This window comes from Canis lupus, chromosome 9, assembly GCF_048164855.1.
Source record: "Canis lupus baileyi chromosome 9, mCanLup2.hap1, whole genome shotgun sequence".
NCBI classification, from domain to species: domain Eukaryota; kingdom Metazoa; phylum Chordata; class Mammalia; order Carnivora; family Canidae; genus Canis; species Canis lupus.
The window spans coordinates 40,904,527-40,967,532 of NC_132846.1; the positions used below are offsets into that span (position 1 = coordinate 40,904,527).

At 43.1% G+C, this 63,006-nt stretch overlaps 1 protein-coding gene across 9 annotated transcripts; it reads right to left on the reverse strand.

Annotated features, from left to right (window-relative positions):
- Window positions 1–246: 246 nt before the first annotated feature.
- MAX (MYC associated factor X) lies at window positions 247–24,780 on the reverse strand. Of its 9 annotated transcripts, none has more exons than XR_012036745.1 (6): window positions 24,512–24,761; window positions 23,752–23,778; window positions 16,183–16,290; window positions 3,034–3,157; window positions 2,476–2,560; window positions 247–1,779 (listed from the first exon to the last, which is right to left on the reverse strand). XR_012036745.1 is itself a non-coding variant. In XM_072838913.1 (5 exons), the coding sequence occupies exons 1-5, from the start codon at window positions 24,545–24,547 to the stop codon at window positions 1,592–1,594; spliced, it is 483 nt and encodes a 160-aa protein (XP_072695014.1). In that variant the 5' UTR covers window positions 24,548–24,761; the 3' UTR covers window positions 247–1,591. The 9 variants fall into 9 exon arrangements, 3 of the variants coding, with proteins under 3 accessions (XP_072695014.1, XP_072695016.1, XP_072695015.1); XR_012036746.1 differs by having other exon boundaries at window positions 2,472–2,560; XR_012036744.1 differs by having other exon boundaries at window positions 2,460–2,560.
- Between the last annotated feature and the right edge of the window lie 38,226 nt (window positions 24,781–63,006).

The window sequence follows — 63,006 nt, forward strand, 5'->3', positions numbered from 1 at the left end:
GAACTTTAAAAACTTCTATTCAATGAGCAAAGTCACCACCACTGGCTCACCCATCCCCTGGCCTGCCCAGCTGATCTGAGCCCTTAGAACAAGAGGGTTGCTGTGGCTTCCAGGAGCTCCCAATTCTGTAAGCCCAGGTAAGTGACCCTTCTGTTAGGTCTCCCCATAGGCCCTGTGGCTTCCAGAGAGGGTTCCTTCCCTTAACCATCGTGGCCTCTGCTAGGGCAAGAAGACACCACCACCAAGAAGGATAAAATAAGTTTTTATTTATAGTCTTATAGTAAAGGGGAAAGCCTTAACTTGCAAGACAATTCTTGGGCAGTATGTACAACATACTTTTTATTTCCATGGAATGGAATCAAACACGGACTGAGACTACAGAGTACACACTAGAAATCAGCGAATGCCAGGAACAGAGTAGGAAAAAGACAAAGAAATGAGGCCTAAACACACAAAACCCTTCACTGGGATCTGCTGACCGCAGCCAGGACCAGGGCTGGATCACACAATGGGAACGGGTTCCAGGACAGTTGGAACAAGAGTAGGGTGAGGGTGGGGAAGGGTCCGCACTGGGGTGCGGGTTTAGTACCAGGTAAATTGCTCTTGGTATTTACATACAAAATCAGTTGGCTCTATTTCTTAGAAATACACACGGAAAGAAAGGAAGATTTGATCATTACTTTATGAATCTGTCGCTTTGCAATACCGACATCATCAGAAATAGGGACAATTCACTCAGATCCAAATTTCAGTAGCAGGAAATAAATATCAAAACATCATCACTGGCCCTCAAAACAAAACCTCTACCCGACTCGATTCTCCCTCCTCGTCCCACCCCCTAACCACCCCTTGGCGGCTACCACTTCACTGCTGCCGGCTGTCCCCTACACATACCACACGAGTGTCATGCGGCCCTCCCCATGGCTGGCTGAGAGAAGCAGGAGTGAAACAGGCCAAAGACTGTGCTGCAAATCTGTCCCCACTTGTTTTTATATCACAGACTTCTTCAAAGATCTGGTCTTTCAATAGGAGCGATAAATAGCTTTTTAGGAAAAAAAAAAAAATCCTTAAAAAACAAAGGGGATTAGTTCTGATTACTCCAAACCGGTCATCTTCTTAAAGTAGAGCAGTCCACAGATTCACAAAGTCTATCAAACGGAGGTGAGGGTGGCCTGGGAGGAAAGGCCTGGGAGGGGCAGGAGTCCTCCGGGCAAGTGCCCGGCAGGGCTGGAGGAGCTGGTGGCTGGTCAGGACACCATGTGCTCAGAGGTCCGGCCGGCCGTCTATCCTCCACAGAAAAAGCTGCCAAGTTGGGGTGTTTTGGTTTAAAAATTCCTGGTGGGGACAGGGAATCCCTGAAGGGAAACATTAAAAAAAAAAAAAAAAATTGTGGAAATGGGGAAGGAGAACGAGAGCTGTTGTCCAAGAGCTTCTACGTAAAAATAAAATTAAAAAAAAAAAAAAAAGAGAGAGAGAGAGAGGAAAAAAAAGAGTCTCTTAAATGGTTGTGAGGGTTCTGGGGATGAACTGAAAGGAGGACGGGACGATGGAGGAGACGGACAGTTTGTATTGCTGGCCTGCCCCGCGGAGCTTAGCTGGCCTCCATCCGGAGCTTCTTCCTGCTTTGGGGCTCTTCGGGCTCTGACTCCGAGCTGGAGTCCGAGCCTCCATCGAAGGCAGAGATGGTGCTGCCCTTGGCGTTGGTGTAGAGGCTGTTGTCTGAGGAGGGGTAGTTGGTCTGCAGTTGGGCACTCGACCTCGCCTTCTCCAGTGCACGGACTGAAAGGCAACCAAACAAGCAGGTTACAGTCTTCTGGAGACTGGGGGAGTAACCAAGTCTCAGCTCAGGGTCCAGCCTGTTCTTCCGAAGGGCTTGCTGGCCCCCGAGGCTCAGGGTGGCTTAGAAGTCAGTCCCTTCTGGTGGCTGTTCCACCCACACACTTCATTTCCCTCCTTTCCCAGCCAGACCTGGGGGCCCAGTGGACATGGCCAGCCACTCTGCGATGCCACCCAACCCTAAAGAGAAGGCTTGTGATGTCACCGTCCTGCCATGGAAGCCGAGTGTAGAGACAGGAGCATAAGCTCCCTGTGGGAACCAGCAGTGCAATGACAGAGGAGAAGCTGGCCTGGCCATGCCAGGCTCCACAAGGGTGTGAAGGCCACACAGCAGCAGGAAAGGATGACATAAGATGTGTCAGCCAAAGAAAAGTTTTGGCTTAGCTCTCTTGTACAAGATCCACTTGGAAAGACAAGCTGGACACTTGGAAGCAAGTCACCAATACACACAGAATACCTGGGCCTTTTGACACATAGCCCCTACATGCAGGCTGCTCAGCCCAGTAACCAACCCACTGCCACCTCCCACTGCCCGTCCCTTGGGGATCAGCTCATCTTGAGCCTGGAAGGTCAACCCGTTTATTTTATCTTATTTTATTTTATTTTATTTGAGATGTTCTAACCCAGGTGGTTACTTGCATTTCCTTTTACTTGCATCTTCCATGAGGGAGGAAGAGAAGTGAATTCCCCAGGAACAAAGAACTTGATCAGCTCTCGCTTTCCCCTGTGGTTGTAGGAAAAGGCGGGTGTGAGCATTGGAGAACAGCATGGGCCTGGCCCATAGGCTGCCCTGATTGGACTACCATTGACAATGGGGAGGGCTCACTGTCCCTGAACACCTGGAGTTTCTGGTACTTACACAGCACACTCCAATCCAAGGACCTCTCTTTTGAGACACCTGATGCCAGGTGTGACCCCTACTGCAGGCAGACCACCTGAGCCCCAAGAAGGGGAGAGATCAGGTCAGAAAAAAGTCTCCAAATGTCCAACCCCTAGACTCCACTGTTCCCTCACTGGCGGCTCAGGTCCTTCCTCAGGATGGTTCTAACACTCAACTATTCAGGCCCAAGAAGCAGGGCCGCAGCCACTTATGAGCACACACTCCGTAACTGGTTCTGACTCTGCAGGCCCAGGTGCGAAGCCCTGACCTGGCCAGAGCACAGCAGGGCCAGCTGCCCCACCAGCTCAGGTGCTCACCTTGCTGCTCCAGAAGGGCATTCTGCCGCTTGAGGTCATCAATATCTTGCTGGTGTGTGTGGTTTTTCCTTCGCATATACTGGATATACTCTGTGGCTTTGTCTAGGATTTGGGCCCGGGATGCCTGTTGCAACAGGAGAAAAAGCAAAGGGAACAAAGTAAGGACCTCGTCCAAGCAGTGAGGAAACCATGCCTTTCTGCAAGAGCAGGACAGGAGGGTGAGTTGGGCCGGGGCTGACAGAGGAGAGGAACTGCTGTTGAAGCCGTCTCTGTGCCGGTCAAGCTGTGCTTGTGTGTAAGTGCTTTACACAGCTTACCTCACGGCAGCACTGGGAGGCAGCTCCACCAGGAGCCCGAGGCTCAGAGTTTACTGGTGTATTCAGTCACCAGCTAGATACTGGCAGAATCTGGATTCAAGCTCAGGTCCATCCAATTCCTGAACTTGTACTCCTCCATCCCCCTTTGGTTATTTAGGCTGCTTTCCAAGTCTTCAGCCTGGCTATGTCTGAAAACATTAAAATCCTACTTAGCTGAGAGCTTGCACTACTCATTCTCTGCTAGGGAGTGATATGGGCAGCTGGGCCAGAGAGACAAGAACAAGCTGTTAGGGAAGCCAGCTCAGAATCGGAGTAGGTGCAGAGCTTTTCACCAATGTCCCTAGACTTCAGACTAACCCTGACTACGTGCTGCTGTGTCATTATTTCAACCTTCCTGACTGAAGAGACTTGAGTGAAAGCTGTCAGAGCTTGATGTCAACACAGGAAGGGCAGGAGATTGGGCCATTTCAGGAAGCAACCGCACCTTTACCATGGCCATGGGCAGCCTAGGCACTGCCCTTTTAGGGGAAGAGGTTGATAAGCTATTAAAATGGATGTCAGGTTACTGTGCCCCTGGAGGTCAAACATGCCTCAAAGAGTCCCTCCAGGCTGCAAACATGGCCAGAGTTACTCACGGCCAGGCAGCTAACCAGCCAAACTGGTAGAATGGTATAAAGCCAAGAGGACTGATACCCAAGGCAGGGTATTCTAGGTTCTGAGTATGGCATTCATGCCACTGAGGATTCTGAGCAGTAGCAGCAAAACTTCTTACTCAGGGTAGGGCAATACTGGACAGTTCTGTGTCATACTTCTAGCATGTCCCAAACCACCAGAACACAACAGGGGGGAAAGGGCAAGGAAAACATCTACCCTCAGGATAGCAAAGCTAAATCCACTTGTATTAAACCCTGACAACCTCAATTTCTATACCTCAGGCTGGGCAGCATATCAGAGAAGACTGCAAGGCCTGGATTTATTTACTAGTCCTCAAAAGTACTAGAACTTTCAGGCTTTCCTCTTATAGCATGCTTAAGGCAATTTCCTCAAAAGGAAATTGCTCATATTTAACCATTTTTATCTGCTGCAAATTATGTGAAGGTACTGAGCACTGTGGGGGAAACAAAATGTATTAGTTGTGGCTTCTTTGGCCCAGAAGCTTACTTACTATCTAGCTGAGGAGATAAATATATCTATACACAAGCAAATCACAAGGCAGCACCGACAAGTGTAACTTGAGTAGTACAGATTAGAAAGGCCACAGGAAAGATGGCTTCTGGCTGGGGCAATTACCTACTGTGTGCCAGGCATTGGCCTTGGCTCTGTGCGTGTGCAGGCGCGAGCGCACAAACACACAACTGAAGTGACATCTGTGGGAAAGGGTCACTCTGGGCAGAGAGAATAGCACAGCAAGGGTACAAGAGTGGAGATTGAGCCAGGTGTGTTTCCTGAGTAAGTCAGCTTATGTTGGAAGAATTAGAGTACCCAGCAAAGCAGGCTTGCAACTCTGGCTGCATAGATGCTTTTCCCGTTTCTGCCGAAGGGAACTTACTAGAATGTAATTATTAGGGGATAAAATGGAAGAACCTCCCCACCCCACACACACATAATTAGAAAGGACTAATTAAAATACTCTGCTTCTCTGGATACTAGAGATGGAATTTTAAAGAAGTACTGCAGGATAGCTGGCAGAGTAGTGAGGAAGTTTATAAGCACCCAGGAGATAGGTACATTCTGGGCTCTATGACTGCAGACATAATTTTTCTCTCTGTGGCTATTTCTTAGAAATTCTAGAAATTCAGACTGCACCTAGCCCTCCAAATTCTATGCACCTCATCAATGACCTGGTTGCTATGTATAATTATATCCCAGGCTCTTTGAGTTTGCCTATTTTTTCAGCTAATAGTTCCCAGAAAGCAACACTAGCTCTTATTAACTACTCATTTGCAGGAAAAGGAAAAGGAAAAAAAGGAAAAAAAACAAGACTGCAAATGTTCAGCGATGACTCTTACTAATGAATGACCACACTAAGTAGCAGCCTGTGTGCTACCAGTCTCTTCCTCACATAGTTATACATGAAACCATGAAGTGAAAGTGAGGAGTAAGCACAGTACAACAAACCAAAGAGGGGAAAAAAGATCCTTCCAGTAATGGGAGTTTCCATTTCAGCCCAGTTTTCAGATGAAGATAAAATTCACAGATGCTCAGAACACAGAGGTCCCCAAAGAAGGCTGAATTGGTATAAACCCAGCAAAAAAATCCTCCAAAACACTAAGCACAGCCTTTCCTCCACCCCCTGCTGAGAGCACAAGCATCCCAGGCCACCCCTTGGCAAGTCCAAAAGAATAGTCCAATTAACTTTATTTTGCCCTTCCCAGAGTACTCACCAACTAAAATACAACAAGAAAAACTTTCAAGCACAAAATACAGAATTGCCCCAAATTTACATGCATGTCTAGTCCAGGGGGGTGAGGGTGTAGAAGCAAACTGCTGAAGCTAGAAAATGCTAGACATCTAAAATCCCCTCTTCTTGGCTTTCTAAACCATGAGATCATGTGCCCAGCCACAGGATTAAGGTGTGGGCAGGCCCTTCCGTGCCTTCAGGAGTTTCTACTATGTGAACAGTAAACAAGAAACCTGACAAGAACCTCGGGCTTTATGGTTTGGACTGTGGAGTGGCCTCAGGGTTTATGGCACAGACTATGGAATGGCCCTGGGCAGGCTTTCAGTTTCTGTTTTCTGAAATGCACTTTGGCTGATCAGTAATCTGTGTGTGTGTGTGTGTGTGTGTGTGTGTGTGACTGAGCAGATAGAACTTGGTAAACCAATGTGTCCACAGATGGACTGTTGCCTTTGGATACCTAGTAAGGACCTGGATAATTTTTTTCCTGCTAATTTTTACAAGCACAAGGCACCAATTCTGATTGTGCCTAAGCAGAAACCAACACAGCCCTAAGACAGCACACACTGGCTGAGGGGATGAAAGAGGTACTAGGCTTCTAACATAGCAGTGTGAGTTAATGCAAAGTGGCTCTTCAGCCTCTCCTTCCACCTCTGGGAGCCATGCAAAAGTTCCCTGGACAGCCTTGCCAGGTCTTGTTCCAAAGTTATGGCTGCATTATGGCAATATGAATGATGATGATGACAATAATGGCAGCAGCTAACACTTCCTGAGTACTTACTTATTAAATGCCAGGTACCTTCATACCGCCTTCTGATGTATTATTTCCTCTATTTTATAATTAAGGAAACTGAGGCATAGTACACTAACTTGCCTACTATTAGGTAACAGAGTCAGGATTTGTAGCCAGGCCTCCAGGACACCTCTACTTTGGTAGCAGAGAGGAAGCTGCGGAAAAGATCAACAGAAATGCACCAACAGGGATATCATAGAGAGGAGTCTGAGCAGGAGGGAAATGACAATCCAAGAGTCACAGGATTTGTCTACAAGGAGGTCAATAAAGCCCCAGGTGAGGATGGTTTCCTTGGAGGAGTCAGAGTTCAGGTAAATCATCCTCAGGGATGAGGTAATGAGCATAGGGATGAGTTGAAGCTGAAGACTAGTTTTTTAGAATTAGGCTGAAAAAATGAGAAATGAAAAAAAAGTAGCTTGTAATAATAGTGGCCATTGAAGGAAGATTTTTTTTTTTTTTCTCTTAAAGACTGGTGAAAACCAAACAGGCTTCTAGCAGAAGAGCAGCAAACAGAAAAAGCCTAAGGATACAAGACAGCATGAGAGAACAGACTGACCCTAGCCCTAGCAGAGGGGAGATGCCGGCTCCCAACGGTGCTGTTGGCTTCATTACCTAACAATGGTCCAAAATCAACACAGAAGACCCAGTGTGGTGTAGCCAAGGTGCCCAACAGGTTCCTGTCCCTTCTCTGGCTCGTGCCACCACTACTGGCATGATGACATCTCTGCCTAAAGAACAAGGAGAGGAAAGGGCCAACCCAGCCTCTGGAGGCACCCACTTGAATGGAACTGTACTTGGGGTCAGAGGGAATGCAACTCATGTGTTGCAGCAAGAAATGAACATAGTTCACAAAAGGACCCAAACCCAAGAGTTTGATTCTAATTAGACCCTTTTAAAGGTCCCACATGATTCTTGAAGTAGTTAACACTGATATTAGGGTAAAATCCAAGGTTACTAAATCCCACTTAACAGAGTAGCTCTCAAAATTTTTTATTTAAGGCAAGAGTGTCACACATTTGTGGAGATGTAAATCTCCTTACAGTAATCTGGATTTGTGTAAAAACCCACATTGTTTTAGAAAGCAAGTGGAGAGAGGTGAGGAAGAGAAGTACTCCTAGAATGTTCATGTTAGGAACACCCCTGCTATTCCCTAGGGTTCTAGCTCTGACTTAAGAAGTAATCATCTTGGTCATATTTATCACTTTTCCTCCTCACTGTCAAAATAAGACCCTACCAAGCAGATGATACCACTGCCTTGTACTCCTAAGAACCAAAATGCCATATCCTGGGGAATGAAAATAGTACTGTCTGCCTCACTAACTGACATCTGTAGTGCACTACGTATTTTAAGGAACATAAAACCATTATTTTCTGAAATCTGCACAAGCCTTTATACATATTAAGGTTAAGAGGGAGCTACAGAAAAACCGACATACATTTCCATTGGAATAAGACATCTTCTGAAAATAAAAATTAAAGAATTTGCACAATAAATTTGGGTCTATATTAAAGTATTCATTACAAAATGGAGCCCCTATCAATGCCAATAAAGGAGGCTGGAAGGCTGTGGGGTCAGAGCCAGCACAGTCACATGGCCCCTCAAAGCATCCTGCTGGCAAGCCCTCCCCAGCCTAAAGGACCATTTTATTGATTACTACAGGAAGGCAGAGCTATCATGCCCTCTAAGGGGCTTAGTTAAAGCTAGGAGTTAGACATTTGTTTAAGGGTCTACAAAAATCTTATTTCAAATCCTGTACTCTTTTCCTTGTGCCCTTGGCAGTTTGAAATGAAGTTGTGACACTTGGTCATCAAACTCTGACCATGAAGGATAGAGGTACACAGTTCCCCAAAGTGGAAATACAACTAGTAAATATGTGGAAAAGGATTTCATATTATAAGTAATAAAATACAAAATTAATTACTACCTTTTGCCGACTAAATTCGTTCCTCCTCCAAAAATATTCCAGTGATAGTAAAACTGGAACTCTCAAAACACTGTCAAAAGACTAATCTTTACAAATATGATACAATTTCACTCATATATGGAATTTAAGAAATAAAACAGAGGATCATAGAGGAAGGAGACAAAATAAGATGAAATCAGAAAGGGAGACAAACTGTAGGAGACTCTTAACTCTAGGGAACAAACAGGGTCACTGGAGAGGAGGTGGGTAGGGAGATGAGGTAACTGGGTGATATACATTAAGGAGAACACCATGTAATAAGCACTGGGCGTTGTATGCAACTGATGAATCAATCACTAAGCTCTATCTCTAAAACGATTAATACAGTATATGTTAATTTATTTTTTTAAAAAAAAGACTAGTCTTTAGCATTTACTTTAAAAAATAAGAAATGAAAGAATGAAAACAATCCTCTCAGAAAGCATTTTGGCAACACAGCAAAAACCAGATGCTCTTAACCATAGACCCAACAATCCAGCTTCTAGGAATCTATTCTATGGAAACAGTCACCTACAACCAAGATGGTCAGCACTACATTACTTACATAATTAAAAACAGGAAGCAATGTAACTGGCCAACAGAAGAAACATGCCTAATGACTAAATACAAACACTCTTATCACTGGGCAAAAAGCATCTTATGTGATAACAAGCTGTAATATTTCAGTCATGTAAAGCATGCATACAAAGAAATCAGAAGGGAATATACAGATTGAAAATACCATCATTTCCTTGCTTCTTAGATTCCATCAATTATTCCATGAATTTTAGCAACAGAAGCTTTTTAGGGGAGAAAAAAAAAGGAGGCAAGTTTCTTTTGACACTCATTGTAAGACAGCACGCAGTTTTAGTCATTAACATGGGGTATGGAGCAGGGAGCTATGTCTGAACTGCACTGTTGTCCAAATGGCTGATAAGCACTTGAAATGTGACTAGACTGAGTTAAGCTGTGCTATTAAGTACAAAATACATGGATTTCATTGAAATCATACTTATTTTTGCATATTAGGTTAAATAAAATGTATCATTAGAATTAACTTCATCTGTTATTTTACTTTTTTACTGTGTCAACTAGAAAATTTTAACTGTATTGAAAATGCATTGTGGCTCACATTAAACATGTACAGGGCAACACTTGTCTTAGAATCTTAGAATAAAGGAAAGGCTATAGTTGTGTTAGAGAAAGGGGGTACACACTGCTTTCTTCTTCCCATTTTCCTAAAATTTTTGCAATTTTGCTACAGGAAAAAAAGAAAAATGCTGAAGGGAAAGCCTAGGAACCTAATCCAGTATCCTTCCAAATCTCAAGATGGAAAATATTAGTACAGCCTCCTGGCTCTCTAGTCCTCTCCATAGGCATGAGCCTTCCCCTGCTCAGCACTGCAGACACTTCTAGAAGAATGGACAAGACTTCTGCCCTCAAGGAGCATACCCTTCAGTTAGGTGGTAAGATTGCCACAGAGGGAAGAGAGAATAGGAGAGGCCAGTGAAGCCCGTGCACACTGGGGCTGATGGGAGACCAATACCGCAGGTTCTCTGGGCGGTGAACTGCAAGATATGAGCCTTGAAGCCAGCAGGCAGACAGGCAGGCAGGGGAGGCCCAGGTGGGGAGAAACATGGAGGCGCTTCAGCAGGAAAGAGGCCCTCATGGGGGGGGGGGGGCGGGTGTCTCTTCACTATGAAACCCTGATGTCCTCTGGGTGATATGGCTGGAGTTGGACCTTAAGAAGGCGAACAGCTCTGATAAATGACATTCCTGGGGAAACAGAGGAGGGTGCTCTGCAATAAGGGAAGGAGAAAAGAAAGAAGGCTGGCAACGTGGGTACCTTATTTAGAGGACACAGAATGCCAGTTTTTACCTCGATGGGCACTGAAAAGCCCTGGGAAGGTTTTCAGTAGCACATAAATACAGTGTACAAAGAATTCAATAAATCAATACATTCATAGTTGCTAAGCCCAGGGCTCAATGGAGATGACAAATTTAAGGTAGAAAATTAAATTTTTGAAAAAATTATTTTTAAAAAAAGATTTGAGAGAGAAAGAGAGGGAGCAAGCACATGTAGTCATGAACCAGTGGGAGGGCAGAGATGGAGACAGATCTCAAGCTGACTCCACGCTGAGCATGGAGTACAATGTGGGGCCAGATCCCACAAGCCTAAGATCATGACCTGAACCACAACCAACTTAAAACCAACTGCACCACCCAGGTTCCCCATTGAAAAACTTAATTTTGAAGAAAATAACTGCCTAGGCTGGATGGAGTCTGTCTAGGAAATAACCTTAATGAATAATGAGGTGAAATGGGTAGGGCTGTGGCTTACATTTCATTTAAAAGATAATCACTTCAACAGCCCAGATATGACACAGAAACAGTGCTGCTGAATGAATGGCATATCATAAAAGGTGTCCACTGGGATGAGCCTCTCCCAGTATACGTGGCTAGGTGGACAGGGGGCTTCCTGCCTTTGGTTAATAAATACTTGCTTTGTCAATCGGAGAAGGACAAACAGTGTATGTTCTCATTCATTTGGGGAATATAAATAACACTGAAAGGGAATATAAGGGAAGGGAGAAGAAAAAGACTCCTAACTCGGGGAAACGAACTAGGGGTGGTGGAAAGGGAGGAGGGCGGGGGGTGGGGGTGAATGGGTGACGGGCACTGAGAGGGGCACTTGACGGGATGAGCACTGGGTATTATTCTGTATGTTGGTAAATTGAACACCAATAAAAAATTAATTTATTTAAAAAAAATAAAATAAATACTTGCTTTGCAGCCTACTGTGTGCCAGGCACTGAGGGAAGAAATAAGACCAAAAGAAGATGTTTTCCCTGCCTCATGATATTTCTTCTAGTGCAGGGTGGCAGATGGGCAGATAGTCACCAAGTAACCACACAGACATATGTACAATTAAAACTGGGGTAAGTGCTCCAGTCACAGTGCTTAGTGAGTTGAAGAAGAGACTGACCTTTAGCTGTAAGAATCATCAGGTTCCTTGGTATAAGGGAGCTATTTGGTTATCAACACTTTAACATGTTAAGAAAAGTAGGCTTTAATGGAAATGAAACAGATTAGCTTAGAATTAACCTCTTATTAACCTCTTATTTGATGCTCAGCATGTTACCTTATTATTGCTACGTAATAGGTATAATCCTCTCTCAAAAAAAAAACAAGATCCTTAAGAGGAGACACTATCTATTACATATTTTAAACCTCTACAGTGCTCACATAGGTCTTGGGTCTTAATTAAACAGATGCATACAACCATGTTAGCTGTTGCTGTTTTGTTCAAGGACTCAGTAAGCCCACGGTTTCCTCTGGTGTTCTCATTCCACAGCTATGTACTGTGAACTACCACATGCCAGAGTCTGTGGTAGGAGTTGACTGCGGCAGGGCCCTCATGTTCTCACCCAAAAGGAAGGAATACTGAACTTAATGCTCACTAGAAGAAACCCTGGTTTTCTTCTTCATCTCAGGTTATATTATCTCTTTTTAACACAGCTCTACCCAGAAAGGAGAAATCCATAGTACAACTGCCTGAGAGAGCAATTAACCATTTAGATAAGCAGGTATTTAGGAACAGACTAAAAAGATGAGAAATTTCTATAACCCACTATACAGCTACAAATGGCAATGCTGCTATAGAACATTTTATCACTAAAGTCAACCATGCTAAGGAGATAGTGTGACTGGATGCTGGGGCTAACTTATGGGGCAGAGGGCAAAATTATATTCCCATGTAAAGGCAAACTTTACCTGGCTGGCTACCAGGTCTTGAATCCATATAAAGAGAATGAGCTCAGTGCCAGCAACCCACAGGGCAACACTCTCTAGTACCCAACTGAGCACCCTTAAAACGAATAATTCTGTTTAAAAAAGAGAAATGTCTTCCTACAGAACAGTTATTCTTTTTTTTTTTTTTTTTTTTAAGATTTTATTGATTTACTTATTTGAGAGAGACAAAATCCTAGCAGGGGGAGTGGCAGAAGGAGAGGGAGAAGCAGGCTACCCACTGAGCAGGGAGCCGAATGTGGGGCTCAATCCCAGGACCCCAGGATCCTAGGATCCTGATCTGAGCCAAAGGCAGACACTTAACTGACTGAGCCACCCACAAGCCCTTAGAACAGTTGTTCTTGCCCTTACTCCCTTACTCTTGTTGACTGGCTGATGGTTTTAATTCCATACTATCTTTCCCTGTGTGATGTCCAGTGGAAGAACTACATGAGAAAAAAAGAGACTCAAACAACAGAGTTTGAGAGTCGGCTTGCTTACACTGGGACCTATGGCAAAACCCAAATGGACCACCAACAATAAGGTTTATTTCTCAGAGAAACTAAGTGGATTCAGAAAAATTTACAGACTTTAAGTGATCCTCAACTGTCTGTACTTCAGTGTCACCTATGTATCCCACCTCAGGAAAGAGTATGCTAGTAATAACAGCCCCAGTAAGACATACTGCCAAGATTACTGGCTCTACCTAGGGGGAGCTCCCAATAAAAAGATCTAAGTATTTAAGCAATATTTCTTCAAAATATCCTCAAGTTGTTTACCTCTCCAGTGTGGTATAAAGATCAACCTCAGCAATCAGCAGCCCTGGATTCTAGTCCCTGTCCATCTGCAGATAGGGATCAGGATCTCAAGCTTGCTTCCTCATCTGTGATACAGTAATGATGGCAGGAACAGCATATGTCCAATTCTATTAATATAAAACTTTACAGAACCGTTGTGCTTACTTTTATATGGCAACAGAGTTGTTGGTTATTACTGATTTTTTTCTTTTTACTTAATGTAAAAGGTGACCACTTTTTATAACGTTTATGTTATAGTAAAAATAAAACAGCAGACAGAGTATGGCTCTCACATTTAAAGCTATTTTTTTTTATACAAGTATCCCTCATTCCTGGTTAGAATACAACTCACTCAGTACTGGTTTCGCTTTAAAAAACAAAAAGCTTGGGACATGTATGACAGATGATTCAAATATTAAGTGAGAAGTCATTTGGAACTTAAAAGATGCTCAAATCAAAGGAGACTAGAGGGCCTTCCCTGTAAGAAATTGATCTAAGCTCCCCCAAACTCACGATTATTTACATAATGTTGCAACCTTAATTACCGCAATCCAAATCAAGAATTAGCCAATTTCCTTTGGTTTAAATACCATGGTTTTAAAAAATTGCAACATTTAGTGAGCACTAAGAAGACTGAGAGACAAAGTATTCTTTCTGTTAGACTCCCTACAGCATCTGTGAAACAATGCTGGCAGACAAGGAAAATGATGCAGAAGGTGGAATTCAGATGGGAAGGGGCTCAGGGCTACTTTACTCATATTTAGTGCGAAATATCTGGATTATAACACAGATAGGATTCTGAAATCAGAAAGGCACCTGGTCAATTTCTACCCTCGGGCTTTGTTAATGGGCTTCACATAAAAGCTGGCCGCTCGAACACTCCTCTCCCCTCGTCTTACTACTTCTCCGATCTTATTTCCTGTCACCTTCCCTTCACTCATTCCATCCCAGCCACCCTGGCCTCTGTTCTTGACAGGTCCAGCAATGCTACCAGGTTCCTACCTTTGGGCTATTACACTTGCCTTCCTTTGGCCTAGAATACTTATCACCAGATAAATGCCTGGTTCTTCCTTTCACTTCCTTCAGACCTTTGTTCAGATGTTGCCTTGCCAGTGAGTTTTCTTGTCTGCCCTACTAAAAACTGCAACCCTTCCTTCCCAGTTTAATTTTCTCCATAACACTTATCTAACGTGCTATATATATTTTACACTATTAATTCACTTTCTATCTTTTCCTCACCCAAATAAGTTTCTAGTTGTATGTTCTGTTTACTGCTGTTTCCCTAGTATCTAGAACAGTTCCTGGCAATGCAGCAGAGCCTCAGTAAACATCTGATGAATGGACTGAATGAATGGGCCACAATGAATGACAAACTATTCAATTTGTAAGGCTACCAAATTTAAACCATCAACTTCCTTGAAGAAAGCAGACAGCAGGATTTACGATACTGTGATTTTTAAAGACTTAAAGAAGAATGTTATGACAGCACAGAATCAGCTAGATAAGGAAAAAAGTATACTTGAGCGCCTATGACCAGCTTCTCCCAAAGAGTTCTCAAACTTAAGAATGCTTAAGAATCACCTGACTGCTTGTTATAAATATATAGTCTCATGCCTGCCTCCAGAATGGCAGTCAGTAGTGAATCTGGAGTGAGCCATAGGCCACCTCCTGGGAAACACTGCCTTGGTGCTGCTCCTGGTTAGATGAGAGACTTAAAAGAAGGGAGCTTTGTCCATTTAGTTCACCAAAGCCATTTAAATTGATGCCATGGCATATGAATAAGCACTGAGTATCAACAGTTCAGACAAGCACAAGAGATAATCCTTTGCATGTGTGTACCCTGACTAAAAGGATGAGTCTCTCCATCCTAAGGATTTCCTATACTGCTTAGAGAATGTCTTGCCCAGGAATGTTGTTATTCTAGGTAAACATCTTAGTTCAAGGCCACTAAACCAAGTCCACACTAAGTAGGCCTAACCCATGGCAAATTCTGGTTTTGCAATACTAGGTATTCACATGGCCTGTTTTGTTTTTTTCATAAAGGTCAGACCTACCCCAAGCTTCAGTCACATAGAAAGCCACACCTTAGATAAGGTATAAACCACATGACTTACCAGAGCAGCCGTATAAACAAAGTGCAACTATAGTGATTCTAAATTTAATTCTGGATAACCTAAAAAACTCAGGACTCCCACCCACAGAGCTAAATCAAGAGAGCCATTCAAAGCTACCTGAGAGCAATGATTTTTCTTAAAATAGCTGCTTTTTTAAACAGTAGATCATTGGACCAATAAAACACAGGTCCTCTTTGCAGTCGGCCCTTCATACAAGTGAACTGCTGCGGAGAGCAGCTGGCTACATTCTGTGTTAAGGATATAACTGTGCAAACAGATGTTTTTTCCAAATTCCAAGAAGTGACCCTAACCCATAGGCTTTTTACTCAAAGCTTCCAACTTTGTTTTTCAAATGTAGAAACAGCTGGTGCCTACCTCTCCAGGGAAAACATTAGTTTCTGGAAGGCCATCAGTGGGGTGGAGGGAAGCATAAGACCAGTCATTTTTTTCCCTCCATTTCATATGAACATGTCTCTTTCCTTTAGTCTTTTGTCTCATAGTTTAAAATGCTCTTTATATGCCTTGAAATAACAGTTGTTGGAAATGGGAGATCATTGGTGCCCAGGTTGGTTCACATACATTCCCTGAGAGGTCTCATTTAAGATAAATATTAACTCTGAACCATATGAAAGAATTCTCATGGAGACCTAGGGAGTCACTGACTTCAGAAATCCTTCGTGTTATCCCAAACTTCTATGGGCTACTCTCTGTACTATAGTGGATAGTCATAATCATTTCTTGAGTGAGTAATTTATTACAAATAATTCTAATTTTAAACGATAATGCCTACTAATGTCTTATAAGCAGCTCTATCACATCTGTCATTATTTGCTAAAGAGAGAGTAGGTGTATAATGATACTCCAAAGAATCAAAAATGAAGGAAACCACAATACCGGAATATCTCTGATTCCATTTCTTTCTAGACATGTAAGTACCTGGTAAGCCTCACAGCAAGTTTTAAGTTAGTGGTGGCCATCGACTTTCTCAATAAACTCACCTTCTCTCCTTGGAGTGATGGGACCGAGTCCCGCAAACTGTGAAAGCTGTCTTTGATGTGGTCCCTACGTTTTCGTTCCAGTGCATTATGATGAGCCCGTTTGTCAGCCTAGAAGAATGGGAGAAAGAGCACATTAGCCATGTCACTCCTTTTGCTTGGTATAGGTAGGCGGGGAATAGCCTGGAAGTATATGCTGTCAGCGCTGTCCCTGGCGATTGGGCTGGGAAGGATTTGTCGAGGTGGGCAGTTAGGAGTCTCCAGAATTAGGATCTGCTAAAGGGGGAGAAAGGGGTGAGCAAGGCTTGCGACAGGAACATCCAAAGTAGCTCGATGCATCCAGCTCATGCATAAGTAAAATAAAAGTTATTCACAGGGACCAAGTGTCACTCTCCTGCAGCATCAGTCTTCCCCCACAACTTACTGATGTGCTAAAACAGCCGCCAGTCCACGGTTGGGAAGTGACCAGGGAAAAGCTCTGGGGGGCCCTTCATAAAATGTTAACACCCCCACTGTAAAAGATTCCCCATGGTGGATGCTTAGGGAAGGAGTAAGGTCACTGGTACAGTGTTTCTTTCAATGTGAAACCCATCACCACAAGCCTGCTCTAGGTCTCCAGTTTGCTAAAAGGGACTAATTGAAGACCTGTTCACCAAACCATACAATAGAAACTAAAACCTCTAGAGACCCCAGATACATGAATCTGGGATTATGACAGAGCTGATAAAGACACCAACCACATTCTGAGTTCCTGTTTTTTTTAAAAAGTGGATCCACAGCCGTGATCCTGCCAAGGGCTTCCCCTCAACACAGGCTATGCCAGAAAGGTTGTTCTTAGCAAATCATCTGATACCCACAAGCTCTGAATAAATTTCCTCAGGCACCTGTGGCAGGTCAAGCTTATCTGGCAGTATCTAAATAGCCATGGACCAAAGTCTTTATCCTGTTCGGCTTAGAATCACAAAGAACTATCAGCTGGAGAGGGATGATTACTGGCCACAAAATCAGCAATGGCAAAATACTCTGGCTTCAGGCAAGAGTGCTGGAGAGCGCTGCAAGAGAGCTTCAGCAGGTCCCTAGAAAAAGGGCATTCCCTCCAAATGGAACACAGATGCTTAACTTAGTCAAAAGCAAGAATTTTATCACATTCACACTTTGGGAATTATGGAAAATAATATACTCTGAGAATTGACCCTGAATACACAAGGTTGTACTGAGCTAACCTAGAGAGCAAGTGTGTATATGGAAAGTTCGGGTAGCTTTAACCTACCCAGGACACCAGGAATTTTAGATATGAAGCAACAAGAGTAAATAACTTGGCTTAGCACAAGAATGCCTCAAATGAATCCTTGTACTAGACAAGATGTACAGACAAAAGTCTATAAAGACAAGAGTCATGGGAATGAAAGGACTTGAAATTCTATTATCTAATCCTAAGTCTTAGATATTAGAAACAAAGAGGCAGCTGGGAGCAGCTGTGGTAATTGAAGTCACTTCCTGGTCTCTCAAGCACAATACCTCACCTATAGCTTTGTTGAAAAGGACACCTGGTTCCCATCGTGGCCGTAACTCTACATAGCATAGCAACTCATTTTCAGGGCAGATGCCTGGACACTTCTAAAACTCTCCTAATCTTGTTAAGCCTGAATTCATGGCAAAGTGCTTGCTGAACTCAGTAACACATGGAATTTATGGAGAGACTGAGGGAGTGATCAAGTTTGGACACTAGATAACCTGAGACTAGAGGTACACGCACTGTATCACACAGCATCAAAAGAAGAATGCCAATGCCTTCTAACAATAAGGATGAAAAAACTTGAAGGAATTAAGCATATTTAAGTACCTAGTCCTTTCCTTACAGTCCCCTCTAGTCACCTACACAGGTAAGTGGGCTGGGCTCTAACCTGGACTATACCTAAAGTGCTGAGAAGGTGGAGATGGCATTTGGCATCTATCAGCTGTTCCAGCATTTGCTACATACTCCCTAAGATGGTTTATTTACATGCAAATGAACTGCCCAGCTTTGGTCTCCAGCAGCAGCCCAAGATACTCCTGTCTACTAAATCATCCTAATTCCTGGCCCTCCTCCCGGCTTAAGAGCTGTGCACAGAAGCAGTGACAGCAGAGTTACCCACAATTCCTCTTGTTGATACAAATAAAATCCTAATTGTCTGTTTTCTTTCTGGGAGAGTCCTGCAAATCTCAAAAGGTTAGAATCAAGTTGGACTTGGTTTCACTCAGGCCTGCACCACAGGGGTGGAGCTAGGTATAACCTAACACCAAAATCATCCCCACAATGCACTACCCCCTTCCCATTCACTGAGCCCTGAAAGGACTCAAACGGACAAGTCTTTTGGTTAGAGGATTGTTAAGTGAACTTGGCTGTGGACCATCAGCAGAAATCTTGGCTTCTCATCTAGGGAGCCAGCCAAGTTTGAGAAGTTGGCTCAACAAGGAAAGGCAGCAGTCCACTGCCTGGTAGAAAGCCTGGGCTGGGGACTGTTGTTCTTGAAGTAGTGGATGGAATTTCTGTGGTGGTTCCAGGCCCAATTTAACTAGCAGAAGAGTAGAATCTTAGACCAATCCCTGCTGCCATGTTCATCCTCAAGCTGCTTCTCTTAACCAGAGTCAATTTCAAAGCTCTCAGAGACAATGGCAATGATGTATTTTCTCCTCCTTAGGCCTCATTTGAAAGAGCAAGTTAAAAATATGCAGAATTAACATGCTAACTCCAAGTAACTCTATACTAAATGATACCTCTAAGTAGCTTGAAAGAGCATATGAAAAACCTTTACACAAAGTTGAGAATTCTGTTCAGGAAACATTTCCAAACCATAGAGATCCATCCAGCCTGATAATAATGCTCCCCTGTCCCCCACTCCAAATCATCCAAATGGAAGGCCAGTTGCCAGGCTTATCATTGCTTTGTTAATGGTCTTTACTTGCTGGCATCCCTTTTTTGAAAGGGCCAAGATTTCAGAGTTGAGAATGAAAAACAGGATAAAGACTTTCAATGTAAAGCATCTGAGATATTCCCACAAACTCAAAACTAGTTAAAAGGGGAGGCTTGGGGGAAGGGCCAAAGAACTGTGTGTCTTGAACATATAAAATTCAACTCAGAAATTAGCCAGTTCCTGTCGCCTGTACTGAGAAAGATGTTTGATAATGAAAACAAGTGGTACCAAAAAAATTCTAGAAGACAGCAGAAGTATTTTGAGTCTACACAGCAAGCTCTCAAATACCTCCATCCTTACATCCTATAGGAGCTGTGACTGGATGCTGCCACCCTTCCACTTCACTCCATTTGCAGTTTCTGCCAAAAAACCCTTCCTTCAGGGCATCCCAGGCTAACAGAAATCCTAAAGGGCTGTGTGATACTGAAGCGTGGCCCACAGATGCTCAACAGGAACTCCAACACCAAATCGCTTCCAGCTTTGACATCTCTGCCAAGGTTTTTACTCAGCCTCTTAGTTTTATTTCCACCAAACTTTCCACACTGGCAGCCAGAGTACAAATCTTCACCTATAATTTGTCCACCTCTGACACTAACAAGCACGTGTATCTTAAGTGTTGTTATATGTTGAAAGCAAACATTATTTTGTTGGCCAAGAAGTTGCTAAACCGGCAGGAGGTCATTCAAGCTAAGGAGGTCTGTTCAAAATTGAGGGGAATCTCTCTAAATTATTTCCTTCCAACTTATTGCATAGAGAATACAGCTTCGTTCAAGGCATTGCATCAGTTAGCAACCTCATTTCTTGCAAGTTCTAGGTAGGCAAATAGCACGGGGAAATAAATACTCCATTATTCAAGGACGCAAAAGGTTCTCCAGAACAATGCTATTTCTTTCAGGTTAATTGACATCTAACCCCATCTACAGGAGAATCTTCTTAATTCCCATATAAAAAATGCACAGCAAATACTGAATTAGAGCTGCCCACTAAACATTTACTGCCTTTAAGAAATTGAAAGATTGCATTTTAGAGGAGAGAGAGTGTTAACTTATTTTGAATAAGCTACTCTTATTAAACACAAATGCGGAAAATACACAGGTTCAAAATTCTCATCAGAAAAGATCTGTTTATTACTTCTGATGGCAAGCAGACAGAATAAATAAAATGGAATTTCTTAGCAACTTAATTCATTTTAATCAGCACGAAAACTACAACACGAAATAACAGGTAGCTAGGAGGAGAAACTCACTAAAGTCCTTAACAGAAGGATATAAACTTCAACTTTCTAACACCTTTCCTGCTGGAAGCTGACTGCCTGCTACGTATTCCTAACATCTACTAATACATGTGTTTTTGAGGCTTTTTTTTTTCTAGTATAATTTGGGCCTGAAAGAATTTGGGAATGCTATTATGCAAATATGCTATCAAACTATAGCTATTTAAGAAAGTAAAAATCCCCTGGTCATGAAATTTTAATTGAAAACCAAGCTGGATTCCATGATCAACTATTTCCCTATTATGGGCATCTTGAAAAAGAATTTTAAAATGTAAGATCACCCTTTACTGTAACAAACAGGCATATTGAGGAAGCAAACTTGGCATTTCTGCATCACTGTCAACATTGTGAAGCACACACAAAGTATACGCAGCGTGCACAACTTAAGCCACACAACTTAATTCTAGGTAAAACAGAGAGTCGTTTCCTGAGTAAGTAAATTCCAATCTCAAAGGTGACCAAGCTCATTCCCTTCTAAAGAGATTACAATTCCTAAAGTGCTTCTTTGCTTAAGAGTGCTGAGAAGTTAAAAATATTTCATATCAGGGAAGTCCACAAGTGAAACTGCACAAATCTGTTTTTATACCCGTTAACAAATATACTGTAACTGCCAACACATTTAGCTGATATGAAGGATAATAGGCTAAAAAAGGCCTTGGGTTTTCCAACTAACACACTAACCCTACATTTCTCATATATTTTCATTTTTCCCAAAAGAAATTTCCCAAACAGAAATAAAACAAAAGGATCACTTTGTATGAAACATAGCTGTCCCAGAACATTATCTTCAAAATGTAACCCCTTCCCTCCAAAAACACAGTAAGACAGCATTGGTGGGATTGTGGGATGTATAAAATTTAGTAATAAAAATATTGTTTGGGATTCAACAAAGCTTACTGGTCACCGGAGAAGCTGTTTTCCGTTTGCACTGAGGCAAGAGAAAAAAATATTCGTCAAATCAGTTTCACTTTCTGTTATACTTAGCCTCACTTCCTAACTGTTCTTGCTGAGAATCTTATATTTCTCACACAGCAAGGCTGTACCTATTGTAGTGACATTATAAAACATAAATAAATGTCTCTATTTCCATTAGGACTCACAGAACCTTTTTCCATACAACTTTTTAAAAGTTCTCCAATAGTCCTAAATACTTGGTTGTTCACATCCTTTTCTGAACTAATACAAAGCTTAAGAATAGTTCCCCCAAATTTTAAAAAATATATTTATTATTTATACTAAATGGTGGGAAATTGATGTATTCGCAGAGGGAAAAAACCCAAAATCCATTTTACCCCACTTGTTCACGATAATTCTTTGATATTCTATAAAATTTATCTATTGCTTCTTCTCTCCATACTATGGTGATTATTTTATGCCAGATAATATTTAAAAGTCTCAGCAAGTAGAGGTGTCAAATTAAAAACAGAGGGTCAAATTCACTCCCACTGCCCACCTCCCAAAATCAACGAGAAAAAAAACCTAGGCACCTTACCACCAAACTAAAAATATCTAGAAAAAACAATGACATTAGCATTCTAGGAGAGTGGAAACATTTTAATAATTTAATAAAGCAATTTACATCAATACCCTTGTGGATGGATATTTTGAAAAGCAGAAAGCTTTCAAGAGCTGTAAGCCAAACTTTCACAAAGAAAACTTTCTCTCACTGGAAAGCCAATGTAATTCCAAGTCAAATAATGATTCTGCAAAGCATGCCTAACCAATCCCTATCCTCCAATCCTGATCAAGCCCTGGGGCACATTTTATAACTGGAGACTTGGAAAAAAAAAATGTTTTAAATAGACTGGATCCCAAACATGAAACTCCACGTTCACAATAAGGATCACAGTGACTAGAAAAAAAGAACTGAATTTCCAAATAAACACGTAAAGGTAAGTGTCTGACAATATATCAAGGAAAGATAAAACAAACAAACCTTTTATAGTGACTTTTACCCAGGTATAATTTTTAAAATCTTCTGGAACAACTGCATACTCTAGATTTTACAGCAAATATCAGCTCTCAATAAACAATATTTTTTCTTAATGCCTATCTGCATGGACAACCTATAGAAACTTTGCTTGCTCTAAAAAAGAACAGATATAAGGAAGAGGACTTGCTTTTATCCTGGGATACCAGAGGTACCAAAGTGTCATCCTGCATATTCTAACAAGTTCCCAAACAACTTGGATGTCCCAAACATCATTTCAAAAATCAGAAAAATAACATAAAAATCTGGGTTTCTAGACTTTCTTTAAAAATAAGATCTGGAAACAGTGAGCCCTTACTCCCACATAACACCCCCCCCACCGGAGTTTAGTGATTGCCTTTTCAGATGAGACATGTGCATTCCAGAACCCAGTCCTCACCTCCACTCTTTATTCCCAACGATCTTACTGCCTGGGCTCCCCAGAGGCATCTGAATTTTTGACCCCCATTCTATAAACTTCGTACTGTTCCCATCGGTCAAATGTTAGACACTCTGATGTATTTCTCTTCCTCTCTCTGACTCTGATTTTTTTTATGTCTATCTTTTTTTTTTTTCTCTAATCTATTCATGGTACTGTCCCAAACTGGAAAGGCATGAGAGTAGTATCTATCCAAATCCACGGAACCATCTACTGACAACATTAATACCAAACCCTGAGAAATTTACTGATAACATTGCATGTCTCAACCACCACCTTTTAGCAAATCTATCTCTGCAATGCCACCTTTCCTTGACAATTTTTCCATTTTCTTTTATACCTCTCCTTCAACTCAATCAGACCAAAATAAGCAGTTTGTGACGCTTTCATATTCAACCTTTGGTTCCTCTACATTTCTAATTTCTGCATTAGAATGATACCAGGTTGTGCCAGATTCTATAGGTCTACAGCAGTCACATGACCACGTGACTTTTGGTTAAAGATGATTTTTTGCATGTGGCTTCAGCTTCACATAACTGTGCATGTATGGTTTAGAATCTGCTTGTGCCAAACGAAATCTGACCACTTTGCCCCAAAATAATACAATTTACTTCAGAATGACATTTCTCATTTTACACTTACATAGTGACATCTAGATCCCCCACCTGGAAACTACAGAAAGAGTCATTTCTCTGCAAACAGCTCCTTTCACTCACCTACACTCACTGAAACACCGGAGAGTCTAGGATGAGGAGATTTGAAAACCCGCCCCCCCGCCCCCCACCTAGAACCCCAGAAAACTGCCCCGCCTCACCTTAGCGGTTACAGAAGAGTTTACTACAGTATTAAAAACAATAGGACAATCTTTTTCTCTCTGACCCCAAAAAGGACTAGAACTGAACGGAAATGAAAATGAAATGGAGAGTAGGAGACGTACCGCAGATTGAAACCTCGGTTGCTCTTCCTGGAATAAGAGAGAAAAAAAAATAGAAAATATAGAAGTTATTTTTACACTTCACATTCAATAATAAGAAAGAAAATGCCGGCGGCGGAGGAAGCGGCGGGTGGGGAGTCAGCCAGACCCCCCTCCCTCCCTCCTCACCCCACGCCCCCATCCCCCCAGCGGGATCCGGTAGCCGGGCAGGGGGGTCCCGAGCGCCGCCCCTCCTTCCGGGATCCGACTCCGGCCGGAGGGGGTTCAGAGCACTGTCTCCTCCCCTCGCACCCAGCTCTGGGCATCTGGGCACTCCCACCCCCTCTCCGCCCTCCCTCACCCGCCAGGATCCGTGGGTCACGGGAAGAGGGTGATCGCAACCGAGGGGGGCAGGTCCCGAGCGGCGTCCCCTTCCCCGGGAGCGGACAATGGATCCCGGGCGCACCCTGTCCCGGACCCCCGGATCCTGAGCGGGATAGGGTGGGAGCCGGAGGCAGCAGCACCTTCCTCCACCGGGGGAGGTGGGGGGTCCCAAAGGCCGCGTGTCTCCACCCCACCTCCAGTCCCAGAAGGCCGCTCCGGCTAGGAGCCTGGAGGGGAGCGAGCCGGGAGCGCGGCGGAGGCGGTCCCAGCCGGGGGAGGGGAGGGGAAGGGGAAGGAGGAGGCGGCTGCCCGGCCCCCTGCCGCCGTCGCCCCGCTGAGAGCCCCGGCCGCTGTCCCCGCCTGACAACCCGCACGGGAAGGAAGAAGCCCCGGGACTCACGTCGCTCTCCACCTCGATGTCATCGTTATCGCTCATTTCCTACGGCCCAGGGAGCGGCCACTGCAGCGGCGGCGGGGAAGGGGGAGGGGTGGAGGGGAGGGGGAAGTCACCGACAACAACAAGCCGAGTCCCCCCACACACACACACACTCACTCACTCACTCGCTCTCTCACTCACACACACACACACACAACACGGGCGAGAACCACCTCCTCACTGCAGCACCGGATCAACGGCGGCACGCACGCCCGGTCGGCCCCCTGCCACGTGACCCGGTCCGTCACGCTGGGGCCGCCGAGACTTGTAGTTGTCTTCCCTTTGACTGACGGCCCGGCTGGCTCCGGAAAAACTACAAATCCCAAAAGGAGCTGCACACGGCCGTCGCCGGTCCAGCCTGCTGACGGAGCCCAGAGCGCCTGCGTGTCCTGTGGAGGGGGGCGGAGAGCGAAGCGAAGCGGTGTCTGCTGGGAGTTGTAGTCCGCAGACCGCGAGTTGTCAGGAGGTTTTCTTCCAGAGGCTTGCAGAGGAGGCTGCTGGGAAGACAGGACACGTGGAGGGAGCTGGGGCTCCAGGAGCCCGGCACTGTCTGAGCGCCGGGCGCCGGGCCCAGGGGACAGGGTGGAGGCTCTGGGGGAGTAGCTGGCTGCCTAAATAACGCTGCCTCTCCTTGGTGCGACTGGTTTTACTTTGTCTTCCTGATGCCTGAGTCGCTCTGCATTGCGCCCTGGGGCGTAACCCGCTTGGGCCGGGGGGGGGGGGGGGGGGGGTTGCGGGGGGGGGGGGGTAGCCTGCTGCGGGGGACCTAGGGGGCGCGGCTCGGAATGCCCACGCGAACCTTTGGGATCTGGCAGTGGGGAGGTGTCAGTAGCAGGTGTTAAGTGGCATTACAGGACTGGCAGGATGACCGGCCTCGCTGACGGACCTCTCCCAGCCAGGAGAATCTTGCATTCATTCGTCTAGAGGTTCTGTCCTTGCTGCTCCCCGTGAGGCCCCTAGGTTTATGGATCCCAGGTCCTCAACAACCAATTGCGTGGAAGTAAAACCCCTTCTGAGTTTGTTGTAGCCCAGGTAGATGAGAAAGTGCCCAGGGCTTAAGAAAAAAAAAAAAAAAAGAGTGCCATAATTAAGAATTTCAAAAAGTATCAAGACGGGAAATTTGTGCAGCTCCCTATCCAGTTAAAACATATTTATTCCATCAATATTTATTGAATACCTGTCATGTACCAGCACGGGGACACCAAAATGTAGGAGACTAGATTGGTCCCTGACTTCAGGCAGTTCACAGCTGTCGAAACAAAAATGATACTGCACAGCCATCATTCTAAGAGTGTATCTCAAAAAAATAAAATAAAATAAAATAAAAATAAGAGTGTATCTCAAGCCCCACAGAAAGAAAAAACAAAATAATAAGATACTTTCAACCCTGAGATAAAGGAACTGAACTACTCTTTTACATTTGGTGTTCAACGTGAATGAAATCTCAGGCTTTTCCCTTAAGTTACAGGTTCCCTAACGAAAACCGTTTTATCACTCATTTTTGAGGACAGAAATTTGGTATATGTGACAAATCTTCCCATGTGAGCATATCATCAGGGCTGAAGAGACCAATGTAAACCACGGTAATCTGCCTCTTACATCTTTTCCTTTAAGTATCTTGTAATTTTTACTCAGAGATACAATCCTAATGAAGTCTGCCCATCTTTGCAAGTAAACGTACCTTTTCTAAATACTTTTATCTCCTAGTCTTCCTTTTACATCCAATTGGGGATACAGGCATAAGCAGATCATTATAAGAGCTGAGGGGCTGTCAGGGAGACAGGAAAGTAGTTCTGGGTGAGTTAATTAGCTGAATATTAGAAACTAGAGCTAACTCATATTAGAAACTAGGACAAACAATTATTGGTGCCAGTTATGTGCAAAGCATTATAGGGCGACACTGGCTACAAGTTAAAATCACTCTGGGGCTTTTAAAAATTTTAATGTCCAGGCTTCACCCCAAACCAATTAAATCAGAACCTCTGGGGACAAGAAGCAAGTAGCAGAATTTTTTTTAAAGCTCTCCAGGTGATTCCAGTGTGCAGCCAAAGTGGAGAACCACTGCTGCAGAGTATGCCAAGTTAAATAAGACAGTCTTCCACTAAATGGTACATTTTATAAGAGTGAATTTTATAGTTTATTGAAATTATATTTCAATAGAACAGTTATATAAAAAAATAGGATAGTGTTTGTCCATTTGGAATCTAAAAACTGATAGGGGAGTAAATTATGAACACAAATAATTGCAATGAAAACAGACTGTGTAGATGTTAAATTAGTTACACAGGCAGTGAATGCTGTAAGAGCTCAGAGAAGGGAGAAATACTTCCAGATCTGAGATAGGCGGGGAGACGCTGGTGATCAGGTAAATCTTAGGCTGTCAACTCCATTGGGGCAAAAACTGGTTCTGCAGAGACCAGGTCAGATTTTGGTCACCATGAATCCCCAAATGCTAGATGAAGGCTTGGGCCCTAGGAGAGGTGGAGAGGAAAGGCTTTCCAGTCAGATTTTAACACATTTATTTTTAGTAATTGATAGAATATGAAGACCCATTAACTCAGTTAATATGGGGGCCTGGGTGGCTGAATGGTTGAGTGTCTGCCTTTGGCTCAGGTCATGATTCTGGGGTCCTGGGATCGAGTCCCACATCGGGCTCCCTGTATGGAGCCTGCTTCTCACTCTGCCTGTGTCTCTGCCTCTCTCTCTGTGTGTGCCTCTCATGAATAAATAAATAAAATATTAAAAAAAAGAAAAAGATAACTAAAAAGTCCGTCTAAGTTTGGAACTTAAGAAACACTATTAAGTAACCCAAACAGAGGGACTTTCATGAGCAAGGTGCATACTTAGAGAAGAACTAGACGTACAAGAACAAAAAATTTCCTCTACTTTTCCTTTTTGGTTCTTTTCTGATGTGAATAATAATCCAGGATCCTAAGAATTCATTTTCATCTCTGCATGCTTAAGTGTCTGGGGTAAAGCCCTTTGTGAGCTTATCAAGACTGGGCATTGTCACTGGGCAACCTAATCTAACCCCTTGCTGCTTCAAGTTTGGTCCAGTGGTATGTATCGACATTCCTGTGGCACTTGTTAGAAATACAGGTCCCACCCCAGACCCACTGAATCAGATCTGCAATATGACAAAATGCCCAGATGATTCATCCACACGAGGGGCCAGCAAGTGGGGAGGGCAGGCCCACCACCTCCATTTTCTCCTTAGTTCTCCCACAGCGTGGCTTCCTCTCCACCACTTTGCTAAAATCACTCTTATCCAGAGCACCAGCTATCCTATATTGCTAAATCCAAAGCCCTTATCTTATTGGACCCAGTGGTGGCTTTCTTTACTGTTGACCACTCCTCTTTCTCGAAGGCCAAGGACTCCCATGCTCCTCCTACCTCATTATCTGCCTCCCCTCATCACTCTTGCCCGTCAGGGTTTGAGTTCCAGCAGCTCTGTGGTGGTTTTTGCCTCTTCACCCTCCTACCCTCTACCTCGGGCGAGCCTCTGCCTCCTGAGGCTTTTGTGGCCATATCGCTGATGGTGACCCCAAGACTGAGTCTCTTAGACTCTAGATTGTTATATTCAATTTATTTCTAGGCACATCTACTTGTATTATTCCACCAGCAACTCAAAGTTGAGGCTTATGGATGAATGAGAAAAAGTGGGTTTGATATAGCATTTGGAGTATGAGCCACTCAAAATAAAACACATCTGTATGACTATTATATATGTGTAGAGAATTATGTAGAAGGATAACCAGTAGACCTTTAATAGCATTTGTTTCTGGGAGGTAGGACTTCCAGTGATTTTTCTCTTCTTTTTAAGTGAGCAACATCATTCTCAAGCAAACAGTAGGGCTATTAAAAGACAACCACTATCTCAGTAAGTCTGTTATCTTTCCTAAACAGCAAACTTCTCAAGCCATAATCCATAGGAAGACGGTCCCATCCCTTTCCTGTGTCATTTATGCTTCTTTTCTCCTTATTTAGGGGCGGGGGTGTAACCATGAAAGGCTCAGCAGGAACCAGCTGGCACACTCAAATTAGGATCATTCACAGAGTTTTTAATAACAGGGTTGTTTACAAATATGTGGGCAGGGTGTAAAGAAACTACAAGGAAAAAAAAAACAACAAAGAAACTACAAGGAATTCCACAGCACCCTGGGACTCTGTGCCCACCCAGGCCTATAGAAGAGAGAGAATGAGTAGTTAACAGAGTTGGGTTGGAGGCTGTATGAGGAGGGCCCTCTGAAAGGAGCTCAGACCCGGGGCCCAGGACAATTGGATCTGGAAGGCCAAGATGAAGATTTCTGGCCCTGCAAAGGACCCTTGTTTCGTCCTCTCACAATTTCAGAGAAGGCTGGAACTTCCAATCTTTCTCCTGCCTGTTCACCTTGCAGCCAGACGGATCTATCAGGAATGAAGTATCTTCACTCTTTCCATTAAACCTTTCTATCCCTCTGAATGCCCTCAGGATAAAACTTCGACTTCATAGTTTGGCACATAAGGTCCTTCATGATCTGGTTCCTTTGCCAGCCACATCTTTTAGCTCCTGTTCTCTCCCTCTACAAATCCAGCCATGCAGAACTTCTTGCCGTTCTTCCAAAGGACCATGTTTTCTTTTGTGTCCAGGGGTTTCCACGTGCTGTTCCTCCTGCCCTGAGGGTTGTCTCTCCCAAACTACTCCCACTCCCCTGCCCCCTTTCCTTCTCATCCTTTGAGGCTTAGCCATCACCGCAAACCAGAAGACCCCTTGGATTCTCCAAAACTGGATTAAGGAGCCTGGGCTGAACCACAGGGAGCCAGTTTCTCCTCTCAATTTGCAAGCCCATGAGTCCTTCTTCTTCCCAGGGGGAATAAAAGAGGGAGTAGGAATGCCAGAGTATTCCTCCCATAGTTTTTCTTCCCTGCAGAGAGTACTATTCAGTCTCTTGAAACTTCAACCTTGGGAACTGGGAACAATAATTTCTGTTGTTATAAACCACCTAGTCCATGGTACTTTGTGTTAGCACAAATAGACTAAGACAATCCCCATCTGTTTCGATTTGGTATTTGTTCATTTATGTATGAACCAGCACCCCCATCTCCCAGGCCATAAGCTCTATGGGGTCAGGGACCATGCCCATTTTGCTCCTACTCATATCCATGGCATCCAGCACCATAGCTGGCATGTGGTGTGGTGTACAATCAATAGTGTGGGACTGAACCTTGCAATATTTATTTCAACCCCATCATACTCTATAGACTGCATGGACGAATGTTAAAACTGTTAGAAGTATCTGGGGGAAAAATCATGAAGATTGCTTCATCTTTGCCTTGGGGGCTGAGTAGAGCTTCCCTCTCTGACCTAAACATCCCTGGGTTGATGGAAAATGAAGAGACTATTTGGGTTCTGCTTCACGCAGTGTGCTTGGCAGGGCAGTCCTCGCTTAATAATGCCTGGCTCTGAATTCTTCTCAAAATGTGTTTCAACAATTCTGAGGACTTAGGGGTCAAGATGGAGAGGAGGAGATTATGTCAAGGGCCAATCTGTGTTTAGCCTATACTTTTCTTGTAGTCCTTGAACTAATTTGATTCCTTTGTCAGGAAACCAAAGGCATTGGTTCATAGCTTTTATAAGAAAGAGCCAGCAGGGGATGTTTTGTTCCTTAGCACCAGGGTTAGCTCCCTTATAGACATTGGAGGTTTGTTGATGGAACTTGTTCCATTGATCACTTTGGTGACTGTTAGTGGTATACAGTAGTGTTTATATTATGTAGGATAAATTTGAATATAAGGAAACAATTTTGCATGTGCTATTTGTTTCATCATCTAATCAAAGCCCAAGTTACAAAGAGCAAACAAAAATCACACATCTTTAACGAGGATGTTTGAGGTTGAATGGGATGATAAGTTTTATTTTAAATAATAATTTAATCAGTCTCTATTGTGATCGCTCTCCAAAAGGCAAAAATGTATTTCAAGAGGCAGTGTGGAAGTCAGTGCTTAGTGTGATAGATTCCTCGGCTTTGATCTAGTTTCCTTCCTATTGTAGCTAGAACATTTACCGACAAATATTACATCAGAGGAATGTGGCTGCCCCAGGGTGTGTGGTTCCTCCAAAAGGGTCCTTTGTCTCCTCTCCATAACAAATTAGAGACGTTGGGAAGAAAATGTTTCTCTGAAGCTTTGTGGAACTCAGATACCTAGTGCCAAACTTTTAATTAACAAATTGATTGATTAATTAATGGTGTTATTTAAGCTGATGGCTTAAAACCTTAGACATTCATAGGAAAGGGAAGATGGGAGAGAGAAGTGGCTGCAGGGGCTACCATGCTGGCTTGTCTGAAGAAGATTCAGAGAGGAAGTAGCTCCAAGCAAGGGAACCTGGGGTACCGGTTTTGCAGGAGTGCCACTTCCCTCTACAAGCCTCATCTCCCCATAGCAGAAATGAGAGAACTTGCCCTTGGTGATGGGGATATTGGAAGAAAATGAGATTATGTGCACACCAATATTTTTCTTTTGGCTTTCTTTTAATTGAGGTGTAATTTACATGAAGTAATTTTTTAAAAAATATTTTATTTATTCATGACAGACAGAGAGAGAGAGAGGCAGAGACATAAGCAGAGGCAGATTCCAGGACCCTGGGATCAAGACCTGAGCCAAAGGCAGACACTCAACCACTGAGCCACCCAGGCATCCCCATAAAGTAAAATTTATCCTTTTTAGAGTATATATACATATATATTTAAAATATTTTATTTATATATATATTTATATATTTGTTTGTTTGTTTATTTATTTATTTATTTATTTATTTATTTATGGGGTGATGGAGAGACAGAGAGAGAGAGAGAGGAGCAGAAGGAGAGGAACAAGCAGACTGCAATGAGGGGGGAGCCTGTGGCCAGGCTCGGTCCTACAACCCCGAGATCACTGCCCCAGCTGAAACCAAGAGTCAGTTGCCCAACTGACTAAGCTACCCAGGGGACCGTTTCAGTGTATATTTCTGTCAGTTTTGACAAATGCATATAGTCATGCAACCTAACATCACACTTGATATATAGAATAGTTTCCTCACCCCCTAAAATTCTCCTGTGTCTTTCTAGTCAACCCCTCCTGCCAGTCTCAGCCCTTGAAACCCACCACTGACCTATTTTCTATACCTATAATTTTGCCTGTTCTAGAGTGTCACAGAAGTGACATCATACAGTACACAGCCTGTTGGGTCTCGCTTCTTTGGCTTTGCAGTTGGGACTCATTCATGAGTATGTCACTGGCCAATTCTTTTGATTGCTGGGTAGTATTCCATTGATGGATATACTAGTTTGTTTAGCTATTTATCTTTTTTTTTTTTTTTTTTTAAGATTTTTTTTTTATTTATTCATGATAGTCACAGAGAGAGAGAGAGAGAGAGGCAGAGACACAGGCAGAGGGAGAAGCAGGCTCCATGCACCGGGAGCCCGACGTGGGATTCGATCCCGGGTCTCCAGGATCGCGCCCTGGGCCAAAGGCAGGCGCCAAACCGCTGCGCCACCCAGGGATCCCTTGTTTAGCTATTTATACCAGCTGAAGGACATCTGGGCTGTTTCCTGTTTTGACCAGCATTTGCAGCCAGGTTTTTGTATAAACATAAGTTTTCCTTTCTCTTGGATATGTACCTACAAGGGGAATTGCTGAGTCTTATGGTAAGTGTATGTGTAAGTGTATAAAAACTGCCAAACTGTTTTCCTTTTTTTTTTTTTTTTTTTTTTAAAGATTTAAAAAATTTGTTTATTCATAGAATCAGGATCACGCCCCAGGCTGAAGGCAGCACTAAACCGCCAGGCCACCTGAGCTGCCCCTGCCAAACTGTTTTCCAAAGTGGGTGTGCTCTTTTGCATCCCCATTAGCAATGTACTAGTATTGTGACAATATTTTGAAAAATAAAAATGTCTACACATCATTTATAAAAGCAAGTAGATAGCAGTTTTCCCGGGATTGAGAGGGGCAACTTAGAGAGCAGCAGATTCTCAGCCCGACCTTCTCAAACTGGAAGGGAAAGGTCATTCCATTGGACTTTCCTATATTCAATGGCGAGAGGTTTTCTTCCCAGAATATTCTCCAAAGAAATGACGTAGACTTAACAGCACAATTTGAAGGAAGCTGAAAAGGTTGAGAGCAGAGGACTGAGGCCGGTTTGGATGGGAAGAACAGCTACAGAAAAGCCCAGAGCTGCTGTGCACAAAGCTTGAGTTCTGCTCGATGTCCCTTGGCCCTGGTTTTTTGTGTGCTAGAAAAAGCAGAACGTAGAACCTCATGAGTGCTAATAACTAATAATTATAAAGAGCTAAAAGACCAGCACAGGGGAGCAGTTTTAAGGGTCCAATGTCTGGAATCTAGCACACCTGGATTCTGTTCCCTGTTAGTTCCCTTATAAGCTGGGTTGCCTTTACTATGTTTTTTACCCTTTCTGGGCCTCCTATCCTTACCTGTAAGGTGGGCTTACAGTAAGAGTCATTGTGAAGATACAAATAGATCATGAAATCCAAGGCTCAGAGGATAGTAAGTGCTCAATAAATGTCTGCTAGTATCAACTGTGATCATAAATAACAATATTCTTTGCAGCATTGCTCCAAAGATTCAGTAAACATTTTCACTGATTTCCATGGGTTTTCCTGGCTCGTTTAGCAAACAACTCTAAAAATAAAAATGTCATTTATATATACATATATATTTAAAATATTTTATTTATATATATATATATATTTATTTATTTATTTATTTATTTATTTATTTATTATTTATGGGGTGATGGAGAGACAGAGAGAGAGAGAGGAGCAAGGTCAAGTAACTGGCCCCATGTCACTTAGCTGGTTGGTGGCAGAACCAGGATCTGAAACCAAGTCTCTCAGATGCTGAAATGTGGCTCTTCACCATAACAGGCAGGGTTGCCTTGGTTAGAAACACAAGGGAAAGCTTTAGAATGGAAAGAAAGCTTGGAAAGGACCTAGTCAGATGACCCCAAATCACTCCTTTTGATCAACAATAGCATAGTTGCTGTTATATCTCTATTTAGTTATTCCCTGCTTGCTCCATTTGGTAGAACAGTGAATTGGAGAAGCTGGACTTGGGAATTTCTTGTGTGGATTGAGACTCCTGTGTGGTCAGCATAGTCTGAGGTTGTCAAGCACTTGACTAGGGTGGGTGTTCAGGGGGTGTCGGGGTAACTAAAGGTAGCAGTCAGAGATGCTGGTTCCCTGAGGCTACAAAGTAGACCTAGAAGTGTCTAGAGCACTCAGATGCTCTTTCTAAGGGTGAGTGAGGAAAACACTGCTGAAGCTGTCACATAATTTTCCAATATCTGATGGTCTCTCCCAACTGCCTGCACTGAACCCCGAGCCTCTGGCATTCTTCTCTGGGCTTGGTAGGGATGGCAGTGCCTGGCACAGCCTGTCTGCTGGCTGAAGACAACACAGCTACTTCCTACTCTTCTTTCCCGCCACTGCCAGGGCCTGTGTGACCTTGAACAAGTCTCTTGAGGATCAGTTGAACAGTTCAAGATATAAGCATATTGATCAAAATAAAAAAGAATGATAATATGTGAACAATTGTTCTGTATTTATAGAAAGATATTCTTCCCCCAACTCTGTTGTGGGATTACAGGCCAACTGCTGTGGCAATTCAAGGAGAATGAGAGGAAATTTGCTTTGAAATAGGAGGAGAAACTGACCTGGCTGGTTTGGTAACAGGTTCAAAGAACACAGTGTCTTCTGGATGCTGACAGCTGCTGGAGAAAGTCTGTTCTTCTTGACAGTCAGGCCCACCCTCTTTGGCCAGTCAACTGATGCATGTGGCAAGTGGAGAAGGTCAATAACATTTATGGAAAGCCCACTCCATCCTTGACAGTGAGATGTCCGAGGTGGGAGAGGATAGAGATTTTTATATGTTGATGAACAACAGGAAGACATCCACAATGGAAAGGGGCACCAGTGAACCAGGTTACAAAACAATACGTAACATGATATCACACTTTGGCATTTTTACAAATGAGTATGGGTAAATTATCTGAAAGAATGTATACAAGTGGGATGGAAGAAGGCAGAGAGGAGATTTTCACTTTTGACTAAGTATACCTTGGTTATTATTTGAATTTTTCCTAAAGAGAATGCATTGCTGTTTTCCCCACTATTCTTTGGTAATTATTACAATATCATTTTTTTGAAAGTCAGATTTACTGAAGTTAAATTTACATATAATTAGATAGTAATCATACATGTATATTAGTAAAAACACTGTTTTAAAAGTGTAGGGTTAGGGGGCATCTGGGTGGCTTAGTTGGTTGGGCATCAGCTTTAGGCTCAGATCATGATCTCAAGGTCCTGGGATTGGGCCCTGCATTAAGCTCCCTGCTCATCGGCAGCCTGCTTTTCACTCTACCCCACTTGTGCTCTCACTCTCTCTCTCTCTTTTTCTCAAATAGATAAATAAAATCTTTTAAAAAATTATATGATTTGATGAGTTTTGGCAAATCTATACAGCCATGTAACCACTGTCACAATCAAGATATAGACCATTTCTATTACCCCCGGAAAGTTCTCTTCTGCATCTTTGCAGTCAATGTCCTGCTCTTACTCCCTACCCCAAAGGACCATTGATCTTATTATTTTTTAATGTCAATAAATGGTATCATAGGGTATGCAGGTAGCTTTTGATTTTGGCTTCTTTCAGTAGCATAATGCTTTTGAGATTTGACAATGGTGTTGCTTCTAGTAGTTTGATCCTTTCCATTGATGACTGCACTGCACCATAGTTTATCCATTCACCAATGTGGCTTGTTTTCAGCTGTTAGCAATTATAAATAAAGCTGTTATAAGCATTTTCATACAAATCATTGTGTTTAATATGTTCTGGATATAAGTTTTCTCTTGGGTAAATACCTAGGGGTGAGACTGTTGGGTCATATATTAAGTGTATGATTCATTTTATAAGAAGCTGGCAAAGAAATTTTCAAAGTGGCTGGACCATTTTGCATTCCCACCATGAATATCCCAGTTGCTCTACATCTTTATTAGCTTTATTTGTGGCAGTTGTTTAGATTTGAGTCATTCTAATAGGTATGTAGTGTTACTTTTTTATGTTTGTTTTTTTTTAAGGATTTTATTTATCTCTTCATGAGAGAAACACAGGTAGAGGGAGAAGCAGGCTCCCTGCGGGTAACCCGATCCGGGACTCGATCCCAGGACCCCAGCATCATGACCTGAGCCAAAGGCAGATGCCCAACCACTGAGCCACCCAGGTGCCCACCTTGTTATGGTTTTAATTTGCATTTTCCTAATGACTAATAATATTGAACATCTCTTCATGTGCTTGTTGGCCATGTGTATATTATTTCCAGTGAAGTGTCTTCAAATCTCTTGTTTATTAAAAAAATTGGGTTATCTTTCTAATATTGAACTGTAAGGGGATGCCTGAGTGGCTCAGCAGTTGAGTGGTCTGCCTTTGGCTCAGGGAGTGATTCCGGGGTTTTGGGATTGAGTCCCACATCCAGCTCCCTGCATGGAGCCTGCTTCTCCCTCAGCCTGTATCTCTGCCTTCTCTTTTTGTCTCTCATGAATAAATAAATAAAATCTTTTAAAAAAAATATTAAACTATAAGAGTTCTTAATATGTTCTGGATAGAAGTTCTTTATTAGAGTTATTTTTGAAAATATTTTCTCTCAGTCTATGACTTGTTTTTCCATTTTTCTTAATGGTCTCTTTTGAAGAGCAAAGTTTTTATTTTGATGAAATGTAGTTTACTCTTTTTTTAATATATATATAGTTTTTCCTTTTTGGGTCCTATTTAAGAATTATTTGCTTAACCCAATGTGACAAAGACTTTTTTCTTATATTTTCTCTTAGAACTTTATACTTTTAGCTCTTACATTTAGGTCTATGATTCATTTTGAGTTAATTTTTATTTCTTTATTTTTACCTGTCACACTATCAAAGGAACACTCATTCATAGACATCTCACCATTTCCCAATTTTAGAGGAAAAATATTCAGTTTTTCACCATTCAGTACTCTATTAGTTTGAAAAAGTTACCTTCTATTCTTAGTTACCTGAGTGTTTTTATTACAGAAAGATGTTGGATTTTGGTCAATGCTTTTTAAAAAAATTTATTGAGATAACTATATGGTTTTTCTTTTTCAATTTGCTGATATGGTAACTTACACTGTTCATTTCTTTGAATGTTGAACAACTTTGCATTATAGGAATAAACTCTGCTGGGCTATATAGATATATAGATATTTAAATATGTCTGGATTTGATTGGCTAATAATTTTTGTTTGTAAGAATTGTCATGTTTAGATCATAAGGATATTGGCTCACAGTTTTCTTGAAATGTCTTTTTCTGATTTTGATAGCAGGATAATGAAATGAGAATTGTTCGCTTCTCTTCTCTTTCCTGAGAGAGTTTTTGTGAACTTGGTACTATTTCTGCCTTACTTTGACTTTGTCCTCAGTTTTTAGTTTGAATATTTCTACATTTTTGGATTTTTTTCCTGAAGGGAATGCATGCTTTAATAAATGTCCTATTTTGAAATAATATTTTACTTACAGAAAAATTGCAAAAACAGTGCTGAGAGTTCCTATACCTTTCACCCAGATTTCCTTAGCTAACATTTTACATAATCATAGTATAATTACCAAAACCAAGAAATTAGCATTGATATATTTTTAACAATTAATTTATATATCTTCTTCAGATCTTACCACTTTCCAATAACGGTCTTATTTTTGCCTAGGATTCCATAGTGCATTTAGTTGACATGTCTCCTTAGTATCCTTCATTTTTTTTTTTTAAAGTTTCCTCAGTCTTTCTTTATTTTTAATGATATTTGTATTAATTTTTAAATTAAGAAATAATCAGGGAAATTTTTTCCTCTCTCCTTTCAATACTTCTGAATAATTTAGTGTAAAGCCATTAGCTTGTGTCAAACAAAGTATGCATCAGTGGGGAGTGGGAATTTCAGTGATCTGTCACAGATATAGGAGTGCAAACAGGGTAAGGCAGCATTAGTGAATTGGGGTGGTGATGGCCCAACAGGATTGTCAGGGTCTGAGTTGAGAGAGGAGGGGCTCTATGCCAGTGTAGAGGGGTAGGTGGGCCTGAGTAGGCGAGGTGATGAGGGCATCTGTGCAGGGGTGTGATGGTAGCAACAGAAGGTTGGTTACACATGGAGCTTTAATAAAATAAATAAACATATTGAGAATACTGAAAGACAGGTGTCTCCTGTCAGAGAAAGAAATTATGATATGGAGAGGGAGGTAACTAGAATGAATGAATGTTGTTTTGTTAGAATAGAATGGAAGTTAAACACATAAACTTACAGTTTTCACATATTTCAATCGATATAGAAATATAAATCTCTAGCTTCTATCCTCTGAGAGGTTCTGGGAGGAGTAACATTCCGATAGCAGTGAGCACACCTAGTAGCCAGATCTTGGCTTCTAAATAACATTTTCCACTAAAAGAAACCTGGGCTCTTTGGAGAAATTACTAATTACTATTTTGGAGAAATTACTAATTACTAGTCCCTATTACTTTAGGGACTAGGACAGAGAAAGTACAATATAAATCTGGAATATATTTTTGTGTCAGAAATTAAGCAGTGCTAGAAGAATAATGGAGACACATCAAAAGAATATGAAGCCAGTTTTATGGGGCTCCTACTTGCCAAATCTGGGATAATTTGAGGATCAAGATAAGTAATAATAATTATAGACCATAACCTATTTAATAAAATGGGAATGAATCTATGAATCTATGCTGAAATAGGTAAATGAATAATAAATGGAGAGAGCAAAAAGCTCTCCTTTACCATGGAATGTCTACTAATGAATGTAAAATAATGATGGAATTAGAAAATCACTTTGGCAACCCAAATAATAAAAATAATCCAGTCAAGAACCATCAAGAGATGCATGGTGGGTAAAAGTTAAATGATGAATGGATATTTACATCACTTCAAACTATCTCCGAACAAATATTTGATGATTAAGAAAGAAAATAGGGTAACTTTACAGTAGAGAAGTCTTGCACACATCACCTAATCAAGTGATCAAGATTACCACCCATTACAAGTAATGGGACAAATGGGCATTAAGTCCCTCTTTATAGAATGCAATCAGGAGCATAGAGCATCTCTTTTGTGATACCTCTGACGAAAATGCACAATCTAAATCTAATCATGAGGACACATCAAGCACACACAAAATAAGTAACTTGCTAGAAAACAATCAGCCTATAATCTTTAAAAGTCTCCAGTCTGTAAAAGACCAGGAACACTTGGGAAAAAATTCGGATTGAAGCAAGTTGAAGAGACACAATAACTAAATGCTAGGCATGATCCTGGATTAAGTCCTTTTGTTATAAAGGATGATATTGGGACAATTAGTGAAACTTGAATGGAGTATGAGAATTAGATCATGGTAATGTGTTCATGTTGGTTTCTGATTTTAATGGTTATAATATTTAAAGAGAAAATAATCAGCAAAAAGAAGCAATTTATCTACCCCAAACCTGCTACTTCTCTGGTATTCTCTATCTTAATTGTCGTTAAAACCATCTATCCAGAAATTTAAGCTTGTAACAAGGGAGTCATTCTTGACAGCTTTCGTACAACTTAAAAGTCCATTTGGAGCAATTGAAATATCTATTGGTAGTCCAATAATATTATGAAACATCTGTGCCTTGGAATATTATATGGCTTTTCTGAAGATTGAAACAGGTCTGTGTAGCAGCATAAAAATAAAAGGAGAAAGCCATAAAACAGAATATGAAGAAAGACACCTTTTCTGTCAATTTTTATATATGCAAAGACCAAGGAGATACATTCTGAAACATTGAAGGTTAGTATCTCTTTGGGATGGAATTATGAATTTTCTTCTTTTATGCACTGTTTGGGTTTTCTTAGAGTGATGCATTTTTAAAAAGCACAATAAGATATTTCACTTTTGAAGAACTTTTTAATATAAATGATGTGGCAGGGACTTACAAAGGAGATAGAAGCTGTTCACCTTCAAATCTAATAGGACAGTGTAGAAATTATGTATGTGGCACAGAATGCTTATAAAAACAACATAGAGAAAACACAAATTTAGAGGCAAACTGCAGCTTTAAAAAACATTTGAGGATACAAGAAGGAAGAAAGATGTATGGGGGCACGTGGGTGCTTCAGTTGGTTGAGTGTCCTTTTGGCTCAGATTGTGATCTTGCAGTGGTGGGATGGAACCCCTCTTTGGGCTCTGTACTCAGCTCAGAGTCTGCTTCAGATTCTTTCTCCCTCTCCCGCACACTCACTCTCTCATTCTAAAATAAATAAACAATAATAAATTTTTTTTATAAAGAAAGAAACATGTATGAGAGCACTGAGAGAGACTGAACAAATGGGGGACAACTGAAAAGGTCTTGGTTATGAGATGGATTTTGAATAGGAGAGGGTCATAGGAGGCAAAGATAAGACTCTTTTCTGAGAATTGAGAGTTTTCTGAGATTTGAACCAGGTAAGTACCTAGAGTGAGATGCTTAGGTGATGTGATAAGCAGATTCCTTCCTGAGTTTTGTCTTTCCTTACTTCCCTCATTTTTAATTCCTCCTTCCCTACTGTTCAAGGCTCTGGGGATAAAATATCCCTATTCACTCCAAGGAAAACATGGACAAACTCCATTAATAGAGCTGAAAGAGTTAGCATTAATGAAAATTTTTATTAAGAAACAAGGGAATATATAAAGAAAATAATGTCTGAGAATACAACACAAAAAAGAAGCCACCCATGTCTGGCTTCTTATTCTAAAAAAATTATTTGAAAATATCTAAGATCTGTAATAGCTCTAAGTTTCTCTGTTCTTGAAATAATTTTGTGCTCTTTTTTTTTTTTAAAGGTTTTATTTGTTTATTCATGAGACACACACACACACACAGAGGCAGAGATATAGGCAGAGGGAGAAGCAGGGAGCCCTATGAGGGACTTGATCCCAGTACCCTGAGATCAAGACCTGAGCCAAAGGCTCAACCACTGATCCACCCAGGTAATCCTCATGCTAATTCTTCAAGGCCCTAGAATCAGTTTGTGGGCATTTGTTCTGACTTTTTATCCTCCCAATCCCTCTGTCTGCACTTAGCTATGTGGTCTCTGGTTGCCATATTGTTTCCTAGTCCAGGGAAGCTGGTCCAACAAATATATCTGGTTCCATATAAGGACAAACTCCAGCTCCATTAAAACTCAACCTTCTGGCACCTCTGGAAGCTTCTCATTCCCTTCTAGTACAAGTTAGTATAAGGGCACACCTAGTTTGCAGCTGAGCTGTCAGGTAATACTGATGGGCATCTTTAAGCCCTTCTTACTTAAGGCCTTTGGCTCTACTCTAGAAACATTTTGTGATGATTCATTCAAGTCCTGAAACACAAGGAAGGGTCTTGTAAAAATCTGCCTATTACAACATAGTAATAACCACATAGAAAGCATACACTTCATACAATAGGAATTAGTATATTTATATTATGAGGACAGTCATTCTCATTTACCCAGTGAGGTGGTGAAATCTTGCCTGGAGGGCTCAGGTTGGGTAGACTGGGCATAGCTTTGCAAGCAACTGAAAGCTTGAGATACTCTTTCCAGCAATTTTATCAACTAGGTGGTTTAAAGATTAGAAAACAATTGTGCGAATTTCATCTCAATAAATTATTTTAAAAAACCAGTTGTGTCCATGTCCAAATCAATATAGGGATACCTGTAAAACCCACCTCTAAAGTATAAGTAATTTAAATCTCTTCTGTTGAAATAATTACTGTTTAGAGTAGTTTCAGGGAGTAATTCAATTTTAACTGGGCTTACTTGAGGGTAATTTTTATGTAGTTTTTTTCTAAGATGAGGGTCTATGTCAGGTGTTTCAGTTCTGTGACTTTGGCTCTGTGGTGCTGACATTGTAAGTCTTCAAGCTTCTTTTATGCGAGATCCTTGGGAAATCTTCTATGGGGCCTGAGACCTCCTAACATTACTAAGAAATGGTTTTAATCTTCTCGTGGGAGGCACGTAAGATGAATAGACTTGTAATTATATATTAATTTTACAAATTGTTTTATGGTACTAACTGTATGCTGAGTATTGTATGAATGGTAGCTCATGCAAGCCTCTGACAGCCTTCTGAGGCAAGACTGTCATGAGTTCCACAGAGCTATGGCATAGGGAGGTTGTGATGTTCCTAAAATATCATAGCCAGTAAATGGCAGAGCCAGGATCTGAATCAAGTCAGTCTAGTAAGGCTTAGAGTCCATGTGGTTTAAACATCATGTTATGGTGCTGGCCTACTGTAATTGAACATGGAACTCCAGGAGCTCAATGCCTTCCCAGGAGATAGGCTGATAGGTACAATAAAAAAAGAGAACAAACAACACCTCACAAATTTCCTGTTAAAGTTTAGGAATCAGACATGCTGTATATTTTAGAATAGAGACTCATATCTTCTCAGGTCCCAGTGTGGTATGAGAATAGAGACAGATGTCACTGTGGGAAGACAATTTCTGTACTGAGGAAAGTAGTAAGTAGAGGCAGACCATCTTCCCTCATTACAGAGATGGGCTGCCCCTTCTGTCCTCAATCCCAGTGATCTGCCTAGTTTTGGGGCTAAGGACCATGCAGGTAAGAAGAATCCCATCGTCAGGCAGAAGACAGGGAACACTGTGGATGTTACATTCAATACATTTCGGTCAGTCATTTTCGGTCTCAAGGCCCTCTAATGCCTAACTTGTTACTATAAATGGAAATGGAAGTACCATCTAGACAGGAGCGGGAAGTGCCTCTAGTTTTGCCAGTCCTTAAAAAAGCCACACTGAACATGTCAGCTGCACAGATTTTGAAACTTAGAAAGAAAAATCTTTATTAGGTGGTGGCACACTCATGTTTCAGGGTCTGTTCGGAGTATTCTTAAAACACTTTATTGGACATACAGAGTCATAGTTTTTGCCCTCACATCACACTCTTGCTATGGAAATAACATGTATGCATTAAATATGATTATTGATAATGCCTTTGTTATAAAGGTTTTTCTGTGGTTACACATAATTATCTTCACCTATTCTCTTTTCCATTATTTGGAAGATGATTTTTTTGTTTTTAAAGATTTTACCTATTCATTTGAAACAGAGAGACAGAGAGTGAGAGAGCATGAGTGGGGGTGGGGGGGTGGGGGAGAAGCAGTGAGCGAGGCTACATGGGCTCAATCCCAGGACCCTGGGATTATAATCTGAGCCGAAGGCAGACACTCAACTGACTGAGCCACCCAGGCACCTCTGGAAGTGAGTTTTTAGAGCAGGCCAGTTGGGTTTTATTTGAGAGGTCAAAGTAGAATTTTAAATGGCATTTGGTGAAGGTGAAAGTAGAAGAATGAACTCTGAAAACTCTGACTACCAACAAGAATAGGAGAAGGTGCATGGTTAGGGGTATCCTGTTAATTTTATTTCTGCTTTGCTGTCAACCACACCAATTGTCCCATAAGCAGTAGAAGTCCCATGTTCTCCTGGCAACAGCAAGGGTGACTGACCTAGCAGCTCTCGGATGCTTATGACCCATACCCTGAGTCTCTTGGGGAAGGATATGCTCAGAAGTGGCTTCTTCCTATGAGCAGAGAGAGATACTGGCACCTTTTGAGGACAACCAGAACAAAGGAAAGATTTTCTCAGTAAACATGGCTGAGAAGGTAGCGATAGGGGTGAAATTCTCCACCTTGTAGAATGACACTTCCTTCATAGCCTGAAGACACTCGAGTCTTACTGGGTCTGTCTTCTGGGAGTATGTCCGCACAGAGGTCTGTGGGAGCCTGCTATCCACTCTGTGGAGCCCTACAGCTCAGGCTTCTTCATATTTTAGTTGAAGCCACTCTTTCCTATCCATAGATTCTTTGACCATACCAACTCCCTGGGAGATGCCAAAGGCCGCCTACATATCCCAGGAGTGTATCTCTGATGAGACCCCACCACGCCCAGCAACCGGAAGTCAACACTTTGGGTTGGAAGGTCCAGATAGTCCTCTGGAAACCTCTACTTGAGGTACCTGCTGGCAGTTTCTGGGGCCAGGATCAAATCGCCAGGGGAGAGAAGACCAGTGGAAGTACCGGGCAGACAGCTGAGGGCAGGGAAGAGGTCAGTTTGGGAAAGCAGGCTTGAATCCGTAGAAGGCTGTGGCGGGATGCCCCTCCCCACTTTTCCCAGGGGAAAGCAGCCAGGCCTGCTTGGCCCGGGAGCCGCTGGCCATCAGAGGCCCGCTCTCCTGCCGCGGGCTTTCCTTTTCCTCTCACGGGACAGCGCACATCTGGGGTGTGTGGTCAGCAGAGGGCCCCAGAAACACCTGCTGGGCTTGGTAAGGGCAGGCCAGCAGGCTGCTTAGGGCATGGAGTTTAAGGAGGTGCCCACTGTTGGAGTTGGCCAGGGGCTCCATTCCCTGTGGAGCAACTGTTCCAGCTGCGGGGCTGAAGTCAGGAGCCAGCCTTCCTTAGGCTTGATCTTTACTGCCATCCTGAGGCCACCGGCCGAGCTCGGCCTGATGCGGGGCTCACCTTCCTGCTGACTGCTCCTTCCTCCCGAGCCCAGTTCCCTTCTGTTATCCCTCTGCACCCTGAATGTCAATAACCCTACTAGGTGCCCTTCTTAAGCGTTTTGAGACACTTCCAGATTATACGAAATGTGCGCAGGAGATTTGGCCTGGCGCACTCTCGGCATACTCAGCACAGCGGACTGCTCTGTCAAGCCTGCCTTAATCTGCACAGCTGGCCAGACTTCCCTTCCATAAGGAGCTCGGGCTAGTGCCCATTTAGATAGCCTCACCCGGCTTGTTATTCTGAGCAATTTACCCCCATTTCCTCTGGGGCTGGTTCTCTAGGGACAGGAAAAAGGGAAATGCTTTGAGCTCCCAGCCAACAGGTGCCTTCCACATGTATCTTCCTTTAGAAATCCAAAAAAAAAAAAAAAAAAAAAAGGCAGCGCTGCTTCCCAGCTTCAGGAAGGAGAGACTGACCTCCCTTCTTTGCTTCTAGATCAACAGTGACCACTCCAAGAGCGGCAGGAATTTTCATTACTTTCGAACTCATGCAGGACACAACTGAATTGTTTACTCCTCCCGAAGAAAGTGATGTTCCTCTTGCCCAGTTCAGTTAACTTGAGGGTTAATGGCTTAGCTTAAGTATTTTCACCTATGGGAATACAGTTTGGAGATCAAGGATGAGCTGACCTACTTCTTAGATGTAAGAGGGAGAAGGGCAAACTGAAAACACTGTGCTCCCTAGAAATGGCATGTAGAAGAGAGGGGTACAGGTGAGGCCCAAGCCCTGCCCTCACATTTGTAGGAGCGAGAGAAGAATGAAGGCCCACACAGCCTGTGTCTACAACTTTAGGAGCTACACATCAAGCCAGTGAACTGCTTAATAGAATAATAACTACGTGACACATATACTTTCATATAATGACCTAGAAAGTCAGGTTCAAATAGAAAATTCTCGGACTTCTTAGGATTCTGCACAGGGACATGGCAGCCCAGGGAGTGCATGCCCAGGCCCTATACCACCCAGCCCCATTCTCTTCCCACCCTGGCTCTGCTCTGCATTGTGAGGAACCTGTGCACATGTGGGTCTCCCACCCCTTGGGTTTGGAGATTATTTGCTTGTGTGCAGGTCTGTCCTTAGAAGAGCAGACCCAGAGAAGGGGTTAATATGGGTCCTGGAAGTAGACTCTGGGCTGTTGAGCAAGAAATTTGGGGTGTGTTGTCTAGAACTGAGGGCTGGGACTTAGGTGTATGGTGAGCTTATCTCTTTGACTCTGAGGTAGGTCAGCTTTCCATGGAGGGCCAGAAAGGGGACTTCTAAGGCATGGGGCCTAGGTGTATTCCAGGTGACCAGGTGTATTCCTTGACCATGTGTATTCCTTGCCAGGAATATATAGCTCCCCTTCTGGGACTTTCCTCTTCTATGGAGACACCGTCTTCTCCATATTCCTGCCTTCACATATGCTCTGGACCACCGAGGAAGAAGCCAGTAGGGAGGCAGTGGGCCATGATTTAGTGCCACGTGGACACCAGTCTAAAAAGTATTCAGTGAACCACCTTCTTATCAGCTCCAGGTCCAGGAACTGCTGCTGCCCAGTGCATTGGATTATAGCCACCACTGCAATGGAAAAATATCCATCCCCAGGTTCTATGGAATCCAGTCAAATGCCTTGAATAGAAAGGAGACAAGGAGGATGTTGTTAAGCATGTCAGAGCCTGCCAGGCTAATTGTTCATTTTCAGACTGCTTCACTTTCTGTATAGGGAAGCAAAAGCCATCATGATGACATCTCAGTGACACCTCAGTCCTTCCTCCTCACCTCCCCCTCATACCCGTTTAAGATGCTCCTGCTCTTCTATAAAGCAAATTGATGGTGACCAGAGGGGTGGGGGTTGTGAGGTGGGTTAAATAGGTGATGGGGAGTAAGGAATGCACTTGTCATCATGAGCACCGGCTGATGTATGGAAGTGTTGAATCACTATATTGTACACCTGAAACTTACATATCACTGTATACTATCTGGAATTAAAATGAAAAGTTAAAAAACAAATAATTAAAGATAAATAAAACATAGAGGGCTCAGGTACCTTCCAAATGTCAACACCAGTCTTGTCCTACATGAGACTTTCTAACTTTTCCTGGATAATTCATAGCCTCCTCAACAAAGTGAACCAGCATTCATCCTATGCCTTTGTTTTAGAGGTTCTTTTATAACTGAAATAACCTGCTTATTGTAAATATCTCTTGTGGGATTTACAGAGGTGTCATCTGTTCTATTTTCCTGGCTCTTTCACACATTTATTTAACTTCCCATGCTGTTTGGCAAGAACATTTTGTATTCTAAGTCTTACTCATATGAGAGAGGATTATTGTCCAACAGACACAGTTCTTACTATATTGATTAAGGTTTTCTTAATATAAAAGGTAGAGTTGGGCAGCCCTGGTGGCGCAGCGGTTTAGCGACGCCTGCAGCCCGGGGTGTGATCCTGGAGGCCCGGGATCGAGTCCCGAGTCGGGCTCCTTGCATGGAGCCTGCTTCTCCCTCTGCCTGTGTCTCTCATGAATAAATAAATAAAATCTTTAAAAAAAAAACGGTAGAGTTTGGGGGATCCCTGGGTGGCTCAGCGGTTGAGTGCCTGTCTTCGGCCCAGGCCATGGCCCTGGAGTCCCGGGTTCGAGTCTTGCATTGGGCTCCCTGCATGGAGCCTGCTTCTCCCTCTGCTTATGTCTCTCTGCCTCTCTCTCTCTCTCTCTCTCTGGCTCTCATGAATACATAAATAAAATCTTAAAAAAAATAAAAGGTAGAGTTTTTGTCTTTTTGATAGTTCCTTAGCAGTTTAAAAAATATTTTATTTATTCATGAGAGACACAGAGAGAAGCAGAGACATAGGCAGAGGGAGAAGCAGACTCCCTGGGGGAAGCCTGTTGTAGGACTCAATCCCAGGACCCTAGGATCACACCCTGAGCCAAAGGCAGATGCTCAACTACTGAGCCACCCAGGCATCTCAGTTCCTCAGCTTTTTAAATAAGTTTTCTCTGTGAAGCCCTAGGACTGGCTCCAAAGGTGCAAAATGCTTTCTTCAAGTAGGTTCACAGTGAATACTGTATAACCTTCACCACTCTTTCCAGAACGTTTTCAGCATCCCAAACAGAAACTCTGTACCCACTAAACAATACCTTCCCAACCCTGACATTGTGGTTCCTAGCTTGTGCAGTGTTTAAATGAATATACTTTTGAGCCAGGGAACTGGAGCTGAAATATTGATCCTGTCCTTTACCAGCTCTGGCACGTTGAATAATTTGCCTGATCTGTTCAAGTCTTGGTTTACCTATCTGCAAAATGGAGCTGGTAAGAATCAGAGTACTAGCTCTCACGGAGTCATCCCACAAAGGAGCATCATCAACTCTCAGGAAGTACACTGTCTCTTCCTTGCTGTCAATGTCTCATTTTTGCTTGTATCCCCCAAATTCCCAGATTCTCATTGCCACATGGGCTAGACCTGGCTCCCTCTTCACCCCTTGAGGTAAGGCTAGGAGGGGGGTGGGGCATTTCTTTTCTTTTCTTTTTTGAGAGAGAGAAAAAGGTGGTGGGCAGAGGGGCAGAAGGAGAGGGAGAGACTCTTAAGCAGGCTCCACATCCACATGGAGCCAGACATGGGGCTCTGTCTCACGACACCAAGATCACAACCTGAGCCAAAAGCAAGAGTTGGGCATTTAACCAACTGAGCCACCCAGGTGCCCCAATTTCTTAATCTTCACAATAATAACTAACATTTGTCAAATGCTTAAAGAGGAGGAAACCAAACCCAGAGAAAGATGCTAAGTAATATGAACAGGCTCCCCGGCCTGTAGGTAAAAGACAGGATTTGGAAATAGTTGGGCTTTAGGGACCATGTTTTCAACCACCAAGCTACAAGGTCTTGATGTGCTAATAAGCATCTTGGAAAGGGAAGTTCAGGCTTAGCCAGCAAGTCAGCGGCACAGCTAAGATGACAGTCTATGTCTTCTGACTCACCTCACAGTGCCCAGGCACTAACCACAGCAATGGCTGTGCTCAGGTGTAATTATTCTAAGAGTGTTATGTCAAGAGTGACCCAAGAGTCAGGTGTTCAATTTCCCCTTCCTTAGAGTGAGGCCTGAGGTCTTCGGGGAGGTTTACCTCCTGGAGTATTGCTTTGATGGCTTCTCTCAACTTTCTTTCCACAGACCAGCCAAACCACATGCTTGGAGTTGCCTAAAGAAAGTGAGTGTCACCAGCCAGCCAGCCACCCACTGCCATCAATTTGATTCTCAGTCCTCCAATGCTGTCAATTGGAGCAGCAATTTAAGACTTCCTTTAAGACTTAATTGACTGAGTGTGGGCAGTTAAGAAGACATCTTTCATTTAAGTCTCTGTTCACATTTTCATGTAGATTTCTTAAAATATCTATGTGAATACCTCTCAGGACAGAAGATTTGTTCTGTGTCCTCCAGGAATTGATGGAGTTTCTCAAACTCACAAGTGACTTTCTGTCATTCAATTTGTTTGTTTCTAAAGTAGGTAGAGACAAGATGCCACATGAACACTAGAGCAGTCATATGCGTCTTTCCTTTTCATCATGCCCAAAGATGTTGCCTATAATTTCCTCTTTGTGTGATTATATTCCCATCACATATCCACTGTAAGGAAATTTAAAAAAGAGAGACAAAACATAAATGTACTTAAGAACTTTAAAGTGTATGTCATGCAATGTGATTTTGAATTGAGTTTTTGCAATGCCAAGGCTATCTCCAGCTGTCTTAGGGGATAATCTTAATTATGAACTTCTCAGAAAATTAATTTTAATTCTTCTTGGTTAAAAAAATGGATGCGCCCATGTATTACTAAGAGGAGAATTGAATGTGTCATAAAGTCAAGAACACGTGTCTGTGGGCGTAATTATGAAAAGACTGGAAACGAGTGAGTTCTCTGCAAAGCATGTGGCTGTCTGCCTTGTGGTTTGGTTCTTTGGCCCTGGTGTTGGGCTTTAAAGGAGTTATCTATCTTCAGATGAGCAAATGTGGAGAGATCAAGTAACAGGACTAGTTCTGCTGGATCCAGACTCTATCCCGACAAGTAACAGAGTGACTCCAGGATGGAGCATGAAGAGGAGACGTGAAAGGCAGAGGCAGGTGCTCCAGAGAGCTATCCTACTCGGACCAGGAGGGTGTGTGCTGAGTGATGGCAGCAGACGTGAGATAATTAAATTAACCACTAGGAGCTGAAGTACTAGGAGCTGAAACCATCTGAATGGTAATGGTAATGTTTTAAAATACTGATAATGGTAACAATGCTTTTTTAAAAAAGCTCACATATATCATGATCAATTAGAAAAAAGTCAGAATCAGTAACAGTTAAGGTAGAGACACCATGTCCAACTTGTGTTTCCAAGTAACTTTTTTTCTCAGTCTTCTTCTAAGTTGGGGGTTGGCAATCTACTGCTTGCCGGCCAAGAACCACCCACGGCCTGTTTTTGTTTGGCTCTTGAGCTAAGAATAATTTTTACATTTTTAAATGGTTGAAAAAAAATCAAAAGAAGAATATTTTGTAACATGTGAATATAATAGAAAATTTAAATTTCAGTGTCCACAAATAAAGTTTTATTGGAACACAGCCATGCTCATTCATTTATGTACTGTCTGTGGTTGCTTTGAACTACAAGAGCACAGGTAAGTAGTTGCAGAGACCATTTGGCCTTAAAAGTCTGAAATATTTGCTAGTGGCCCTTTTCAGAAAAATTTTGCCTACTCTATGGCAATGCTTATGAAGTGGGCAGTTAATAGCTCTTCCATGAAAAAAAAGATCTCCATTGACAAATAAGTTGGAGAATATCATTTTTTTTAAAGATTATTTATTTATTTATTTATTTATTTATTTATTTATTTATTTGACAGAGAGAGAGAATGCACGCAAGCAGAGGGAGTGGCAGGCAGAGAGAAGCAGACTCCCAGAGAGCAGGGAGCCCAACGTGGGGCTCAATCCCAGGATCCTAGGATCATGATCTGAGCCAAAAGCAGACACTTAACTGACTGAGCCAGTCAGGCACCCAGGAAATACTATTTTCAATTAAAAAGAAAAATAGTTCCTTTAATAAGCTAATGAGACTTGGAAATCTACAAAAAAAAAGTGCCAGGGAGGAAGAAAGAGTATTTAGTGTTTCCCAAACTTATTGACTATGGAATCTCTTTTTCTGTCTTTCTTTCACTTTATTTTAATGGGCTTTTTTGGTGGGACTAATGCTTTAGGGAACATAACTGATTGATAAATACTGCTGAAAAGTGTTAGTGATTTATATCTAGACAATGGGGAAAAACCCTGCTACTTAAACTTATACCTGTCAAAATGGCTAGAACCAAAAAGATGAGAAATAACAAATGTTGGTGAGGATGTGGGGGAAAGGAACCCTCATGCACTGTTGGTGGGAATGCAAACTGGTACAGCTGCTGTGAAAAACAGTATGGAGGTTCTTCAAAAAATTAAATATACAATTATCATATGATCCACTACTGAATATTTACCTAAAGGAAATGAAAATGCCAATTTGAAGAGATTTGCACCCCTGTTTATTGCAGCATTTATATTTAATAACCAAGATAAGGAAGCAACACAAGTGTCCATTAATAGATAAATGGCTAAAGAATAGGTGCGTGTGTGTAAAAAAAAAAAAATATATATATATATATATTTATAATGGAATATTACCCAGCCATGAAAAATAATGAAGTCTTGCCATTTACAGCAATGTGGATAGACCTAGAAGGTATAATGCTAAGTTAAATAAGTCAGAGAAAGACAAATGCCATGATTTCACTCATAAGTGAAATTTAAAAAACAAAACAAATAAAGGAAAAAAAGAGACAGACAGAAAAACAGACTCTTACATGCAGATAGCAAACTGATGGTTGTTAGAGAGATGTTGGGTAGGGGGATGGCTGAAACAGGTGAAGGGGATTAAGAGTACACTTATGATGAGCACTGAGAAATGTATAGAAAGCTGAATCGCAATATTGTACACCTGAATTTACTATAACACTGTATGTTAACGATATTTCAATTAAAAAAAAAACCTCATAGAAGAATTTCTTTCAGAGAGAAATCTGTTTTTTGTTTCACAAAGCACTTTAGCAGGTCATTTGGTCATGAAAATTTAAGTTCCAGGAACTGATCTGGAAGATGGAAAATGGAAACAAAGAGAGGATTAAGTAATTCTGCATAGGGCTGTGAGGGTGATTTGGGGTTTAAGGCTAGCCTGGGAAGAGGGATTGAGAGGTGAACAGGACCAAAAAAGACAGAGATGAGAAGGGTCTATGGGACTTTGAGAAGAATCAAAGAAACCCGGTGGGGAAGGTTGGCCGGTGAGAAACTCCCTACTGTAAAGAGGGCTACAGAACATCAGAACAATGATGGCCAGGATCGGCTAGATAATTTGTGGAGCCCATTGCAAAATGACAATGTTCAAAATGCAGCAAAAGGTGCTGTTAGAGCTGCTAAAATATAAAGCTTGTTCCTTTCAACTGCAATCTCTTTGTGCATTTGTCATGCTGTTTTTAATTTGCTATTTAATATCAAGTCAGGCATAGAGAATCCATGAGTGCAGATGCTTGTAGGCATCCAGGGGTCCAGCTCTGTGGCTTTGGTGTGAGCAGCCCGCTGGCTGAAGGTACCCTCTCATGTCAGCCTCGGGATCCAGGTGCCAGGGCCAAGCTGGGAGTGGGGAAGTCAGACCAGGCTTCTCCCTTTCTCATGTTCCCACTGCCCCAGCTCATAGGGGACTGGTGAGGGCAGGAGGTGGAGGACAGATCAGTGGTTGCGGGTGGGGAGGAGGCCTGGGATACTAGGTGGAGGTGAAAGATAGTTGGGGGTCAGCCAAGAACCTGGTCTAGGAAGGCAGGTAGTTGGTGGGAAGAAGGACTGGCACATGCTCCACAGACTTATCAGACTTCACTTACAAACACAGATTCAAATATAAAATTATTAAGACTTTAAGACAGTGGCCACAGAGCTGGAAACCCCAAGCACAGGATCCCTCTGAGGTCCTGTGAGTCCTCACTATTTACAAACCCATGAACCCAGCTCTCATGATGTCTAATCACTTTTTAGTTTTTTTTTTTTTTTTTTTTTACCGAAAAGAAATCAGCCCCACACCTTTATTTCCATACCTTTGCTAAAAAACTGCTGCATGAACAGCCTTATGTTGGGCCCGCTGGCAAATTACAGGCAAAGGGGACTGATTTCCTTCTTTGGGTTTATGCCGGCCTAGGGAACAAAACAGTAGTAAGGAGGCAAAGCTAGAAGGAGACTCAGATTTCAGTGTAAACAAAAAATTGGATGAAAGGGGCCATGAGAACACAGTCCCACTGGGAACATGTGGACATTTTGGGTTTCCAGTCATGCAAGTGACCAGAGCCAGCTGGAGGACTTGGAGACAGCCAGATGGCCAACACTTGGGTTTCCCATAGCATGACTTATGCTTTATGGAGAACATGTTGAAAATATGTAAAAATCATCTGAGGATATTTAATAGTCAATCTTTACTGTGTGCCTTTCTCTATGCTACAAGTGAATCTAACTATGGTCATATGCTCCCTTAATTTGTCACTATTCATCACCGGTGACAGGAATCAGCAGAAAAGGATGACAATCGATCTTAGCTCAAGTTCTGGTTCCCAATTCACGCCTCAGCAGTGACTTGGGGAAGGAGCTGGTCATATGCCAAGAGACACTCTCACTAAATAAAAAATATGCAATGTGTCATTTACAGAAAAAAATCCAAGACAAAAGGGAGTATAATCTCTTCTGCCCAACCAAAGTGGCTTTGACCAGAACAAAGTGATGGAGAACATGGGGAAAAGGGGGTAGTAATTATGTTTAGCTCACCTGTGCAGGCTGCATCATCGAATGGATAAGGGATTAATGACTGACACAAACCACTGTTGATTGAATGCTTTCCAAGTGTCAAGCATTCTCAGTGATTCTCATGTGGCATCTCACCTCATTGCCGCAGTGAGTCTGTGAGACGGATTGTTTCCTATTTTCCCGATAGGAAAGCTGAGGCTTAGACAGGTTGCACTTATACATACAGCCAGTAGATGTCAGAGCCTTTGTTTAGACCATGTCCATCTGCTGGCAAAGTCCAATCTCTTCAGGCATGTCCTTTGCCGAAGAGATGAAACTCTTCTTTCCCTGAAAACGTCTGTATCCAGAGGGTCGTGAAGCTGCTTTAAAATTTTGTTAATAGTAACCTAAGATAAATCACTTTTCCAAATACCAGACATAAAACAGAGGCAATGGAAGGAACTGGTGGCATTACTATCCAAACATTATTATTTTGATATGAAGCATTTTACACCAAAGATTGAGGGCTGAGGTCATGTCTTCTGTGCCTCAGTTTGTCTTCAATGTCTTACACAGAGCAGTCACACAGATGCTAAGGGACGTAACGCTTCGAGAAGAACCTTGAGAGTGGTGATTACCTTCTTGAAGCTTTTGGTAGCTAACAAGATGAAGAGCTGTTTGAAGACAGATAATAACTTAAGAGGAAAACTTTGACTATCATTTGTTATTGAGAGTTATTCTGTAATGTACAATAAAATGGTTTTTAAATAAAAGTGACTTGAAATGAAATAGTAAACATTAAAAAAGAAGTTATCCAGATCACCTTCTTTGTATAGCAAGGTAACAGCTCCACAGGGGACACAAGGTCAGTCCAAGTCTCCTACCCAAGTCTTAATACTGATTCACCTGCTACTGCACTAAAGACATAGAGGTCATTCAAGCTCAATTGAGAAACTTGGGATTTGTCCTTTCCTTCAAGCTCTGTGTGTTCCTGTCACTAGGTTCTAGTATCTAAGTATCTCTTGAACTTGTCTCTTTCTTCCCTTTCTCACTGATCCTGCCTGTTTTCACATAGGCCAAGTATTGTGTTTGTCCTCCAATTGCCAATGCACTCTGCACATTTGGGTGTGATATTTCTAAAATGAAGAGATGGCAGCTGATACTGAGAAGCAACTGGATCGAGGCAACCAAAGGGGTTTTGAGGCAACACCAGGTGAACACGTGGTGAAGTGCAAAACCACATAGAACCAAGTGTTCATTTGTTTTACTTTAGAACATCTCTCTTGTTGTGCTCCACTTATGTTTGCGGTGTACAGTGCATGTGGGTCTGGGGGCTGGGATTGAAGTCTGGCTTGTTTGTTTTTAGGAGTGAGTGGCATGGGTGGGTCTCAGTTCTCAGATGCCAAATGGAAATACTGAGGTCTGTTTCTGGGGTTAAATGAATTCATTGGCATGGAGAGATCAGCACTTAGCACAGGCTGAGGGCTCAGGGCCACATCCAGGTAGAGGACTTGCTCTGCCCCAGGCACTGTTCTGAATTCCCATATTAACATACTTATTCCTTACAAAACCACTCAGAACTTTCTCACCTACTGGATAAGAAACTGAGGTACAGAGAGGTTAAGATCCAAAGGAGTGTGAAAATTCACCAAGTGTATAAATGAGGCTCATGCTGTATTGTAAATTATATGAGAAAAGGCAGGCAGGCACTGTTCAAACTACTCTTGTAAATTCTTTACAGAGAAATAGAGCATGTTAACACTCTCATCATTCTACTGTTTAAAATAACAGATGTGCCATATAAATATTAGAGTTACTATTTTAAAATTTTTTTCTCTATTTTTAAAACTGATAATAAGAGAGTTTTTAGTGTTTTGACAAACAAATTTAAAGGTCAAAGAACAACTCTAATTTTTCCCATCAACGACTGAGGCCCCTTTGAATGGTTGTAGCTTGCATGGTCACCTGTGGTCTGGCAGTGCAGTGCAGAGTGAGGATTGCCTGTACCTCCCCACCCAGGAGTATGTGAGGGACTTTTGTTGTTGGTGTTCCCACTATCTTAAATTGTGCTAAAATATATATGACATAGCATTTACCATTTTATTCATTTTAAGTGTACAACTGAATGAAATTTACAATGTTGGGCAAACATCACCACTCTCCATCTCCAGAACTTGTCTGTCATACCAAACTGAAACTCTGTACTCAATAAATAATAGCTCCTCATTCCCCTCTCCCCCAGCCCCTGGTAAACAGCCTTCTACTCTCTGTATCTATGGATTTGCCTATTCCAGGTACCTTATATAAAGTGGAATCATACAATATTTTCCTTTTGTGTCTGGCTTATTTCACTTAGCATGATGTCCTTGAGGTTCGTCCATGTTGTGGCCTGTTTAGCATTTCATTCTCTTTTGTGGCCAAATAATATTCCATTGTACATATATGCCATGTTTTGTTTTATCCACTCATCTTTTTTTTTAATTTTTATTTATTTATGATAGTCACACAGAGAGAGAGAGAGAGGCAGAGACATAGGCAGAGGGAGAAGCAGGCTCCATGCACCGGGAGCCCGACGTGGGATTCGATCCCGGGTCTCCAGGATCGCGCCCTGGGCCAAAGGCAGGCGCCAAACCGCTGCGCCACCCAGGGATCCCCTTATCCACTCATCTTAATGAACACTAGGGCTGTCTCCACCTTTCTGGCAGTTGTGAATAATGTTTCTATGATCATGGGTATCCTTTAAGAGACTTTTATTTGTAGTTATCCCTGAAAAGTGGGACCAGAGCTCTGAGAGTACTGTTACTCTTCACTTTAGTCCCTTCTGTACTATTTGAATTTTTTAAAACAATGGGCAGATGATTTTTAAAAGTAATTACATCAGTTACACATAATACTGGGGAATTAAAAAAATCCTACCATATAGGATTGGATTAAATGTGTGTGAAGACACCAAGCTTGAAGCTGGTAGATGGAAGGTATATGATTCATGCTACTTGCATTGGAGTCAGAATCCCCTCTGGGCAAAGGGCATGGGAGTGCTGTAGACTGGTGGAAGGGTAGAATTCAAAAGCAGAAAATATGGAATTTGCTTTGGTGATCCATTTGGTGGCTTCTATCTCCATTTTGGTCCCTTTCCAACAAATCCAAGGAATGGGGCTGCTCCAAGACTCCTCGGCTTCCCATCTGCTCCCCGCCCCCCCCCACCCCCCCAATCTGGGCTTGTCTTGCTCAACTGCCAACACTAGGCATCTTCCCATTCTCAAACTCCCTCATTAGAAAGTCCCTGTCCTGACTCCTATGCCCTTAGGGCCTTGCTGATATGGTTGTTAGTCATAACAAGTTCCTGTATGTTCTCTCCTAGCCAGATAGTTGAAATTATAAATGTCAAAAAAGTTTTTAAGGGTGACAGTTCTGTAGCAAAAACCACTGGCACTTCTTTTCCTGTGCCCATGGTAGACACTGCTAATTGATCACAAATATCCTACTGCCAAGCCCAGAAAACGCCTCAGAACCTTTCTGAAAAAATTCTACTTTTAGTAATTTGGAGTTGACATGTACAATGAAACCCATTTGCCATCCCTGTGACCCAAAGAGTGACTTTCTTGGTCTAAGTTTCAGGTATTGGGACAAAGATGCAGAAGGGAGATTTGGGGGACAGGTCTTGTAGCACCTCTGAACTCATGCCACAGGACTAGGGGCTCCTGATGGGTCACAGCTGTATAGGTTGAGAACCTAGAATCCTCTCCTGATGGAAAGACAATGAAAAAAAAAAAAAAAAAAAAAAAGACAGTGAAGGTCACCTTGGGAACACTGAGAGGGAGGGCTTCAAGCTGCCAGTGCTGGGCCCATCTCCTGACATCACAACTCAGCCCTGAGATGTGAAATGTATCATGGTATCTTCATGCCTTCTGTACATATTCTGGGGAGGAGCAGAGACGCATATAACCCAAGTTATAGCCATGAGTGCGTCTGGAGAACTGGGCCATGTTGTGTTTCCCCCTTCCTGTGAATTAGTAAGATCCCCCATCCTTGCAGGTCTCATTTGGGAGGGAAGCAGAGAAAATTTACCATAAGGAGGAGGAGAAGAAGGAGGAGGAGAAGGAGAAAAGAAAGAAAAGAAGAAGAAGAAGAAGAAGAAGAAGAAGAAGAAGAAGAAGAAGAAGAAGGAGAAGAAGAAACAAGCTATAGGGAAATCAAATTGTCTGCTTTTGTCACAATGGAACACGTTTGCAGTGGGTCTGGCTACCCATTTCCTAGGTCAAGCTGTGTCCACTGAACACTGTAGATGCAACCATTAATACTCCACCATTAGCAACTTGAAAATTTGTTTTTTTGGGTTTTGTGTTTTAGCCTAGATATGCATCTTTATAAAGGCTAGCCATGGGAAATGAAGCTCTGTTTTGCAGATGCTTATCCACCACTAGGGACATCGGCAATAAATTAAAAGAGTAGCAATTATTGAGAGTTTACTACGTGGCAGGCACTCTGCTGAGGGCCTTCTAAACGTTGCCTTACTTAATCCCTACAACAACACTAAGCACTAGGAACTACTGTCATCATTTTATAGATGAAGAAATGGAGATTTGTAGAAGTTAAGACCTTTATCCAAGGTGACTTCTGGGGAAGAGATAGAATTAAATCTACGTATGACAGACTCCAGATCCCTTAACCACTAGGCCACCTGAAAAATGATAACTCCATGAGCATGATAGGCAGCTGCCTGGTGGCTTATGCTGGGAGATATTCTGCTCCACTATAACCAGGCATTGCCTTTGAGATTCCCTTCCCTTTCCCCTCAGTCCTCCCTCTCCCTCCCCTCCCTTCCCCTTCCCTCTTCCCCTTCCCCCCTCCCTCCTCCCCTCCCATCTCCTCCTCCCTTCTCCTCCCTCTCTCTCTCCCTTCCCCTCCCCTCCCCTCCCTCTCTCTGCCTGTCTCCAGCTTGGAACCCCTTGTCCATTCCTTTCCCCCCAACCTCTGCTGGCCCATGTGGACGGGAACCCTCACTCTGCCCGGCTGCCTGGGCAAACCCTGCAGAATGTGGGCCCCCTGGTGCTCGCCAACAGCTTTACGTTGTCTTCGTCCTCCGAGTGCTTCTGGTGGACCTTGAGGAGCAAGGATCCCTCTTCCTCCTGCTCCAGCAGCAGCCTGGCAACGTCTCCACATGTTTCCTGGATGCCCGCTGGGCTCCAAGCTTTCCGCCTGGGGGCTGCGGTGGCATAGGGGCCAAGGGGGCAGAGGGATGGGGGAGGCTCCCTGCCAGCAGCGGGGGAGCAGGCCTAGCCGAGTTGTGGTCACCCTCTGTGATTCCTGGGTCTAGGAAGTACTTGTGGCCGGTGGGTGCAGCGGGTGACTTCCTCCTCGGCGGGTGAGTGGATGAGTGGCAGCCTTGCAAGCCTGGGAGGCCAGAGGACCACAAGGGTTCAGGTTACTTTCTGTGTCTCCATGCTGTCTCCAACGCTGCTCCCGAGCTCAAAGTGTTGCCTGAGGCCTCCCAGACCAGCCCCCACAAGTCAGCTCAGCTTTCGGGCTTTGGGTGCCTTTCACTTTCCGAATCAGAAGCTGCTTCCCTTTGTCTGCAGCTTTCCTGTCCTCACAGATCTGTGGCAGGAGATGGCTTCTGGATTCTGGTGGGGAAACAGGCAGAGGTTAACCCCTCATTCCTATTCCACGGGCCCAAAGGGCTCCCCATTTGTCTGATGAGGATCTTTGAAAATTGCTTTGTCAAAATTGGGGTGCTGGACCTGGAATGAAGGGTGTGATGGCTGCTTCCCACAAGGATCCTACCGACCCCACAGAGCTTTGCTGCTCTCAGGGCTGGCAGAGGAGCCGGAAGTCTGGTTTCCTGAGGGAAGGGCTCCAAGACGTTGGCAGGGTGACATTGTCTGAGTCACATCTCAAGAGAATTTGGGAGGAGAAATGCTTTCCTAAAACTTTTCTTCGTGGAAAATCAGTCTTTGTATTCAACAGGGAGTGGGGGACAGGAAATGGTGGGGAGGGTGTACTTGACCTGGGGTAGCCTCACTGATGGGTGACATCTGAGCCTTACAAAGAAAAGCACTGGAGACAAGGGATGAGCTGGATGTCCTGGATTCTGGTGGTGACAGCTGTAAAACATAATTATATTATCCTGGAGATCTCTAGCCTTAGACGGTCTTCTGCCTCTACATTGACTTCTGTCCCTGGAAGAGGGAGGCCGTGGGTATACTCATGGTGGGGAGCCGGAGTGGACTTGGCCTGCTTTGAAGTCACTTCTGGAATCCCGGATTAGAATGGGAGAATGCTATTCTTAGGTGCCAGGATGTGAGCCTACAGAGAAAGATGAGAGGAGGTGGCTGTGGCCTCCCAGCCACAGGAGGTGATGAGCTTCTTCAAGACCTGGACACTGCCCAACCTCTCACCTAGATGAAAGATGTGATTAGGGGTCCCTGGTCAAGAGATGGGGAAAGGCCTCAGGGTTGGGTGCCTAGCTCACCTAGCTCACCCTGAGAGAAGGGAAGTCCTGGCTGGTGGGTGCTGCCTTTGGAAGGGCTGCTGCGGGACTGGGAGGGCTCAGAGAGGAGACAGCCGCCAACAGGGGTGGGAGAGCAGTGAGAACCGTCCCTGCCAAGCTCGGCCCATTGTCACTGCCGTAGCTTTTCCAGAGCATGGCCTGCTCCAGGAGGTCTTACATGAAATTATCCTGATGGTCTCCAGGTTTAGATGTCTTCTGCTCTACATTGACTTCTGCCCCCGGAAGGGGGAAGCTGTGTGCACGGTTGTAGTGGGGAGCTGGCGGGGTCTTGTTCCATTCCCTATGCACCTGCAAAGCCTTCTTTTACAAATGTCCTCTGGACACACAGCTGCTGCTTCAAGCTCCAGGTAGAGGCACTGGACTGAGGCCTAAGTTCCTGGGAAGTGGTTCCTGGGGATTCGGGCTGAGCTCAGCCTGGGTCCAAAGCCCATGTGTTTACTGCAAACACTAGTGACCTTCCATACACAATGAGGGACTCTGAAGGAATACAACTGGACTTGTCCTCTGGGTATGGCTGAACACTCTCTTAGGACACAGGGGTCATGGAGACCTTTCTCTTGCAGCAGCAAGAGGACCAATGGAGTGGGTGTCCTTGGCTCCTTGCACTTATGTGCATCTGGAGAGAAGCAGCAGTGAGAAGCTGCTGCACTTGTCCTCGGCAGCCAAGGAAGAGTGCATGCTCTGGTTTTCACCACTATCTAGCTTGAAACATCTGGAGAGGAAATATTTAGCCACAAGCTCTTCTAGTACATATAGCCACTCAGAAGTGACTTTTAGGAACTTGGCTTGGGATATATTCTCCTAACAATGCACTTTAAGTACCATGAGCATCTGCCACCCCCTGCCAAGGGTTCAGAGACCTGAGTTACCCCTTACTCTCTATTGGACTGGAATATCAGAGAAGTCAAGGTGAGATGGACTCAGGCAGGAGAGGCCAGTTGCTGTCATTACAGACGAGAGAAGACCCAGACAGTTTCTGACGGCCAAGAAACACCTGTTTTAGGTCAGAAGCAAGGAGTAATCTTCGTGATGTTGATGGAAAGATGACATTTTGTCAGATACTGAGAGAACCCAGTGGAGCTAATTTGCATTCATGTTCTACATGGATTCCTCTGGTGATTCATGGGCCAGCCACTGAAAAATGTGTGAGGTTTTTAAAAGTGTTTCCTACAGCAAATTCAGTTCCACGTTGAAAAGGGCCTGAGTACGAGCATTTTTTAAACAAAGATTTTGTTTCTTTATTTGAGAGAGAGAGAGAGAGAGCGCGCACGCATGAATGGGGGAGAGCAGTAGAGGGAGATGCAGAAGCAAACTCCTTGCCAATCAGGCATCCCAACACAGGGCTCTATCCCAGGACCCTGAAATCATGACCTGAGCTGAAGGCAGATGCTTAACTGACTAAGCCACCCAGGCGCCCCTGCGAGTAGGAGCATTTTAACAACACAGCTACAGGAGTCTGTGCCTTTTAAATTTCAAAAATCTATTTGTAAATGAGGATACTCAGGCAAGTGATCCATAAAAGCATATTATCTTTCCAAAATGGTTTGCAGAGTACAAAGTTTGAAGGTCTCTATCAGAAAGAACAGGTTCCATTTCTAAGGTCTGCTTACTTGGGACACAGAAGGCCCCTCAACCTTGTTTCTAGTGAGAGAGGAAGTCTGTGCCCTTTGCTGCAGCAAGGGTGGAGGGAAATGCTGTAGTAGCTCTGCAGGCTAGTGAGGGGAAGAGCACCACCCCCGGGGTCTTAAGTATCCACATCCTCGCTTCAACAAAAGCATATCTCTATACAGATGGGGAAAAAGATGGGAGTAAATACTGAATGTGCATAGTAGTTAACTCTGAGTGATTCTGATTCCTTTTTTTTTTTTTTTACTCAAATGTAATTTTCAAAATGTCCACAAATAATTCACATTCCTTTTATAAGGAGGAAAAACACATTGTAAATACCTCTCTCAGGCAGAAAAATAACCATTTCTGTAACATTCTGATTTATAAAGTCTTTTCCACACACACTCTAATTTCATCCCTTCAATAGCACTGATGACAATTTCTATTTAGGCTCCAGAACACAAGCCTCAGGAGGTTGAGAAACTTTCTCAAGGACGGACGACTCCAAGTGGCTGAGCCAGAGTGGCAGCCAGGCTTCTCCCTTTGCAGCATACTAGGTTCTTGGGATGGGAGTCGGAAGCTGCAGGAGAAACAGAGAGCAGGTTGGGGGAGGAAGCGAGGGGAACTGCCAATCTCATGACAGGTGGAGGTTTGGGGGCTGCTGCTTAGATATCTGGGGTTGTGAGATTTTGGGGTTTATTTAGTGGGCTCCAGGGTGATTTCTGGGCTGAGTAGGAAGCACACTCTTAGGAGGCTGGTCCTCTGGGGCTTCTGGCAGCTGGGTTTTGCTATTCCTGGCTCATGTCTCTAGTTGGAGATGATGGAAAACTACTCTCCTAGGCTATGCAGGGCCCCACACATCCCTCCTCCTCTCCTGGGCCCAACGGAGGCCTTCTTCCTTGGGCTTTAAATAAAGTGAGTGGCTTGGAGTCCAGGGTAGGCCAGCCTCCTCACATCAGAGGATCTGGGGCTCTGATGGGGTGCAAGCTTCTGGGCTGAGGCAGGCCTGTGAACCCAATCTATGGGGAGAGCATTTGGAGGTGAAGACGGGAAGGTGAAGTCAGAATGATGTTCTCTTTCAGGGCTGCTCATGATGTTTGGGGCAGTCCCTCTTTCTTTGCTTGCTTTAGAAAGGGACTGGAAAGAGGGAGGGTTGGAATGGAAGGAGAAATGGAGCCCTAGCTGGAGCCACCTGTGGATGCTGAGGGGATCTCAGCCAGTACCCCCCATTCTCTGTTTGGGGTTGGCCTTGCTGGGGTGAGGCTCAGTGATGTGGAAGGATTCTGGAGTCTAGCTGATTGGGAAGGAAGATGAGAGGGTGTATTTTTTCTAGAGATTAAAGGAGTGGTGTGTTGGAGCCAGCTCTTACCAGCTTGTGAGAGACCAGTTGTTAACTTTTCAAGAATCTTGTGAATCATCATGTTGGTAGCTTGAAACTGGTCATAGTGGGAGTATTTACACCATAGAAATTGGCAAACACTACAAACTAGGGCTTCCCTGTGCCAGAGAGTTACACACATACTCCTGAGCAGGAGTACCATTCACCTCATGGCTTGGGGTTTCCTATGCTCTTTTGAGGGAGAGGATGACAACAATATCTGGTTTTGGTATGTCTGTGATATCATGGTGGGAAGTGGGGTCACCCTTGCCTGTGGCTTTCTCTGCTTTCCTTTTCCTACATCTAAGTCACAGAGGGAAGGGTTGGCTGGAAAGAGATTTCCCATGCCCTCCATTCCTACACCTAGACCATGTAGCAACTAGTACAATGCCCAGGACAAAGATGCTCCAGAAAGAGTTGTTCAAGGGGGCAGAAGGGGTCAATGTCACCTATTAGGATTGCATAATTTTTCATGATTCTTATCAGCAGGGGGCGCTGCAGGACTAATGATGTGTCTTGAGTGGCGCTTTCCTCCTGACATTCTCTCTTTAAAATAAAAAACCCCATTAAT

Coding starts and splice junctions, on each gene's coding strand:
- MAX (XM_072838913.1), bottom strand. CDS start 24,547: ATGAGCGATAACGATGACATCGAGGTGGAGAGCGAC. Junction 23,779..24,511: donor ACATCGAGGTGGAGAGCGAC/GTGAGTCCCGGG, acceptor CTCTTATTCCAG/GAAGAGCAACCGAGGTTTCA. Junction 16,291..23,751: donor AACCGAGGTTTCAATCTGCG/GTACGTCTCCTA, acceptor CCATTCTTCTAG/GCTGACAAACGGGCTCATCA.